The sequence below is a fragment of the Bos grunniens genome, chromosome 22 (genome assembly GCF_055505025.1).
Source record: "Bos grunniens cultivar Pamir isolate PY7600 chromosome 22, Bosgru_T2T1.0, whole genome shotgun sequence".
NCBI lineage: Eukaryota > Metazoa > Chordata > Mammalia > Artiodactyla > Bovidae > Bos > Bos grunniens.
In genome coordinates, this window is record NC_141186.1 from 269,823 (window position 1) to 340,868 (window position 71,046).

The 71,046-nt window shown below is 47.9% G+C and overlaps 1 protein-coding gene and 4 pseudogenes across 3 annotated transcripts; 1 reads left to right on the plus strand and 4 right to left on the minus strand.

The window, feature by feature from the left end:
• Window positions 1–18,336: 18,336 nt before the first annotated feature.
• Window positions 18,337–19,010, minus strand: LOC147347896 (uncharacterized; annotated as a pseudogene).
• Window positions 19,011–22,643: 3,633 nt separating this feature from the next.
• Window positions 22,644–36,633, plus strand: LOC147347897 (liprin-alpha-1-like). The gene is made up of 9 exons (XM_086368893.1): window positions 22,644–22,653; window positions 22,794–23,033; window positions 24,719–24,879; window positions 27,565–27,788; window positions 29,577–29,799; window positions 31,020–31,021; window positions 33,667–33,936; window positions 35,325–35,543; window positions 36,375–36,633. The coding sequence occupies exons 1-9, from the start codon at window positions 22,644–22,646 to the stop codon at window positions 36,631–36,633; spliced, it is 1,608 nt and encodes a 535-aa protein (XP_086225019.1).
• Window positions 36,634–39,481: 2,848 nt separating this feature from the next.
• Window positions 39,482–42,605, minus strand: LOC147347898 (uncharacterized; annotated as a pseudogene). Its single transcript, XR_015150812.1, has one exon. The product of XR_015150812.1 is annotated as an uncharacterized LOC147347898 (transcript).
• A 3,465-nt stretch (window positions 42,606–46,070) lies between these two features.
• LOC147347899 (5S ribosomal RNA) lies at window positions 46,071–46,189 on the minus strand (annotated as a pseudogene).
• Window positions 46,190–55,806: 9,617 nt separating this feature from the next.
• LOC147347900 (olfactory receptor 4P4-like) lies at window positions 55,807–58,007 on the minus strand (annotated as a pseudogene). The gene has a single exon (XR_015150813.1). The product of XR_015150813.1 is annotated as an olfactory receptor 4P4-like (transcript).
• Between the last annotated feature and the right edge of the window lie 13,039 nt (window positions 58,008–71,046).

Below are 71,046 nucleotides of genomic sequence, written 5' to 3' on the forward strand. Positions count from 1 at the left end.
TCATTTTTGTGTCTGTATATGCACATGTCCATGTATTTTTATTGTCTTTGCATTTGTATCACATGTATAAGTTCATGGAGCCATCACTTTGGTTAAGATACCGTGGAAATTCCCTGGCAATCCAGTGGTTAGGATTCTGTGCTTCCACTGCAGGGGGCACGAGTTCAGATCCCTGGTTGGGGAACTGAGATCCCACAAGACCCCCAGCATGGCAAAAAGAAAACAAAACCACAAAATGATACAGAACTGTTTTTATCACCACATCTTTCTTGTGCTTCCTTTCTCCCTACCACTCTTTCCTGTTCCCAGGCAACCACTAATTTGTTCTCTGTCCCTATAATTTTGTCAAGAATATTATATAAATAGATTCATACAGTGTATAATCTTTTGAGATTGACTTTTTTCGTTTAGCATAATACCTTGAGACCCATCCAAGTTGCTTCATGAACCAGTAGTGACTGTTTTTAATTGCTGAGAAGTATTCTGTTACAGAGATGTTCTGCAGTTTGTTTAATCATCCACTGAAGGATACTGAGTTGTTTCCAGCTTTTTGCTATTGCACATAAAGCTGCTCTGAACATTCATGTACAGGTTTCTGTGCAGACGTAAATTTTCCTTTCATGTAAATAAATGCCCAGGAGTGTGATTGCTGGGTTGCAGGATAAGCATATATTTGAATTTTTAAGAAACTACTCAGCTATTTTCCATAGAGGTTCTACCATTTTACATTCTACCAGCAGTGTATGAGAGACGTATGTTCTCAGCATTCTTACCACCGTTTGGTATTTTCACTATTTTTTATTCAGCTTTTCTCAGATGATGTGATATCTTACATGATTTCAATTTGCATTTCCCTTATGACTAATAATATTGAACATCTTCATGTGCCATTCATGTATCTTCTTTGATAAAATGTCCGTTCATGTCTATTGTTCATTTTCAGTTGAATTGCTTTTTACTTTTGAGCTTTGAGAGTTCTTTATAGATTCTAGATACAAATCCTTTGTTGGAAATATAGTTTGTAAATAGTTTATTCTAGTCTGTAGCTTGCTTTTTCAGCCTTTTAACAAAGTCTAGGAGACTAGAAGTCTTAAATTTTAACAAAGTCCAGTTTACCAAGTTTTTTTCCTTTTAGGGACTGCATTTTTGGTGTCGTTTCTAAGAATTCTTCAGTGGGTCTGCAAATTCTCTGAAGTTTTATAGCTTTATGTCTCACATTTAAATCTATGATCAATTTTGAGTTAATTTGTATCAAGTGAGTTTCATTTTTTTGCCTGTGAATATCCAATAGCTTAAGCACCATTTGTTGGGAAGGCTATCTATCCTTCCACCATTGAGCTGCTTTTGCTTCTTCCTCAAAAATCAGTTATCTGTCCTTGTATAGATTTATATTTGGGTTCTCTATTCTGTCTTGTTGATCTTTGTGCCTATTTCACCACCAATACCACAGTGTCTTGATTTTTGGAGCACCAAAGAATTGATGCTTTTGAACTGTGCTGTTGGAGAAGACTCTTGAGAGTCCCTTGGACTGCAAGGAGATGCAACCAGTCCATTCTAAAGGAGATCAGTCCTGGGTGTTCTTTGGAAGGAATGATGCTAAAGATGTAACTCCAATACTTTGGCCACCTCATGCGAAGAGTTGACTCATTTTAAAAGACTCTGATGCTGGGAGGGATTGGGGGGCAGGAGGAGATGGGGGACCACAGAGGATGAGACGGTTGGATGGCATCAGCAACTCAATGGACATGAGTTTGAGTAAACTCTGGGAGTTGCTGATGGACAGGGATACCTGGCTTGCTGCAATCCACGGGGTCTCAAAGAGTTGGACACGACTGAGCAACTAAACTGAACTGAATATTAAGTAATCCGGACTTCATAGAATTGGTTTGGATTAGTTCTCTGCTGTTTTCTGGAAGAGATTGTGTAGAATTGGTATCCCTTTAAAATTGTTAGATTTTACCAATGAAAGCATCAGGCCTGAACATCTTTGTTCAGGAGATTTTAAACTACAAATTCAATTTGTTGAATCGTTATAGGACTGTTCATATTATCAGTTTCATCTTGGGTGAGTTTTGGCAGTCTGAGGAATTGGTCTACTTCATCTAAATTGTCTGGTTTATATGCATAGAGTTGTTTGTAATATTACTTAGGTATTTTTAACGTTTTTTATTGGAAAGTGAAAGTTAGTTTTGGTTGTGCTGGGTTTTCATTGCTGTGTGCAGTCTTTCCCTAGTTGCAGAGTGTGGGGGCTACTCTTTGTTTTAGGCTTTTCATTGTGGTGGCTTCTCTTGTTGCAGAGCCTGGGCTGCAGAGTGTGTGGGCTTCAGTAGTTGTGGCACATGGGCATGTCACTCTGAAGCATGAGGGAATTTCCTGGACCAGGGATTGAACCCATGTCCCCTGCATTGGCAGGCAGATTCTTAACCACTGGGCCACTAGGGAAGTCCTTCCTTATTATATTTTTAATGTCAGTACGATCTCTAGTGATACCCTCTTTTTCATTCTTGATATTGGTTAAGTTGTGTTTCTCTGTCGTTTTAAATCATTTGTACTAGAACCTTATCAATTGTACTAAAGTTTTCAAAGAACCAGCTCTTGGGTTGTGTGATTTTTTTTTAATTGATTTTCTGATTTCAGTGTCATTGACTTCTCTTCTTTGTTATTTCGTTTCCTTTGCTTGCTTTTGCTTTATTTTGCTCTTTATGGTTATTATGAATAACACTGCTCTGTTATGAACATTCATATGCACATTTTTGCTTCAGTTCAGGTCAGTCACTCAGCCGTGTCCAACTCTCTGTGACCCCATGGACTGTAGCATGCCAGGCCTCCCTGTCCATCACCAACTGCCAGAGCTTGCTCAAACTTCTGTCCATTTAGTCGGTGATGCCATCCAACCATCTCATCCTCTGTCGTCCCCTTCTCGTCCCGTCTTCAATCTTTCCCAGCATCAAGGTCTTTCCCAGTGAATCAGTTCTTCCCATCAGGTGGCCACAGTATTGGAGTTTCAGCTTCAGCATCAGTCCTTCCAATGAATATTCAGGACTGATTTCCTTTATGATAGAGTGGTTTGATCTCCTTGCCGTCCAAGGGACTCTCAAGAGTCTTCTTCAACACCACAGTTCAAAAGCCTCAATTCTTTGGTACTCAGCTTTCTTTATAGTTCAATTCTCACATCCATACATGACTACTGGAAAAACTACAGCTTTGATGAGACGGACCTTTGTTGGTAAGTAATGTCTCTGCTTTTTAATATGCCGTCTAAAATGATCATAACTTTTGTTCCAAGGAGCAAGTGTCTTTTAATATCATGGATGCAGTCAGCATCTGCAGTGATTTTGGAGGCCCCCAAAATAGTCTGTCACTGTTTCCATTGTTTTCCTGTCTATTTGCCATGAAGTGATGGGACTGGATGCCGTGGTCTTAGTTTTCTGAATGTTGAGTTGTAAGCCAACTTTTTCACTCTCCTCTTTCACTTTTCATCCAGAGGCTCTTTGGTCCTTCTTTGCTTTCTGCCGTAAGGGTCGTGTCATCTGCACGTCTGAGGTTATTGATATTTCTCCCAGCAATCTTGATTCCGGCTTGTGTTTTGTCCAGTCTGGCATTTCACATGATGTACTCTGCATAGAAGTTAAATAAGCAGGATTATTTTTGCTTAGACATGATTTAAAATTATTTGGGGTATATTCCTAGGAGTGGAATTCTGGATCACGTGGCAGTTTTATGTTTAACTGCTTGAATAGTCACCAGACTGTTCTCCATAGTGGTTGCCTCATTTTACATTCCTATCAGCAAATTTTTTTTGTACCTAGTCCAGCAATCTTACTCTCTTATGTAGTCGATAGTTCATTTATATATAATGCAATTGGTGATGTACTTGGGTTAATATCTGCCATCTTATCATTCGATTTCAGTTTTCCCAAACTGTTTTTCTTGTTCTCTCTCCTGTCTTGACTTCTTTTGTATTATTGTATTTCTCTCTCTGATTACCTAGTTAGTTGTGCATTCTTTTATTGCTTACCCCAGAAATTATGATATGTACTCTTGACTTACAGTATTCTAATACAAATAATAACTTGGATCACTCTCCCATTAGTGTTCCTCTGACTCCTGTCTTTATCATTTTATTATTACACATAGTTATTTTGTATTTTATATATCTCTTAAGGCATTATTTTTTGTTTTTACAGAGAATATTCATTTCTGTTTTCCCACATCTTCCTATTTATTTAGGGGCTTCTAAGAGGCTCAAAGCATTTTATGAAAGAGTTACACATTTCAAAGTTTGTTGATATTTCTAGAAAGCCATTCACATGTAACATATTTATTAAAAACATGGGGTTTACAGTCCCATCTGTAACACTTTGAGTCTCAGTTTCCTCATGGAAATATAGGGAATAATATGTTAAATACAGTAATATCTACCTCATAGGTGGCTGTGAAGATTAAATGAGAAAATAAAGTTAAGCCTCTTACTAGAATGCCATACACAAAGAAAAATTTCATTATTCTGTTGTGCCAAGTACATAATTCCTGAGGTTTAAAAAAGAATTGTTCTTATATTCTGTATTAGAATCATCATTTTGTCTTTTAAACACTGATTTTCAAAAGAACATGTTTCCTTTCCTAAAGTTTCCCCCTTCATTTTTTTCTCTTTCATCCATCTAATCCAATGATCTATGTCCCAAGGAATTTTGATACTAGAACCTGTGTTTCAATAATAGAAATGTGTTACCGTAATAGAAGCAGCTTAGCCAAGACCGTCAAGTTCACCTTAGAGCCATTTGTAGAATTAAAAAAAAATTATTTGTGTAGAAAACAAACAACCCATTATTTCTATTTTCAGCCACAGAAGGCAGCCCATCTGTTGTTTATCTAATCTTGATTCAGAAACATACAAAAATAGAACAATAACATCATATCTAACTTATATTAGTTTCATTTTCTGATAACACTGTTTCCCCTTCACCAGACAATAACAGAAGGACCTGACAGAGGAGCACAGAACTAGAGAAACACTGTTTATGTGTTTAAAAGACAAACTAGAGAAGCATTGTTTATGAAAGGACCATAAGGAAATGGGTATGTTTTGCTCTTCCAACATTAATGACAGCAAGTAATTCTCTATGAATATATAGTATATACTACTAATCTTTTTTTTTTTCTGATACTAATCTTTAAAGTTGGTAAGTATCCTGCCTGTGACTTCCTAGCACCAAACTGATTTTTCCTCAACATTGTTCAGTGCCTGTCATAGAGGGAAAGAGGGAGAGTTACTGAAAAAAATATTCAAAGTCTCTTATAGGAAAATATTTTGAAATATTATATTTTAGAAGTATAGACTAGTAAATTTATTTTAAAAGTATTCATCCTATTATGTACAAGGTGTAAAATGCTATCAAGGGGCACTTTTGGATAAATACTTTAAAATATACGAGTCATTTTGGCCTGTGTGAAACAGACTAAATAGCCTAAGCCATGAGTTCCGTTTTAGTCTTAACTCAGATCAACTGGTGGTGGTGGTGGTCATTCGTTAAGTCGTGTCCGACTCTTTGTGACCCATGAACTGCAGCACGCCAGGCTTCCCTGTCCTTCACTATCAAAGAGCCCTGTCTTTTTCACTATCAAAGAGCCCTGTCCTTTTGGGCTACTGTTGTAAATCCCGTAGACTAGCTGATAAACAACAGAAAGTTGTTTCTTGTAGTCCTGGAGGCTGGGGAGTCCCAAGATCATCAGCAGGTGCCACGTCTGGTGAGGCCTGTTTCCTGGTTCCTAGACTGCCTGCTGCTTCTCCCTGTCCTCGCAGCATGGGAGCCCATTCCTTCCTGGCCTGACCCCTCCCAGAAAGCCTGCCTCCTAGGATCATCACCATGTGCGGGGTGAAGTTTGAGGGCCCATAAACTGTCAGCCCATTGCAGTCCCTAAGTATACTCTGCATTATTTCAGTCTTTTGAAATAATTCGAGCTTTCCTAATAGCCCAATACATGTTCTTTTTGTTATATATTCGTTGGGCTCTTGAAAATAATATGTATCAGTGGGAATGCAGTGTTCCGTGTGTATCAGTTCCATCAGGTTTGTCACAAATGTAATTCAGATTCCAGTAGCCACGTTGAGTAAAAGCAGAAGTAGGTGAAATTACCTGTAATATATTTTATTTTAACACACCCCAAATATTATCATTTCAGTGTGTAATCAGCATGATAAAACCTAATGCAATAGTTCACGTTCTTTTTTTCATGCTAAGACTTTAAAATCCAGCATGTGTTTCAGGCTTGCAGCGCATCTCATTGTAGAGCCAGCCACATTTCAGGTACTTCATGGTTGCAGGTGACTACGTACCAGGGAGCCCAGTTCCAGGAGAGATGTGTCTTTAACGTCTCCCACTGGGATTACGAACTCGGCTGTTAGTCCTTTTCTATTTCTGTCAGTTTTTATGTATTGATATTTTGAGGTTATGTTATTAGGTACATTCAAGTTTAGAATCCTCATCTTCTTGCTAGACTGAACTTGTATCAGTATGAGATGTTCTTTTTTATTGCTAGTAATGCTTCTTTCTTTAGACACTATTTGACAGTGATGTTGCCACGTCAGTTTTCTGTCCGTGTTAGCTTGGGTATCTTTTACTTTCACCTGTCTAAAAGACCTTCCATCTTAACATGTACCTCTGAATAGTGTATAGTTTTCACTGGAATCAGTTTGAGTATTGGCTCTGTTTATAATGTTGATATTTCAGTGTGTAGACACCATGTTGCTGTGTGATTTCTGTTTGTCCCACCTAGTCTGTGTTCTTTGCTCTTGCCTTCTTTTAGAAGTATGAAGTGTTTCTCTAGTTCTGTGCTCCTCTGTCAGGTTGTTGGGTGTACATTTGCAGACACAGTGTGTGTTTTACATTCAAGTCTAACTTAGTACTCTTACTGCCTCCCTGACACGACTGTTTCCTCCTTGTCACTGTCACACTTTAAACGGTTAGATATATTTTTGGCATTAACATCATTGTTTTGTAGAGTTAGTATTTACCCTCACAGTTACCTCATTGTTGGTCTTTACTTGTTTTTTATACTTCCATCAGAGACTACTTTTCTTTTTCCCAAAGCACTGCCTTAATATTTTTTTTTTTAGTTCATGTGTGTGGGTGATGAGTTGTCTCATTTCCATTTGCCCTCAAAGTCTCTGTTTTGCTTTCACTTTCGAAGAGAGTTTTTGTTGGATGTAGAATTCCAGGTTGGTGGTTATTTGTTTTTCAGCATTTTACAGATGCCAGTCCATTATCTTCTGACTTCCTTGTTCTTGGAAAGTCAGCTCTCAGTCTTGTTGTGCCGTTAAAAGCCACACCCTTTTTCCTCTGAGTGCTTGAACATTTGCTTCTTGCCTTAGGCACCCGCAGAGCTGCTGAAACCAATGTGTGGTTTTCATTTTTGACTCAATGGTCTGATTCTTGAACCAACTCTTACCACTGTCCCTGTCAGTCAGTTCAGTCGCTCCGTGTCTGACCCGTTGCAACCCCATGGGCTGCAGCACGCCAGGCTTCCCTGTCCATCATCAACTCCTGGAGCTTGCTCAAGCTCATGTCCATCGAGTCGGTGATGCCATCCAACCAGCTCATCCTCTGTCGTCCCCTTCTCCTCCTGCCTTCCGTCTTCCCCATCATCAGGTTCTTTTCCAATGAGTCAGCTCTTTGCATCAGGTGGCCAAAGTATTGGAGCTTCAGCATCAGTCTTTCCAATGAATATTCAGGACTGATTTGCATTAGGATTGACTGACTGATTGGATCTCCTAGTAGTCCATGGGGCTCTCAAGAGTCTTCTCCAACTCCCCAGTTCAGAAGCATTGATTCTTTGGCATTCAGCCTTCTTCATGGGCCAACTCTCACATCCATACATGACTACTAGAAAAACCATAGCTTTGACTAAATGAACCTTTGTTGGCAGAGTAATGTCTCTGCTTTTTAATATGCTGTCTAGATTTGTCATAGGTTTCCTTCCGAGGAGCAAGCAACTTTTAATTTCACCATCTGCAGTAATTTCGGAGCCCAAGAAAATAAAGTGTGTCACTGTTTCCACTGTTTCCCCATTTATTTGCCATGAAGTGACGGGGCTGGATGCTATGATCTTCATTTTTTGAATGTTGAGTTTTATGCCAGCTTTTTCACTCTCCCCTTTCACTTTCACTAAGAGGCTCTTTAGTTTCAACCCCTGGAGGCATTTCTTATTCCCCTTTCTGTCTTTTCTCCACCATGAGGGTCCCCATTTATAGTTTTTAACAACATAGTTTAACAACAGATTCCTTCAATACATTCTATCCCTTTTCCCTCATATATATATATATATATATATATATATATATATATATATATATATATATATATATATTGTAACCGATCCGTCCTTCAGTTCACTGATCGTCTCTTCAGCTACGTCCAATCTGATGTTAAGGCCAGAGACTGAGTTCTTAAATTCAGTCACTGTTATTGTAAAGTTCTAGATTGGTTTTGATTCTCAGAAATTTTTCCTTTTGTCAAGTATATTTTTGAACAGGTGACATTTGCATCTGATACCTCTAGCATACCTCTGATACGCTGATATATATCTCATACCTCTGGATCTGGTTCAGTTCTTTTTCTCTTGGTCCTGTTTGTTGTTACACCCTCTTTTGCTTCTTTGGTTGCATGTTGGACATTATGTTTGGAAAACCCTAGAGGTTCTGAGTGATGCTGCCTTCTCCAGAGTTTCCTCTGACGCAGACCTCCAGTGGGGACAGAGCTGTCTGTTCACTCAGGGCCTGAGGGACTTGAGGCTTGGGGGTCCTTTTAAGCTCAGTCTCAGCAGCCTTCACCCACTTTCCCCCCCCGACCCCAGGGAGGAGCTTTCCAGCGTCTCTAGTGTCTGGAAGCCTGGGGTGCCTCCCAGGGCCCCGTGTTCTCGGCAGGTCCTGAAGCCCACCGTCTCTCCTGAGCACCACGAGGTGACTGATAGTCAGCGCTCAGCCGGTTTGGGCAGAGTGTTGGGTACGTTTTCTGACATCCGGACTGACTCGTCAGGCCTGCGCTTGACTTTTTGTCTCCACAGCCCAAGGAACCCTCCAGAGCTGTGTTAGCCAGCCCCCTCTGCTTGACTTTTCCCCTTCCTTTTCTTCACAGAGTCAGCTTTGCTCAGATGCCCCGAGGGAACGAGCGGCCCTCTCAGTCTCCAGCTCCCTCACTGAGCTTCACTTTTGTTTGAAATCTTGGATTGTGGCTGCCTAAGGACCTCTTTTAAACCTTATTTAGCTTTTCTAGCTCTTGGTAGGCTGACCTACAAGATGCTTGCGTCTGTCACTGGAAGTGGAGACACCCTGGGGGCGGTCTTCTGTCATCTGAAGCCACATGTAGCAGTCACAGTAATTGTCTTGATCTAGTTAATTTGATACCAGGGAAAACAAGAACCAGGGGTCCTTGCTTGGTACCCATGGCTGTGTTTCTGGTCAGAGTCCCCAGCTTGCCTGGGCTGTTTCAGTGCCACGTGAACTTGGGAAGGAGGTGGAGCAGGTGGCCCACGCGGCCTGGAGACAGAGGAGCCGGTCTCCCCTCTGCCCTTGCCCCTGGGGGCCCAGGGCAGGCCTTGCAATGCCGGGCTGCTGGTGGTGGAGGCCAAGGCTGAGGAGGGAGGGGTTACGGGACCTGTATTCTGTGACATGGTCACATGTGGGTTTTCTTTTTCAGTTTGAAAAAATGACTGCTTTTAGTCTTCCTTCCAGTTTCACTTTAAGGTGGAAAATGAAGATTTTATTCGTAAAGTTGAGCACAGTGACCTTACAGTCTTTTTGAAAACAACAGTTGATGTTTTAAGAACACATCTCAGAGAACTCCAGTAGATAAAGCTAAAAAAAGAGAACGTGTTCAGGGTGAACTGCAGGCGGGACCCCAAACTGTACCCTGTCTCTCCCAGAGTGTGTAATTGGTGAGATGGGTGGATATAGGACCCCAAGCACCCTGGGGACCGAGGTCCTCAAATGACAGCAGAGGTCTGGGCTGAGCCAGGAGCAAGTGGCCTGTGCCCTGGCGAGTGGAGAACCGCGAGGGTGGGAGTGGAGCCAGGAGAGGGGTGGGAGACTCAGGCGGGGTCTGGGAGGCGCTGGCTGTCGCGGCTCGAGGCAGGGACACCCCTGAACCTCCACCATGCAGTCCCCACGGGGCAGAGTCGTCTGGCAGCCGAGGGTCGAAGTAAAGAGGGTGAGTTCACAGCAGGTTGAATGAACCCCTGTACCCACTGTGGGTTCATTTTAAGTGCCTGGAGTGAGGTTGGTCAAGCCCTTGCTGAGCTCGAGTGAGGGAGTCCGACAGGGAGGACTGAGCTCAGGGTGAGAGTGAGGGGCAGCTAGCGTGGTGAGTCCTCCTCAGCTGAGTGGGTTCTGGGGACGCCCTTGAGTTCAGGGCTGCCCTTTCAGTAGCCTCACTGGAGGCTTGTTTGGGGGGTAGAGGGGGCAGAAGCCCACTTAGAAGACGTGCTCATTCCCAGGGGTGGTGGTTTCTGAAGGAGTTTATACTGGTTGGTATGACTGTGACCCAGTACCTTGCAGGGTCGTGTTTGACAGGGGGCCTGAGCTGTGGGCACAACCTGCCTTCTCCTGCACTCCACACTCAATTGTTGTCTTTTTGGCAGCCCCTCCCCCCTCTCTGCACCCTTGACAGTGGACCTGAGCCCAGCCCCCCTGTTGCCACGGAGCCCCTTGTGACCGAGTGGGTTCCAGTTCTGGGCTCCTGGGAGATGTGCTGGAGGCGGAGCCTTCATGCCATTTGGTGCTCATAGTGTGAGAGCAGTGGTTGTAGTGTGAGAACAGTGTGTGTGAGAGTGGTGTGTGAGAGCAGTGTGTGTGAGAGTGGTGGTCGTAGTGTGAGATTGGTGGTGATAGCTCGGTAGCCGAGGTATCCTACCGTGAAACAGCGGTTGCCCCCGAGTGGGGGGCTGCCCCTATCTGTGAGGATGGGTCGCAGAAGGGCCCGCCTTTGGGCGTTATTCCAGCGCTGCAACCCCAAGGCAAAGGCGAAGACTAGGAAGGACTTTGCCTCGGCCCACGTCCTGGAAGCAGAGCAGCCTGAGGTGAGAGCAGCCGGGGGCTGGGCCCGTCAGATTGGCCCTCACCCGGCGAAGCACTGGTGTTGTGTTTCATTTTGTTAGCATGGTTGTGGGCCCTGCCGGCCAGGGCATTCTGGCCTTAGTGGGCAGGATCGACCCCAGCAGGTTTACCTTGTAAGAGGTTGTGCAGTTGCTGCATGGAGGATGGGCGGGGGCCCCACAAGAAGGGAAACACTGGCTGGAGAAGTCACTGGGGCACATGGACTGAGCTATAGAGTCAGTCCTTGAAGCAGAAAGGGTAAGGCCCTTAATGTCTCCCTTCTTGCAAAGAAAGGATATACGGGCTGGAGGAAACTCTGGGGCATGAGGATCGAGCTAGAGAGTCAGTCCTTGAAGCAGAACGGCTAAGCCCGTTAATGTCTCCCATGTTACAAAGCACAGACCAGTGTGTCCAGTATTTTAATGACAGGTACCTACTGCTTACGTGTATGACATACACCCTCATAGCTACACATGTCTACTACATGCCTCTTACAAGTGCTGGGCACTGTTCTGGGTGCTGAACACTCAGTATGTAGTAGTGGATACGTAGCCCAGGATTTTTTTAATTTCTGCAAAGAAAAATAGAAGAACGAAAGACTCCGTGCGGTTCAGTTTGAGCAAGTTCACCACGTGGACAGCCCCGCATGCACGCAAATTGTGGTAAAGTACATATAACATAAATTTAACATTTTAACCAGTTGATTGAATGACTGGGTGGCTTCTGTGGAGTCAGGCTAACAGATGGCTTTGAGGTGCCATCCGCCTTTTTCCCAGAGGAACACTCCAAAGCCTCGTGGCCTTGTAGACCTTCCTTTTTTTCTTCACTCTCCCCAGTGGCTCCAGATCTGTGTGTCGTTTAAGAATCTCTTTATCCACTTTGTTGTTAGGTTTACGTTTTGGAAAGTTTCTCAAATGTCCCTGGGTCTTGAGAAGGCGGGCTTGGATTCCAGGTTCTCTCCTGCCGCGTGCCTGCCAGGTCGAGGTGGAGGCTGAAGGCCGGTCTGAGTTGTGGTGGTCTGTGTGGTCTTGGGGTCCGTGGACCCCTCTTCTCTGGAGGGGCATGGAGATCCTTTGTGTGGAGCCTGGAGAGACTTGACAGGGTCAGTCTTCACAGTCTCGCTCTCTTTTTAATTTATGTTTGCATTTAGTTTCTCATTTAACTGTTTTCTAGGAATTTTCAACTCCCGAAGGATACACCTACAGGGAGCAGCTTTGTAAAAGCCAAGAGGAGATCGCTCAGCTGAAAGCTGAAAGAAACAACATCAGGGTCAGTAGGGGGATTCTCACGTGTTGACATTTGCCCCGCGGGGGTCAACGCTGGCCTCCGTGTGCTGTCTTTAAACTTTGTCTGATTTTCAAGTCATTTTCCACATCTTCCCACTGAACAGACCAGGGTGGATCAGTTCTGGGTTCTCATACCTTGCTTCAAATTTCTGATGAGAGCTAATGTAATTTTAGTACATATGAGGGGGGAGTTCTCGTAACTTACATTTTTGTCCATGCTACACTTTGTGTGGGATCTTAGTTCCCCGACCAGGGGTTAAAACCCATGATCCTTGAAGAAGTGTGGAGTCTTAACTACTGGGCCCCTGGGGAAGTCCACTCTAACTTTCGACTGAACTGGCAGGATTCCGACGTGCCTTAGCATGTTTCCGGCTATAGCGTGAGGCTGAGAGGAGTTATCGGCCCGGAATTCGAGCATGAGGTTGAAGGTGTTCCTTTGGTCCTGCCCTGCAGCTGCTGCTGGAGCACCTGGAGTGCCTGGTTTCGCGATATATTCCACCCGTCGGGATGACAGCAGGCAGGCGGCAGGCGCAGTCCCCAGCCGGCATGAGGAGTGAGGTGGAGGTGCTCAGGGCGCTGAAATGGCTCTTTGAATACCACAAGGACCTGGACGAGAAGGTACCAGCCATCTGGCCATCCTGGATTTGTACACTTGCTGCCTTGTTAGGCGGATGATGCACATATTTATGTAACTAGTTGACTTTTGAGTGTCTTGAATTCTTGTATATACATTTTTTTCTGTAAGAATTCAGAGTTTTATATGGTTAAAAAGCGTTGCCTGCATACATGCTCAGTCATGTCCGAATCTTTGCAACCCTGTGGACTGTAGCCCACCATGCTCCTCTCTTCATGGGGCTTCCCAGTCATGAATACTGGAGTGGGTGGCCATCTTCTACTCCAGGGAATCTTCCTGACCCAGGGATCGAACCTGCCCTCTTGCATTGGCAGGCGGATTCTTTACCACTGAGCCACCTGGGAAGCCCCCAGTTAAAAAGTATTAGTTGGCATGAATGTCTCAAGATTTATTATATTCTGTATATCAATTTGCAGTTAAAAACTGGGTAACAATTAATTTAGGAGAACATTTTGTTCTCTCAAACTTAGAATTTAAAGCTGTTAACAAGCAGATTCTCTTGACGTTAAGATCAATGAGAGACATTCAAGGTATTCTGTGACAGTATCCATGTATTAGGGTGAGTATACACTAAGAAGTGTACTAACGTATATACACACATCAACACACAGTGACTCGGCCCCTTTTATTTGAGTTGAGAGCGTGATTACGAGTAGCACTCGAAAGGTGTAGTTTGTTAGAAGAAGAATTAGGTGTCACACATAAAGAGGTAAGTTTGATCAGTCTTTGTGTAATTTCCATGAAGGGTTTGTCATTTGAATCCTTTCATTTTAAAAAAGAATGAAGGCTGTAGTGGTGGGCATCAGATGTTATTTATCTTTCTGATTGAGGACCCGCCCACCAGGGTTATTTTAATGACTAGTAAACTAGACTTGTGGCTCAGAGTTGCAGGATCTCTTAAGTACCCCTTTGTCCAGTAGAAGACAAATTCTGACTCTAATCACCTGGTGGTATTCGGGATGGATAGCATCACCAGGTATTTTCTTTTTATGTTGTGTTTTCAGTTTAGAGTTGAGTTTTCCAGGTGGAGTTTTGCTGTCTTTACTTATTTCTTTACTCTGATTCAATTTTTTTGGTTTTAGCAGATGATTCTTTCAGAGGAGAATAACCAGGAAAAGATACTAACGGACAGGGTGCTTGATGTACATCATGAGCAAGAAAACATGCCAAGCGCCAATGGAAAGGCAAGTCCTTGGTCTCGCTCTCTGTCTGGTTCTCGTCTTACCATCCAGTCTGTGCGGGGCTGTTGGGACCTCTCACCGATGCACCATGTAGGTCTGAGTGGCCACGAGGGTCCTGTGAGCTCCCAGAGCGCAGAAGGCAGTTTTGACCTCACAGATTGCCCGGAAGTACTGTGTTCCCTCCCTCCCAAAACCAGGCTGTGTAAGGCTTCCTTTCCCCCTTAGAGACCCTCCGACGGCTCTCTAAGCCACAAGGAAGACGTGGTTAAGAAGATGGAGCTCCAGGAAATCATAGAGAGGCAGTTGCGGGAGCAGAGCCAGATGGAGGAGTGCCTGGCAGCTCTCTCTGCCCATGTGAAACATCTGGAGGAGGACCTGGACACGGCCAGGAAGGACCTCCTCAAGTCCAAGGACATGAACAGAAAACTTGAGCGGCACGTCCGCGAAGTGAGTGACTGCAGCTGTGTCTGTTGTCCTGAGGTGGAATGTGGGTTTCTTGTTCTCCCGGGGATCTCAGCCTTGGGATGGCTGCGTGAGTAAGAGCAGATCACTGGAGAGACCACAACTGGCTGCCTCCCTGCCTCTGCATCGAGGTCTCTGGGGTAGAAGAGGCCTGGTCCAGGCGGTCCGTTGGCAGTGGACCAACATGAGGGCAGCCCTGACGCTGTGCCGCACCCTGGGTGTGGACTCCTCATTTCCACAAGTTCTAGGGGGCCCACTGTGTTCCTTTTTTAAAAATTCATTCATCCATTCATTCATTTATTGGCGTATAGTTGCTTTACACTGCTGTGTCAATTTCTGCTGTACAGCAAAGTGAATCAGTCATCTATCTATCTATCTATCTATTTACGTATCTGTCTCTCTTTTAGATTTCCTGCCCATTTGCTTCACCACAGAGCACTGAGCAGACTTCCCTGTGCTGTACACTAGGTCCTCACTCGTTGACTTTATGTGTAGTATCAGTGCTGTATATATGTCAACCCGAGTCTCCCAGTTCATCCCCGCCCCCCGCCCCCCGCTACTGCCTGTCGAATGTGTTCCTGATGATGCTGAAATTTGCTTCTGATTCACTCAGGTGAGTCTGGTGACACCTGTGGAGCCTGTTCTCTCGGAGAGATGGGAGCATGCTGTGTGGGCTCTGCTGAGGCAGCTTGCCTGGCCATCTTCTCGAGTTTTCTGAGGTTCCGCTCCTTGAAGGGATGTGTGACAGTGATACCGGCGGTCAGACAAGTCAAGTGGTGTTTGCTCACCCTCAGATCCTCAGGCCCGAGCTGTGTAACCATGTGGAATCGTGATGTCTCTGGTGGTCATGTCTGCGGGTGTCCTGATTTATGAGAAACTCCCTAGCGGTCACTGTGAAAACAGAGAGTGCTGGGGACTCAGGCCTCTTCCTGTGAGCCTCGCCTCTCCTCTGTGCACAGACAGACAGCACCCACCCGGCCCACCCCTCCCCCGTGAGACCGTCTCAGAGAGAACCCCTCCAACATGTGGTACAGCAGGTGTACTTGTTTAGTAGCTTGGTGTGAGTAATTCTGTGTGAGAACTCAAAACAGAAATATTTGCACAGGTTTGCATAAGCTATTCACACTACTCTTTGGCAACAGGAGATTAGGTGGCAGAGTTTAATACGTATAGAATTCTAGAAAATGCGTTTTCAAGACCTTTCACTTTTAAAGTTAGGACTTTGCTCACATTGGTTACTTAGTGACCAGGGAGGGACCTGAAGTGGATTTTGAAGTGGCGGACAGGAGTTGCACCAGCAGCAAGTTCTGGTCCTGGTTTGAGCGTTTCATCCATGTGGTGTAACTCTGCTTTTGAAGAACTAGGCTTGAGAAGGCTGCTCCCAGTTGTGTACAATTTGACTTCTGTTTCCACTCGTTAATATTCTACTTTAATTCTGAGGAAATTGCATGAGACTTTTCCAACTTTCACTCGAGGAAACGAGCCTCAGAGCTCCCCGTTGGATCTGTTGAAGGTCCCTCCCTGTTCTGGGTCAAGCCCGCCTGTATGGTGTAGCAGACAGAGGTCCTGACTTCATGCCAGATACCTTCCCACCTGGAATTCTTGCAATAACAGGGTAGTTTAATATACTTTTCGTTTGCTGTTTGGGTTTATTATGTAGAAAAGAAGCTTGGTAAACCAAGTGGCTGGACAGAACGTTAAGACAGATGGGTGCCAATCATGGCAAACGTGACCTTTGGGATAGGCGCATTTTTGCTCACGTCCGAGAAAACTGCCGTGTCTAGGACTTTTATTCTGAGGACGTTAACTTTATGTTTGATTTGAAACTTAGGACGACATCAGTAATAAACTTGAAAATGAAATTGCAAATAAGGATTCTAGGCATCGACAGGTAATGGCTTTTATGAACTGTGTCTGACTTTTATAGTAGTGAATTACTGAGGAAGGAAGGTAAAGATCTTTTCATGTGACTCCCACATTGGAAATCAAGTCCCAGTGTAAAGTTCTTATGACCCTAAAATACTGTGTTCAAAAGTGTGGATGTACATCATGGTAAATCAGCTGTACTGGAAGGAAATACATTTTTAAAAAATTGCGGGTGACTGCAACTTACAGGTTTGAATTATTTGGGACTTGGTTTAACCATTTTGTGGAATTCCATTCCTGACTCTTTTGTTTTACTTGAAGGTGAATCTGTTGGCTTGTTAGAGTTGTTACCGAAAGAGTAGAGAGCAGCAGGGAACTTCACGGCAGCTGGCTGCCTGTTGGGAACTGGGGTCACTGTGACAAAAGGCAGGGTTAGAGCTCCGGTCTGATTAGGGTTTGTACTTCCTGTGGTGTGGTGAGCCTTACTCGCTCCTGTTCCCAAGTGGTCTCAGATAATCAGGACTTAACCAGGAAAACCAAATCTGGCTTCTCCAAAACAAAGTGAGTCAGTCTGGTGTGTGCCAAAGTGTATCATTGTCCCCACCACAAAAATAAAATAATAGAAAGCCATTGAAAAGTATGATGGGGAATGCTAATTAAAAGCATCACGATATACAAAATAATGGCTGTAAAAGGCAGATCAGAAAATACTATGTACCATATGCTATTGTTTTCTGTGGGTTTTAAAGCATAGCATATTGTTTGTGTACGTACATAGAGGAATACGCACACAGAAAAAGTAAGAAAGCTGCTTAGAAACAAATGCTAGCCTCTCAGGAACCTGAGCTTATACATAGTTTAATTTTTTTTGTTTTTTAAAAAAGAATCTGTCTAAATGTTCTACATTGAAAGTTTTTCAGAGTAAGAAGATCTGTTAAAAGAATAATCGTGCATTTACAAATACTAGTTGACTGGCATTTCACCAGGCATGCTCTTATCAGGTCTGTATTTCATAGGAGATGAAAGCCATATTTTGGCTTACATGCCCGTAGCCATCTGCGGTCGGTAGGGTTCCCTCTAAATGATGATTCTGGTGATATTTTAAGAAGGGTCTGTAGTGAACCCTTCTTCCCATAACTTGTCAATAAGAATGAATAAGATTCTACAGATCTTCTTTAATATAGAAGAACTTTATTTTTTTTTTAAAGATGTCCTTGGGGAATGTTTAGGAAAAGCAAATACTCTGGCAGGAGGCGTTCTGCTCACTGAGACCAAGCCCAGGAACACTGAGAGAAAATTTACCCTGAGGGAGCTTCCGAAACAGAATGAATCCACTAGACACGTGCATTTAGGTTTTGTCTCAGCTTACTTAAAGCGACAGTGGCTACACCTCTCGGCCTGTGTTGATCCTCTGCTCTCCCTTTGTAGACAGAGGATAAGAACCGCCAGTTGCAGGAGCACCTGGAGCTGGTAGAGAAGCTGCAGCAGAGACTGCGGAGGGCAGAGACGCTGCCCGAGGTGGAGGCGGAGAAGGCGCAGAGGGTGGCCTCGCTCTCCAAGGTGCTGCTCTGGGTCCGTGGGGGGTGGGCACAGGGAGGGCCTGTTCCCCTGCTCTCCCACCGCGCCCCTGCCCGTGCTGCTCAGTCCACACAGGAGCGCAGACGTGGGGGTCGTGCTGCCCGTCTGAGATGGGAGCGCTCCCTGAGTGTCAGGCACGCCCCACTTCTGCGTCATCCCTACGTTAATTTCCCTCCAGTTTTGTTCCGAGTTCTGTGTGTCCCTAGGACGCTTCAGCTCTGAGTCACTGCTGCTCAGAGTTCAGTCAGCCACTAAAAGCCTAGCAGGATAGAGGCCTAGAAAAATCCCATTCTCGTTTAAGAGATGGCCAAAATAGCTCTGTAATGAACACAGTTTTAAGTTGTTATCCATACACTTGTTAAAGAAGTCCCAGCAGGGCACGTGCAGACCCGAGGCCCCACTCCCCACTCGCCGTCCCCAGGAGCCCGTGGGTGAGAGGCCATGTCCTTGGGGTGTGGCGCTGCTGGGGGCACCGACCCCATTGCCAGCCAGCCAGCCACCCTGTCCTTCTGACGGGAAAGGTGTTGCCCTGCACTGCCGGTGGGCACTGGCTGAACATAGAGACTCGGGCCGGGTCTGTGCTGACGCGGCTGTCAGAAGCCTTGCCAGGAGCTCAGTGAGCGCCCGAGGGGCCATCAGGTCGCAGGAGGCCGCCGGTGTCCGGTGCTCACAGACCCTCCCAGAGCAGGGTCACTAACAGCCGCCAGGGGGCACCCTTCTGCCTGTGATCTTCCTCTCCAGGCTTGGTTTCTCCTCTCCCCTGGCATCTCTGCTGTCCATCCCCAGTCGGCCTTGTAGTCCGACCTTTTGTCTTCCGGAAGCTCTACCACTCAGGAGGCTAAACGGTTCGAACTTCCTTCCCAGCTTAGGAAGGTAGAACGTGTGCCTCGGGTTTGCCGCTGTCTGCTGCCCATGCGGGATCGCCACAGGCAGTCCGAGGAGGGAGCGCAGCGGCCGTGGGTGTGGGGCCTGGGGCACGGGGAGCACGTCTCCTCTCACGAGCTGGTCACCAGCATCCTCCGTGAGCCATGTGTCACACACAAAGCCGCGCAGGCTGTGTGAGCAGGCATGCGGGCGTGCCCCCGGTGAACCCAGGGCCCGTGGTTCGCACAGAGCATGGCCCGCTTGCCGCCCCTGCGATCATAGCCCGCGTGCTGTCAGGACAGGGTTGTTGTGAGCGGAGCTGACGCTGTTCTTGGCCGACAGGCAGGAGAGAGAGACACAGCAGCATCAAGGATAGGCTGCGCCAGATGGAGGCCTAACTGGAGGCAAAGAACAAGGAGCTGCAGCGGGTGCCTGTGCTGACAGGGAGGCGGCGTCTGGGCAGGAGACGTGGCTTGGGCGGGGGCCAGCACTGCCTTTCTCCACCACTCCCATCTCTGGCATCGAGTGTGTGCCTGTGTGGCCCCATCTGCTGATCCGGGCACCCACCTCCTTGGGAGCAGGGCCGGAGGTGGTCGCCCATAGGCAGTGGGTAGGAGCCAGGGCTTCCCCACATTCAAAGAGGCTGCTTGTTGCTCTGACCAGCCAGTCCGGGGAGCTGCTTGGGATACAGGTGGACCTCCCAACTGCCCCTCAGACAAACCTAGGGGTGCCAGCCCGGGGCCCATGAAACTGAAGGCATGGCACCCAGGTGTGGAGCCTGCTTGCCTCGGACGTGGCGCTGGAGTCCCACATGCCAAACGGCTGGTCCAGACACGGTGTGTGTGTAGGATGGCTGCCTCTAGACAGGAGAACCGCAGTTGCGCTGCAACAGAAGGCGCGTCAGGAAAGGGTGATGGTGGAGGCTCGCATCACCAAGTCCTGAGAGAGGTTTCCTGGAAAGGTTGGCCACACGGCAATACAGACCATCCAGGAAATGGAGTGGGGATCCCGGGTCCAGCCTCACGTGTCAGTACTGTCCCCACCATACCTGTGTTCTTGGGCCTGGACTGCAGAGCCTCACAGGCGGACTTCCAGGGGGCAGTGGTTCTGACTCCCATCGTGAGACCCGCGGTGAGGCGCCCTCCCCGCTTAGGCAGAGAGCTCAATATCTCCCGATCAGGGGTGCACTTCTTACTTTCATAACTGCTGCTCAGAGGCTGTTGAGATCGGGATGCTGTTTATGACTAGACTAAGCCAATTCAAAGTCAACTTTTGTTTTGCTTTAAAAATCTTTGAATGCCGATGCCTTATTGTGGAAGCTGTGACAGGTGTTGTTTCCTTGGGCTCAAAAATCACTGCAGACGGTGACTGCAGCCATGAGATTAAAAAATGCTTGCTCCTTGGAAAGCTATGACAAACATAGACAGCATATTGAAAAGTAGAGACATCACTTTGCTGACAAACCATATACTCAAACCATATATGACAAACCATATACTCAAAACTATGGTTTTTCCGGTAGTACCGTATGGGTGTGAGAGTTGGACCATAAAGAAGGCTGAGCACTGAAGAATTGATGCTTTCGAATTGTGTTGCTGGAGAAGACTCTGCTTTAACAGAAAATAAACTTTTTAAATGTATTACAATGGAGAATTGCAAACATGCACAAAAGTGGATGGAGTAGTATAATAAATACCCATGACCCGTCCCGTCAATTAGTCTCAGCAATTTCTCATACAGAGCCAATCTCAAATAGATCATTCTTTTGTCTTCTCTCCATTTTTTTTTTAATAGAGTAGGTCCTAAAACAGCTTTTTAAACCTTGAAATTGATGCTCATCTTATAAAACACAGACTTGGCAACTTTGTTATTGCATTTAAAAATTGCTTGAGGTAATTATTTCCAGTTTTTTAATATGAATTTTCATATTGGAAAAGACCCTGATGCTGGGAAAGATTGAAGTCAGGAAGAGAGTGGATGACAGAGGATGAGATGGTTGGACAGCATCACCAACTCAGTGGACATGAGTTTGAGCAGATGCTTAGCAGAAGTCGAGTTCCATTTTCCTTATGGCTAATCCACTGCTATAACACGTATAGCACTTCTGGTTTTGAACACTGAATGTGTTTGCATTATAGATGGATTTAGAGTGTGTGGCTGTTGTGTGGTTCAGAATTCTGAGTAGTCCTTTCAGGGATCACCCAAAAGCTCAGACAAAGCGTGAGCCATTCACGTGGACTGTGCTGTGCGTCAGAAAGATAATACGAGCCACCTACACAATCTAAAATTTCCTAAAAACCAACGGGCTACTCGACGTCCTTCTTTCACCACGAGTCTTGAAATCCTCTGTGTGATTTCCACATTGGGCTTTGCACCAGCCTGTCTCACGTGCTCAGGGGCTGCACGAGGCCAGTGACTGCCGTGGCCGACAGCACAGAGCTTCCAGGTTGAGTTGAGTGACTCACAAACTTGGCCCGTTTGACTTGTTTTACCCCATGAGCAAGTGAAGTGGGCTGTAGAGGAATGAATGTGAGGAATGCAGGTGAGCTCCATGGAGACAGTTTAAAGCAGTGAGAGGAGGGAGGGCAATAGAGTGAGTCGTGTCCCCCTGACCCGAAACCCCCGCCTGAAGTCCAGCTTCTCTCTACAGACTTCATCGTTGTTAATGGCTTGCCATGTTTCCTCCAGAGAAACCTTTTCTACACCTGAGATGGAACTTCCTCTTCATTATGGTTTATAAGGGTTAATGTTGTTCTGAGTGTTTCTATTTGCTAGGGACTCTTAGAGAACATTTTCTCAGAATTACAATGTTGGGAGTTGATACCTACTGATGTAACCTGTTCTGCACATTTTGGTGCAAGTCACTTTACATCCAAAAAGCAAGCAGTGCAGGCTGTGTCATTTGCTGTTTCGTAGGACCAGCTGATTCTAAACCTGGAAACCCTGAGAGCCGAAGTGGACCAGACGAGACTGCGAGGGGCTCCCTTCCACCACAGGTAGGCTGCTCCCCCGGGCAGCTCCCCTCAGCGCTGTCGGGTGTGACAAGGGCCTGTCTGGTGTGTGGACAGTATGACTGGGTGTTGCTCATGGTCACACCTCAGGGAGCCTGTAGCTCCGTGGCCAGCGAGAGGGAAGAGACAAGCATCGTTCCTTAGGGTCAAACTTGGTACCACAGAGTGGTCGTCACAGGATTGACAACACTCAAAACCACAGGCAGAGGTTTGGAAGTAGGGGGCCGACCAGTTGATATTTGGGCGTATTCATCTGAGGGGCCTGACAGACTGTGACACTGATGTTTCTGAAGAGTCGCAGAAGGTTAATGACCTGTAGTCTTCTGACTGCGGTGGGAGGAATCACCTGGCTTGTGAATGAGGAGAGCAGATTACTGAGCATCCTGATTTTTTCTTCCTCGTTGTTATAGGGGCGGTAATTCTTATTAAGTATTTAAATGTTTCTTTGGCTTCTTTTTTTTTTTTTTTTTTTTATTCTTCCAATTTTATTTTATTTTTAAACTTTACATAATTGTATTAGTTTTGCCAAATATCAAAATGAATCCGCCACAGGTATACATGTGTTCCCCATCCCGAACCCTCCTCCCTCCTCCCTCCCCATACCATCCCTCTGGGCCGTCCCAGTGCACCAGCCCCAAGCATCCAGCATCATGCATCGAACCTGGACGGAAAATGGTCACAAGTGAGAGATAAACTTTAGCAAAGGTTATTAAGTGCTTACTGGTGACATTCATTCATCTGTAGGAAATGGACTACTGCTTGAATCCTGACTTAGGAGACAGTTTGGAGCCCATACGCATATTTCTGTGTTTGTGTGCTTAGGGGATCCTCGCAGTCCAGAGCCCCCACCCAGCCTTCTTCTAGAGAAAAGGAGATGTCATTTGAGACAAAGGCAGAGCCAGAAACTGGTCCTGTGTCTGAAACCATGGTGGGTGGAGTTCAAGGAGAGCACGTGCCCTACAGAACAGGAGGGGATGTGGCCGGACTTGGTGGCAGAGCTCCTCCAGGGTGAGGGGCTGGGGCTGTCAGAGGTGGGGAACCCCGGCTCCCAGGGTGGACGAGGTGAGTGTGAGGAGGACTGCGTAGACAGTGGAGGAAAAGGAGGTGGACACGGCCTCCTCCTCTTGGGGGTTTTTGGGTAACGAGGAGGGACCTGGTGCCAGGAACTGAGGCCTGACACAATTGGGGGCTTCAGATGGAGAAGCCTGGGGCCTGGTCACCAGTCCCGTGTGTGTCAGTGAGAGTGAGAGACGAGAAGAGGAAGCAGCCGCGGGGCAGGAGGAGCCGCTGTGTTCTGAAGACAGTGGGCCACAGCGGCTGGTGCGAGGGAGGGGTGTCTCCAGGAGGCAGCTCTGGAGGGGTCACAGCAGTGACTTAGCAGCACAGGTGGGGCCTCAGAGTGGGGCTTGTGGGCAGTGTGGGCTGGGTGGGGGGCACTGTGCTGCCTCAGGAGGGAGGGAGTGGGGACTGAAAACTGGCTCACAGGCAGGGCAGGCACGGCGTATTTGGTGGGACCTCCCAGAGGAATTGGTCACCTTGTCTCTGAGACCTTCTCCCGGAGGAAAGAGCTTCGGGTGAGGAGGGGGAGAGAAATGGAGGCTGCGCCCCGCGAGGGGACTGGGAGGTGATGGTTGGGGGTCGACCCAACCCGGAGGCCTCTGTAGCCCTCAGAGGACCCTCGAGGGTCCCCAGTCCACAGCGGGACTGTGTCATACCCCCCACTCAGTTCCCAAGTGTGCTCTAGCCCCAGGCCCTTGGGTGGAAGTGGAGCAGAGAAGGGAACAGTTCTGTCAGGAGGGAGGGGAGACGGGAGGGAAGACAGGTGTGGCTCCGGGAGATTCCAGACGTCCATCTCCTGTGCAGCACAGTGTTCACAAAACCATCGAGCAGAGCAGCGTGTGACCCCGAGCAGGCTGAGCTGGTGGTTGGCCCTGGCCACTCTGCAGACGTATGGGGTGTCCTGTCCTCGGAGGAAGGCCCTGTCTCCTGGGTTTAGGGAATCTTGCACATGAAGGCACCACCCTCATCCCAGAGACAAGACCGAGCAGAGCCTGGGTGGTCCTGCAGTGCAGGCGGCTCACAGTCAAGGCGGGGCTGCCCTGCCTCCCAGCAGGCCCCTGCTGAGTGAGCTCCTGGCACCTGCAGGCCCAGGCCTTAGTGCTCAGGGCCTGAGCATCTGTGCTGGGCCTTGTTCAGCCCAGACTCTGGTGACACGCTCACCTCTGCTTTAATGGGAGACACCAATGGTGCTCAGCTCCGAGCTGTGGGTCCGAGGCTTTTCTGCTGTGGGTTGTCTGAGGCGCCTTTAAAAACACTGAGAGCGGTGCAGACAGTGTTCCAGGCAGACCGGTGATTGTGATCCACAGACTTCCCGTGGGAGAGGGAGGTCAGAGCAGGCGTGGGCCAAAGGGGAGGTGGGGTGCCAAGGGGAAAGCAGAGCACGTGCATGCCCTGCCCTGGGACCTGAGAGCGGGCTCCAGGGGGACCCTGGACGCCCCAACCCCAGACAGCCGATCCTGTCCTAGTCAGCTCCACACCCTCGCGTCAGCACTGCCTTCCCCACATATGGGAGTTTTCCAGCTGCTGGGGATGAGCCCTGAGTGTCTGCAGAGCAGCGGGTGGCCTGTTGCTATTGGAGCCAGGAGGGCAGTGCCCTCCCGGGGGCCCTTTTGCTGTGAAATTGCCGATCTTCCAAATGGACAGGCTTTGGCTCGTCTGACAGAGTGAGCTCTCTTTTCTTCTAACAGCACTCTTCTTCCCCGTGTGTTTCAGGCGACCCCACTTGGGCAGCGCCCCGGACCTCAGGTTCCCTGTGGCGGACCGGCCGGCAGACTCCTTGGGCAACGGGGCGGTGCTGCGGTGCCCCCAGAAAGGCCAGCTGGCAGCGCTGCATGATGAGCCATCCGAGGCGAGGACCCCACCGCCCCCTTCCCATCCTTGGTGGGCACCTTGTGAGGCACCTGCCCCCTCACACCATGGTCCTGAGGTGGGTTTGGAACAAAGCGCTGATAGATTGCTTTACGTCTCCCCATTTTCCTTTTTCTGGCTAAGAGTTTACTTTGAAGGCATGCTTTTTTTCCTTAACCAATTTTGATAATTTGTGGCCTACTGTGAGGCCCAGCATGGTACTAATTAGCAGTTTTGAAATCATCCTACGAGTAAATGGATACACATATCCATTAGCTTATAGTGAGAAGAATTCTCATTGGAAGTTTAAGTGCCTTTATCTTTTCGCCTCATTCATGCCGTGTATTTGTTCATACATGTCTGTGTTTTGAGCTTCCACATTCAGTGATCAGTTAGTTTGGGCCAGACATGGTCAGAAGTAGGACTCCAGCAGTGAATTAGAAACCATGTGTGTCCTTTATCCACTGCTACGTAACGAATCATTGCAAAGCTTAGTGACTTCCCAGGGAGCAGCTCACAGTCCCCAGTGCCTGTGCATTGTAGCAGGCGGGCCTGGTTCAGGGCCTCCTGAGGGCACAGACACGGGAAGGCCCCCCAGGGCTGGATGGCAGGCTTTCAGACTCACCTGGCTGCTGGGGACAGGCCGAGGTCCCTGCCGTGTGGCTTTCCCATGGCCTGGCTTTCCTCAGAAAACCCTCTGAGAGCGAGAGTGCGGGGTTTAGCCCAGGGCCTTTCACACCCTGGTCTCGAGGCCGCACACCTTCACTTCTGTTTGCAAGAGTGAGCTGCAAAGTCCTGCCTCGCTCAGGGGCTGAGCAGGAGTTGCCCCTTCTGCTTCTTGAAGGGAGGAGGATGGAAGAATGTGTGGACCCCTTTTTAAACCCGCGCAGCCTGTTGAACAGTAATGAGCAGGGAAAGGAGACCAGAGTGCCTGAGTTGTCCAAGGAGGAGGGGATGATCGTGTGTAAACAGGGTGGCCAGTGAGGTGACATCAGGAGGGTGACCTTGAACCAGAGACCGAGAGGCAGGAAGAGAAGTAGCCACTCGGAGATAGAAAAAAGGGTCATGTCAACCAGCGGGGACAAGGGACAGAGCAGGCCACATCAGGGAGGAGCCTGGGCTCAGGCCTGAGCAGCTCGAGGCCAGAGCCTGTTTCCTGAGGTGAGGAGGGCTGCCGGGGTGGGGAGCTAAGAGCCGGGCCTCAGCCCTGTTGAGGTGGACGAGCCCATTGGGTGTCCCGGGGACGTGTCAGGAGAACAGCTGAGTGTTCCGGCCTGCATCCGGGAGAGAACTCATTCAGCTCAGGGTGGACTTCGGGTCGTGGGCATACAGATGGCATTTAAAGGCACGAGCACAGTAAAGTCACCAGGCGGGTGCCGGTGGAGAGAGATGGGGTGCAAGGGTAGGGCTGTGGGGCATCCTGCATTCCAAGGTTGAGAAGGGGCGCAAGGGACTGAGGAATAACCACAGGGAGGGCAGGGCCTGGAGCCCAGGGAGAGACATGCTGGGGGCAGGGGGTGGCGTGGGGGAGGGCAAGGAAGGGAAGGGGCTTGGTAACACGGGTTCCTCGAGCCCCCGGGGAATTGCCCTGCAGGGCAGGGCTCACCGCCTGCTGGCAGAGAAGTGGAGACCTGGCGGGGAGGGGGACCATAGAGGCCACTCCCAAGGAGCTTTCAGAGACCCGCAGTGGGCGCTGCAGGGAGCCCTGGAGGAGGAATCTGCTGGTTCCCCTTGTGCGATTGGAAGGCGAGAGAAGGGAGAGGACATGCCGACTGGGCTGATGGGGGTGAACCCCTAGGCAGCTGGTTCGCTGGAGCAGAGGAGGAATGTGGCAGGCGGTCCCGGAGCCAGCGAATGGGGTAGCCCAGCCCTGGGGCGGGGTCGTGATGAAGACAGGAGGCTAGGGCACTGGACACAGGGGCAGGGAGCCAGCAAGCCAGCACCTCGAGGCTGCCCCTCAGTTCCTTTGAGGTCCTGTCTGGGAAAGAAGGCAGGACCTGGGTGACAGTGTGGCAGGGGGGACGTTTTCAGAGAGAAGGGTGTGAGGTGTGAGAGTGGGAGGGCGGCACGGGGCCCCGCTGGCACTATCCCATGTGTCTCTGATGACAGAGCCACCCTTGCAGTGCAAGGAGCCATCCCCCAGAACAGCCCGAGGGCCTGTGTCCTGAGAGGAGAGCCGCGGAGGGGCTGGCCCTCCCGTCTCCTGGCTGCCCCTGCTTGCGCCTCTCTGTGGTTGTTCAGACCAGCCTGGGAAACGGAGGACTGGGAGCCTGCGAGGACGGCACACTCTGGTGAACTGGTACCAGTGATGACCGCTGATAGGGACCCAGCGGCTGCCGAGCTGAAGGGTTCTTTTTTCTTATTTTCCTCCAGCCTGGCTGATGGAGGCATGGATGTATTTTTGTAATTTTCAGTTTCTGTCTCTGACTCCATCAGCCCACCCTTGTGAATAACCTCATAGGATTGCCTGCCGTCCACACTGAGACGTGAGTGTCACCAGGCCATCTAGGAACTGGATTCTCCCCCTGCCTGTTTCTTGAGTCCTGTTCGCTTAAGAGATGGCAGTGTCTCATGAGCATGGCCCATTTATCCAGAGTCAGGGCTTCCATGTAAAATTGGGTTCAGTTCCTGATAGACTTGAGCTGCCCTGAATGTCGCTGATGAGACGTGGTCCTCTCGTGACCAGGTGCAGACCCCAAAGGAGCAGGACTGGGAGCACACGCAGCAAGCCAGCATGCTGGCCGACGTGGCCCAGGCGTTTGAGAGTGACGAGGGTGCATCTGACGACGAGGGCGACAGGGTCGCCCTCTTCAGCTCGGCCACTGAGCTGTCGCCCGGCAGGCAGGCTGATGCCAAGACTCTGACCGTGATGATGCAGGAGCAGCTGGATGCCATCAACGAAGAGATCCGGTGGGTGATCCTGAACTCAGCTCCCCAGAAACTCGGTTTCTCTGAGGAGCTGTCTTCTTCTAGGGACGTCTGAGCGTTCCATAGTAAGAAACCTGACCTCAGGTCTGCTTCAAGAATTTTCAGTTTTGAGATGGCCCTTGATTACAGAGCTCGGTCAGCCAGGGCAATCTGTCCGTGGTGTGGTGTCAGCACTCTGTGGGGGCGGGGGGGGGGGCGTTGTGGGGTGTCCCCCCTCAGCTCTGAGCCCCAAGGTGAGTGAGGTACCAAGGCGGTGTCCCCTGCGGCCCGTGGACCCTCCTGTGTCCCTCAGAGCCCCCCATGTTCTGGTGAGAAGCCACCTGGTGAAAGCTGGGGTTTTGAGGTTGGCAAATCCCCACTCAGATCTGCATTTTCCTTTTTAACTTAATGCAGTGTGAAGATTGGATTGTTGTAAGACAGTGGTCCAAGGACATGTGTTTGAGTTTTTCTCATCTCATCAGTATATTTAAAATGTTTTCTTTAGACACCGTCTTGGCAGTTATAACAATTTTCAAAACAGGATAGAATCCAAAGGCCTGCCTCGTGGTGAGCGGGGGGCCTTGGGTCTGGGTGCAGCCAGGTGGCTGGGGGCCCCGAGGCCTGCCTGGTGCCACACCCGCACAGCTATGCCCGTGTCCTGAGTCCATGTTCAGAGTGGCCGCAGGCCGGTGACCCTGCACAGGACCAGGCAGAGCTGCTGCTCAGACTGTTCTCATCACGTCAGCCCAGGCCAAGGTGCCCGTTCCTGTCGGCCGAGTGGGATGCTCCGGGGGAAAGGCAGGGGGTGAACGGGACAACCAGCAAACTCAGGTGGTGTCGCCTGCCCATTTGACGCCAAGACAGACAGCTTTGTGGGCCGTGTTTGAGCACAGATGAGCTCAGAAAGATGGTCTTTCCGCATCCCTGCAGGAGTATGGAACGGTTATATATTAATACTTTTATTTTTACAGCAAGTTGTCAGGTAAAAGTGATTTTTCCTTATGCGACAAGTTGACTTGATGTAAATGGTCAATTCTGTCCATCAACTTGTTATCAACAGTGAAAAACTTTCCAGATGTATGAGTAGAAGTGAAGCTGGAGAGTTTACTTCCTGTAAGAATCTTGTATTTTAATTTGAAAGTCATTTTATTTGCATAATCGTGTATTTAAACTGCTATATAAAAACATCCACCACACATTAGGGGAGAAGAGCAGAAACTGTAAACTCTAGGTTAATGCAGCACATTGACATGAATCCAGAAACTCACACAAAGCTGGTGCAGAACCTCATCAAGTGATGCGTTTGTATATACACAACCTTAAAAAAATAAAAAAAAAAGATCAACTCAGCACTTCATCTGGTCTGGAGACTTGTGTTTAGAAACTGCAGGTTGTTTGTGAATTGCTGTTTTGATTATACAGAGTTCCTGATTCCCAGTGGAAAAGACTTGAGGCACTGACGTGCATCTCTGCCCTGAGAGCAGGGGAGGTAAGGGTTGTCAACTTGAGGTTCACAGGAAAGAGAGTTGCCACCAGGGCCCCTTCAGAATGTTAGAGTAAATAAGTGAAATCAAGCGTGAATGATCAGGGCCAGTTTGTAAGACTCAACGCTAAGTTATTCTAAGTTTGAGAATATTCAAAAGAGGAAACGTAGAACCTTTTGGCTGAGATGTTCATTGAGCAACTGTTTCTGGAATTTGCTAATCATGACACAGAATGCCAGCCCAAATTTATTGTCCAGATAGGTTCCTCTGCTGACAAAGGCAGGTGACGCATTTTATTCCCTTTTAGGTTGATCGAAGAAGAGAAGGAGAACACGGAGCAGCGGGCCGAGGAGACTGAGAGCAGGGAGGGCAGGGGGAGCTTAGGCAGCCTCTGTCGTTTTAAATCAGTGAGCTCCCTCAACCTGATTCCCACCTCCTCGCATGCTGGCTCCTGCCCACCCCTGCCCAAGCCCAGAAGGAGGCGGCACAGCCCGGCGCAGGAGGGAGACCAGCTGGGCATCATGACTCTGGTATGTGTCTGCCTCCTCCCTGCCGCATCCTTCCCCCAGCATGCTGTTTTTTGTTTGTTTTTTGTTTTTTCTCTTTATACCCAGAAGAAAATCAGGTACATTTGCTACGCTCAGAGGTCTAAAAGTTTTTAAACCGCCTAGTCTTTAATCATTCCACAATGGCACAGCAACAAATTAGTCTTGATATTTGGACCACTACTTAGCACGTCATCATGAACTCAGCCAGAGCCTGCCTCTGTAACGTTGGGCCTGGCCTGTGCTGGGCACAGCAGCTGCAGGGAAGTTTCTGTTCTCAGGGAGCAGACAGCTTCCTGAAAGTAGCCATAGGCAGCTCTCATGGCATGGGAAAGCCGTACAGCACATTCTCCATTGGGGATGCCTGGCTGCAGGGTGCAGGGCATGCGGTGGGAACAAAACCAAGAATCTACACTGGTCTGCTTGCTGATGGACCCGGCCACGCGCTCAGTCCAGCTCTGCGTGTGAAACCAGGTTAAAAGCCCAGGGCCCCAGGGCCCCAGGGAAGACGTCGGGCTACCTCAGTTTTCTGAGTCTAAAACTGGGATGACGACCTAGGGCTTTTGGTGACAGAGTGTGCGGCTCTAAAGCACATGTTCCAGCTTTCTTGCGTGTTTAGCTTAGGTGTTGTGAGTGTGTTGCTGTTTACCCCATGAAATCACGTGTACAACATTCTGCTTTGTAACTGGACTTGTATTGTCTCTTTTTTCTGTTACCACCCATTTCATGTTAGCTGCATTGTTAGTCAGCTTATAATTAAATTAACCGTGAATCATTTTAGCGGCCTGTGAAGTGGTAACCAGTCCATTTTGTGGTCTTTTGACACTGTTTTTATAATTGGCATCATTGGCTAATTAGTTGATATTTAAAATTCTTTGATGATTTCTCTGTGGTTTCATGCTTGATTTCTTTCCAAATATTTGGAAAAGAACAGTTCTGTATGTTTTCCTTGCTGTTGGAGTTCTCTGACAGTGTGTCTGCTTTCATCATTGGTTTTGATTCCCTCTCTCATCCTGTTGTCTGCTTAGTCATCATGAATCCAGATCCCCCCCAACCCCCGAGGCTGTAGTTTACCCATCCATCTCCCCTCCCCCGTCCCCTCACTTGCTCTGGTCATAGCCGTGCTGTGGTCCACAGCGTGTGTCCCCTTAGTCGGGTTTGTGCTTTGTCTTCATGTGTCATTAAATGGTGTTTTTCCCCCATAGCAGTAAGTTGAATTGGTGTATCACTGTGCAGTTACAGGAGAAGGCAATGGCAACCCACTCCAGTACTCTTGCCTGGAAAATCCCATGGACAGAGGAACTTGGTAGGCTGCAGTCCATGGGGTCGCACAGAGTCGGACACGACTGAAGGGACTTAGCAGCAGCAGCATGCAGTTATAAGCATAATATATGTAGATGGATCCTAAACTACATATCATGTGTAATTCATAAATGAGATTGTGCTTACATGAAGAAATGATCCTCTTAAGTGTAGAATTAATGGACTTTTAGATATGCAGATGACATCACCCTTAAGGCAGAAAATGAGAGGAACTAGAAAGCCTCTTGATGAAAGTGAAAGAGGAGAGTGAAAAAGTTGGCTTAAAGCTCACCATTCAGAAAACTAAGATCATGGTATCTGGTCCCATCACTTCATAGGAAATAGATGGGGAAACAGTGTCAGACTTTATTTTTTGGGGCTCCAAAATCACTGCAGATGGTGACTGCAGCCATGAAATTAAAAGGCACTTACTCCTTGGAAGCAAAGTTATGACCAACATAGATAGCGTATTCAAAAGCAGAGACATTACTTTGCCACCAAAGGTCCATCTAGTCAAGGCTATGGTTTTTCCAGTTGTCATGTATGGATATGAAAGTTGGACTGTGAAGAAAGCTGAGCATCAAAGAATTGATGCTTTTGAGCTGTGCTGTTGGAAAAGACTCTTGAGAGTGAGTCCCTTGGACTGCAAGGAGGTCCAACCAGTCCATTCTAAAGGAGATCAGTCCTGGGTGTTCATTGGAAGGACTGATGCTAAAGCTGAAACTCCAGCACTTTGGCCACCTCAAGTGAAGAGTTGACGCATTGGAAAAGACTCTCATGCTGGGAGGAATTGGGGGAAGGAGGAGAAGGGGACGACAGAGGATGAGATGGCTGGATGGCATCACCAACTCAATGGACATGAGTTTGGGTGAACTCCAAGAGTTGGTGATGGACAGGGGGTCCTGGCATGCTGCGATTCATGGGGTCACAAAGAGTCGGACACGACTGAGCAACTGAACTGAACTGAACTGACACAATATCCTTTCTGTGTTGGTGCTTGTATTTAAGACTGTAAATCTCATCAGCTTTTGCACAGTTAATGTCTCTATTAGACTCGTTAAAAAAGTATCTTCTATGGTTAATGTAAAGACTGCACCTGCTATTATGCTAGCTTTCATTCTTACATATTTTCACAGGGAACTTGCTTTAATGAATTTATTGTGAGAAGTTTTAAATCAAATTCCGTGTCAGGATTTTACATTAATGTCCAAAAGGTGGTTAGATTTGTTCAGTGTTAAAATAGATATTATGGTAACTTCCTCATCAGTTAAATTACTAATTTAAAGTATAACATGTTTTTGATTAAGAGAAACTAACTTATAGAGAAATTTGGCTGAGAATAGACACCTGTTACGGCCCTTTGTTGTACAGAATGCTATGCTTTAATAAATCATGATGTTGTAATAGAATGGTATCTTCTTGAGTAATAATTTATAGTGTTTCTCTAGTAAATCTCAAATAGCTTATTTAACTTCTGTGGTCAAAAAAAAAATGTTCTGTTTCCAGTCACATGTTCTCTAAATCTTCATGTCACTTACATGTTTGCCGTCATTTTTGCTTTACTGTATTTGCCTCTACGGATTCTTAAAATTTTAGCTTCAAAGTCGTAAAGAATCTGGTTTCTCTTCATTTCTTTGCATGCATCTATCAGCCTAGTGATTTAAGGAAGCAGCGTCGAAAGGTAAACTGTTTACTAATTTAGCACACCTTTGTTTCTCTGTGAAGTATTGAAGAGTCCTTATCATTTAACGTGAATGAACACTGTGTGGTTATGTCCTGGTGAATAATGATGTTTTAACGGAAGTAATGAAACTCACCCACCACTTAAAATGTGCTGATGGTTCTGTTGGAAATAGGTCATTCGTTGGGACAGTTGTAACAGTTTGCCTTTCTCCCACTTGTTTGCCTTCTGATCATCTCATGCATGTTTATAATAGACATTGTATTATTTATTATTTTTAAAAATTTCTATACTTATGTTTTTGGCCATGCTGCACAGCTTATGGGATCTTAGTTCCCCAAGCAGGGATCAGACCAGTGTCCCGGCAGTGAAAGTGCCAAGTCTTAACCTTTGGACCACCATGGAATTTCCGCTTAGTGTTTTCATGTAAGAAATGACTGAATCAGAGCCATAGATGTTAGATTTGCGGGAAACCAATTTAATGATGGTGGGTAGCAGTGTGCAGGAGACTCTGTGTGCCGGGCACGTGCTTTCCAAGTCTGTCATCTCAGCCCCAGGTGAGGTCCAGGCTGCTGCTATCCCCATTCATCAGACATAGACACTGAGGCTTAGTGAGGCCGGGCACCCTGCCCAGGCTCTCACACCCAGCAGCATGGTGCAGATTGGTCTGATCAGAGCCTGGACACTTAACCATGGTGCTGTCCAGCCCGCTTTCCTCCAGAGGCTCTCGTGTCCATCACGGCATCCCTGATGGAGGGAGCATCAGGAGGGAGCTCTCTGCCTCTCCTCTCGGGTCACTTGGATGAGCCCCTGTTGTTGGAGTCCAGTGCCCCAAGGGCTGGCCTTCCTTGTCCCTCTCCTGCTCCCAGCCAGCTGACCGAGCACTCCTGGGCCTTCCTGCAGGACTGGGGTGGCCGTGCTCCAGCTCAGGCAGCTCAGTGCACGGGAGCCCTTCTGCTGAGCACAGCAGAGCAGCGCCGTCCCCCTGGGGTTGGTGACCTGGGTGTGCTGCTCACCTGCTCTGTGGCCTGCTTTGCCCTCCTGTTCAGCGAGGACACGGCACTGCCCTTCCTAGCCACATGTGGCACCAGTGGGGCAGCTCCCATCCTGGGGGAGGGCAGCCAGGCGCAGACCCAGAGGCCTTCCTCAGGAGGAGGCCCGGGGGAAGGGGCTGGCCTGGGCCCTGACTCTGAGGCAGGTGTTTGTCTCCACTGAGTCCATAGTCAACCCAGGTGTGTCACTTCCCTGCTCTGTTCGTTGCTGTTTTCTGATTTTTATAAATGCTTATTTTAACTTGAATTTGAGATTGATCCCTGTTCAGTTCCATGTGGAAAATTTCTAGCCTTTGTAGCCTTCTGTTGTCTGAGGGTTCTTGTTAGAGCTCAGGGGAGGGAGCCCAGTTTATCCAGCTGCTCTTAAATGAGTTCAGCTGTATTTTGCACTAAGTTACTTTGTTGTCACCAAGCTCCTGTGGGGCTGCACGGGATCAGTATTCTTTACAGAATCCCACCAAAAAAGCACAGGTTAGTTGGTCAAAACAACACACTCATTGTTTATAACAATACATGCCATGCATGTTTCCTAAAACCTCCCCTGGTTTAACCACACACCGAAATGTATCAGTGAGACCTGTTTGGACCCTGCAGGGTTAATCTGTTCCCACACTGTCTTTCCTTTCCTCACACCCAGGACCAGCGGAAACGCTGGGAGTCCAAGAGAGATCATCTTCTTCTTCTTCTTCTTCTTTTTTTTTTTTAATTAGTTTATTTTTTAACTGAAAGATAATTGCTTTACAGAATTTTCTTTTCTGTCAAACCTCAACATGAATCAGCCATAGGTACCCATATATCTCCTCCCTTTTGAACCTCCCACCGCTCTAGGGTGATACAAGATCATCTCTTAGTGAAGACCTGGGGGTGCCTTATGGAAACCACTGTGAGCGAATGACACTCGAACTGCGTGTAAGTACTTCAGTGGGTAGCCCCGAGTCTGTATGTTACCGAGAAATACGATCCAGGCACATGGTGTTCGCGTGGAGGGGTTAGGTACCTTTTCTGTGTTTCTCTTGTTGTCATGGGTTCCAGTAACCTGCATCATCACTACAAATGATCTTGGATGGTGGCACAAGCTGTGTCTTTTTCTCCTTCAAACAGAAAGGTCTGGACGGCTTTGCTGAGAGGTTTTGTACTCTAGCTGTGGTGCTTCTGAGCAGCATCTGGCGATGAGCACAGTCCTTTCATCAGGGCAGTTCATGCCGTGCAGGATTCAAGGTGCTAGCATCGCTCTGCTGTCCTGCCCCGCAGGGCCATCTGGTCGCTGGATTCCAGGGAGGGCCGAGGCCGGCTGCAGGGAGGCTCCCGTCCGGGGTCTCTGCACTCAGTCAGATGCTCTCGCTGCCCCATAGCCTCACTTTTTTTGAACAAGACAGTCCTTTAAGATGGCATTAAGCTATAACAAGGGTTTTTTTGTACTTGGGGGAAAGCATAGCTAATAGATCTTCAAATAAGTTTCTGGTTATAATGTAAAGCCTGTGTGATTGCCTTTTTCAGAACAGTCTATTGTTAGCCAATTTGACACTTACCTCACTCCCTCAGCTGCCAGCTATACGGGAAGAGGTAGGAGATGACAAGACCGCCATCAAATGTGAAACCTCGACCCTCGCCTGGCCACGGTCCCTTCGGCTGGGCCACCTGCGCACGGGGGCGCTGCGCACAGCCACCCATGAGGACCTCGGGGACGCCCACAAGTAAGTGACCTGTGTGTGCATTGTCAGTTTCAGGAACCCTGCACCTCTTGTCTTGAAAGAGTTGCAAGGATGATTTTAAAGGAATAACACTGAGTTCGGTGCCTGTGTTTAGTGGTGAACTTCAGGTGCTGGGGAAGAAGAGCTCAGTGACCTCAGTGATTTTAGAAAATGTCCATCTCTACAGATTGACTCCTGTGGGAGCTTTCTTCCTGCTCTTGGTAGAGGGCGCGTTCCTGAAGGTGATGGCCCCGTGCCTCTCGGGTTCGCTCTTGAGGGTCCCTCCCTTTTCTGCAGGGGTCTCCTCTCAGGAGACCCTGTCCCCTCCTGTGACTGACACTGTCCTCATTCAGACCACCACTTGCTGAGCTCCCATCCTGAGCCAGGCAGCACTCGATGGGGGGCACGTGTGGTCACCTGACCAGCAGCCCTGCACGGTGACCGTCGCTCTCCTGCCACGGCCGGGGACGGTTACCCTGTGGGAGGTGGGGAGAACTACCCAGAGCAGGGGAGCTCGTCTTCTCCTGGAGCGTCGTCACCTGCCGAGCAGCGACCCTAAGGGAGGGTCAGAGCGCCCTCTGCACCAGCTGGCCTGAAGTCAAGCCCTCCTCTCGGGAGAGCTCGAGGCAGAGAATCTCAGCTTCCCGGTGCGGTTGTCTGACACCGGGGGCCTGCATTGCTCGTGTGGAGTGTGGTTGGTGAAGGAGACTCCAACTGTCAGCTGCGAGGTTGAGGCGCGGGTGTTGCCGGGTGCCCGTTTCTATCAGTAGCTCTTGTGGAGGGGTGTGTGTTTGCACAAGGGTGCCAGTTAAAGGTCGTTTTCTCTCCCCGAAGCTCCACAGGCTCTCAGGACAGCCCTGGGAATAACCCCAGCAGCAGCACCAGCAGCCATGGCTCGCTGCACAAAGCCCCAAAGAAGAAGGGCATCAAGTCCTCCATCAGCCGCTGGTTTCGCAAGAAGGAAAAGGGCCGGCCTGAACACCCCAGCAAGGAGGCGTTAGGACCAGGTGGGTGCTTCACCGATCAGAGGGAGGAGGGCCTGCAGGCATCTCCCTTCTGTGTCTCCCCTGTCGTCCCCATGAGGCTCCTGTAATCACGCTGGGGGTCCTCCTGGGAGCAGGAGTGGAGGAGGCGTCTGTCTTCTCAATGGGTCTGAGATGATCGGCTGAGTTAATGAGTGGATGGTTGGATGGATGGATGAATTAAGAGTGGATGGATGGATTGATTAGTGAGTGGTGGATGGATGAACAGATGGCTGGCTGGATGGGTGGATGAACGGAGCATGGGATGAATAAAGCAGATGATTGTACTCCAGTGCTAGAAACATATTCTACGAAATTGAGTAGGAGCTGGGCGATGATTGTTTCATCCTAACAGTGACATGTGTTTGGAAACGGCCTAAGTGCTCCTCAGTGAGGGGTGAGGTACAATCTGTGGACACACCACAAGGAACAACGCGCCCTCCTTCCTGCCACCTTCCCCATCCCCAGGAGCTCATCAGGGGTTCTGCTCATGCCCCCCACCCCACCCCACAGCCACACAGGTCCTCCTGGGGTCCCCTCATCACACAGGGTTATCATCAGGCCCCCATATCACTCAGCTTCCTCTCCTTGAGGACAGCATATGTTCCTGCCTCTTCAGCCACAAATGTGTTGAGTCTCGTTTGTGCTGGGTGTGGGATTTACAGGGGTAAGTAAAGCAGATGTGGTCTGGAGCACAGTTAAGTGACAAGAGAGAAAAAGGAGCAGATTATTAAGTGCTATCCCTATTAGTAGTAAATACAATGCTGAGATGGATGGTGCATTGATTATGTACCAGATGCCGTGTGTGCCCCTTACCAAGCAGGTGCTGCCCCCTCCCGATTTACAGAGGAGGACACAGTGACAGTCACGTGGTTAGGGAGCGGTGAGGGCAGGTTCACACCCACCCAGCGGGACCAGGCACTTTGCCGAGCCCCAGCCACCTCTCTCGTGGATGAAACAGGAATGAGATGGCTCTATGGCATGATGATTCAATGGACTTGAGTTGGAGCAAACTCCAGGAGACAGTGAAGGACAGGAAAGCCTGGAGTGCTGCAATCCAAGGAGTGACAAGAGTCGGACACAACTGAGCGACTGAACTAAAACCTGAGTATGTGCTAACCTGTTTCAGTCGTGTCTGACTCTGCGACCCCAGGAACTGTAGCCCACTAGCTCCTCTGTCCATGGGATTCTCCAGGCAAGAAGACTGGAGTGGGTTGCCATGCTCTCTTCCAGGGCATCTTCTCAACCCAGGGATCGAACCCACATCTCTCATTATCTATTGCATTGGCAGGAAGGATCTTTACCCCTAGCACCACCTGGAATGCCCCAGTGAATGCTGACAACTAGAAATGCAGAAAATAAGGGCTGCTCCTAAGTTAAACTGGAAGAGCAGCAAGCACAGGTTGTAAAGAGGAAAACACACGATGAGCGACAACAGCGCCAACAGAAACAAGGGATGCGTTCACCCACATAGAAAAAATATCTGTGCCATTCGGAAGAGGAGCCCGTCACCCTTGGAGGGACAGTTGGAACAAGAATGAAAACCGAGGCCATGGTCAGCAGTGCCCACCACACGGCCTGGGTGGCGTGGTGTCACTCACCAGGCTTCCTGTATCCCCAGAGCTGCTGGCAGTAACATCTCTGAGTGCCAGGCCGGGCAGCGTCCCCGAGTGAGCTAAGGCATCACTGCTCTCCTTCCAGTGCTGCTCTGGCGCCCTCTGTGGGCGGCCACCCTCATCCCCTGCCCTGCCACTTGCTGGGGCCCGGCTGTCCCCTTGGGATCCTTTCAGCCCTTGAGCTTGGGTGTTCCCAGCCCTTTGCCACACCAGACTGGGACGCAACTCAGGACTTGGGCTTGAGATATCAAGGAGACCGTGAATCTGGAAGGACACCACCCTGGGGCCTGTGAGAGAGCAGGAGAGCAAAGCCCCTACGGGGAGGAAGCAGAGCTGGGGTAACGTGCCCACAGCCTCCACTGCCTCCTGCACAAGTGCCTTTTCTTTGTCTCTCCTTGATCTGAAACAAAGCCCAGCTGCTGCTGCTCCGCAGGTGATTCCTAAAGATACACCTCCTGCCAGAGCTATTGTCCTGCTGCTCTGGGGCTGCCTGAGTGTGCTCAGGAGTATCAGACAAGTAGGGCTGCCACACCTCATACTGGAGGTGGGGGGCCTGATACTGGGGAAGGGTCGGAGGTGGGGGGAGGGTTTGAGGGTCAGGGAGGGCCTGATGCTGGCCTAGGGCCGTGACGCTGGACTGGGGTCTGATGCTGGACTAGGGTCTGATGCTGGGGGAGGACCTGATGCTGGACTAGGGTGCATAATTTGGATCCCCGTCAAGGTTGCCCTTGGACACGCCACCCTGTGACCAATGGCGAGCCTCGACACCTGCACTTTGTTCCCACCCTCGGCCCGCTGCCCACACCTCAGCAGCAGAGGGGCCCTGTCCCCGCAGATGCTGAAGTGATGGAGCCTCTTGTCTCCGGAGCCAAGGGCATGAACACACCGTCGGTCGTCCTCTAGGGACACCTATGCTTCCGCCTTCTGGCCTTTCCATTGCATCCGTCCGTTTCTCTTAACAGAATGTCCGTGTGATGACACGGGCTCCCATTACCAGCTCTGGTCTGTTCTCAGTGAGAGTACAGCTTACCCTCAGCACTCTTTATTGGCCCTGGGAAATTCTGCTTCAGTACTTTATTGAAAGAAAGCAATAAATAATACTGTGATAAAAATAGTTCAAAAGTAGACTGTACATACTTTGTCACATATTCGGGAAGTTCACAAAAGATTAATAGGAAAATAGAATGATAACAATGAATTGTACAAGTAAATTAAAGGCAGAACCCACATGTAAAGAGACATGCTGTCTCTGTCTACCAAGATACCAGCTGCATAATAAATATCACACTGTGACCTGAACGCATCTCTTGCTGGCTTTTTTAATGTGCCGCTGAAAAAGTAAAAATTACATTTGCTACTTATACAATCCAGAATGGCTATGTCATCACAATCTAAAAATGTACGCCTAGGTCCATTCTTTAAACATGTTTACAATCATGTAAAAAGATGATTTACATAAAAATAAGGCCTTTGTCAGAGCTACACTATCCTGTCTGTCTGGGAAGTGGCACCTTCACTGTCCAGCTCGATGGCTCTGCAGCGGGTGCAGGGCATCGTGATTGGTCCCCAAAGAGTCTCACCGGAGAGGAGGGATCTGGGTCCACAGAGACTGGGTTACAGGAGAGATTTTCAGTCTTCTTCTAGGCATCCTTTCAGCCCAAATTTCATTAGAAGCTCACATTTAACACCCAGTACTTTTAAATCACTTCACGCTGCGGACAAAAAAGCATTTCTTGCTAGAAAAAGTACAGTTTAGGCCAGTCGTTAACATCCAACAACAACTGGTTGAAATTAAGTTTGCTTATTTCAGAGTGATTGTTGGAGAGCTTGGTTACATTCTGGAAGGATAATAAAGCACACCGTGTCATGATGATTTTACAATCGCAGGAAAACCCCTTCTCTCATGGTTTAACATTGAAAAATTAAACAAGAATAATTACAATAAATGCATCATTTACAAAAGCCCTGTGTTTGTTCATAGGATTTATACAGACAAGCACTACAGTACGTTCATTTGAAAGACTGAAATCAGGTATCAGAACATGAATTGATCTGAAAGGATATTCATAGCCTGAATATACAAGAAAAAGGAAGTAATTATATAAATGAAGCCATAAGTTTACATAAATATCAGAAACATTAAATTCTAAAATATTTTCTCTATGGTATTCATGAATTTTTCACTAATTAAAAACCCTGTAATATCTTCGGGTCCATGTAACAAGTATTAACAGAGTAAAGATTCCATCGAGTTCAAAATGTAGTCTTTGTTGTATACTGGATGCTGTATAAACATCTGGAGAATTCGTGCAGGTAAACTGGAAACACACACAGAAAAGTCAGTCCTGGGTTGGCAGCTGGTGCCCCAGCCCCTGCCCCTCCTGACACCCCCACCCCCCCACCCCATTTGGGGCTTCAGCTGCTTTGAGAATTCAGAGAAACATGGAGGACCAAGTAGATCAAGGAGAGAACTCTGTGGCTGACTTTATTCTGACATATAGCTAAAAGCTGCTGGTAAAAAAACTCAAAAGCCCAATCCAGCTTTCTAGCTGAGATGTGAACAGGACAGAGCAGACAGCCTCCTGCCCTCAGAGTTGCTCCAGCAGGGCTGGGCCCCAGGGCCGAACCCACCAGAGGACCACCCAGAGCAGCACCTGCAAGGGAGGGTGGCCCCTTAGCAGTGGCCGAGCCCCAGATGCCGGTGCACCTCCGTGTGAAACGCTGGCCTCCGCATGGAGAGGCCCAGGGCAGGGCAGCCTCGTGAACCCTGACGCTCTGGGCCCTGTTCCCTCCGAGAACGTGCAGGCAGGGCGTGGCCGGCAGCACTGCCGCTGTGGGAGGGATACCCATGCGTCCCTATGCGAGGGGCCTTGGCCATGCTCTGACCACTCCGGCGGCAGTGGGGCGCCAAGGTCACGTTCTCTGCTGTGAGGGTTCTCCCAGGCTAACCTCCGGAGACCCACTGACCCTCCACTCCCTGGGGCGTGGGCTCCGTGCCCCCGCAGGACCAGGCCGGCCTGTACTCACCCCGAAGCACATCAGGAGCAAGTCCTGACTGTAGCAGAATCCAGCCCCTTTGTTCCCGCCACGATGCCTGGTCCCATGAGCGCGGGAGGAAGGGTGCAAACACAGAGTGCGGTTAGTCGTGCAACGTCACATGGGGCACGAGGACACACAACGCACACCCGCAGCAGTGCCCACTCCTACTGAGGGTCTGGGGAAACTTCTAGAGGGTGGATGAGCCGGAGAGAGCGAGCTTGGGGGCTGCCACGTGGGGGTCCCTGCCACCCGGGGTGGGGGAAGGGCGGTCAATGGCACATTTGATGACGTAAACGCGGTCATGGGGACAGATACTCCACGTCGGCAGCTGCCAGTCTCTCCTTAGACCTACGGATTCACAGAGCTCCACATTCACAGATTCCACACAGTCTATTGTTATTCAATTTTACACTTACCTCATTCCCTCAGCTGCCAGCTTTACGAGAAAGAGGTAGGAGATGACAAGACCACCATCAAATGTGAGCCCTCGAGATCAGACGCGTTGAGGGTGGTATGGCCGTAGAAGGAGGCGGCTGCCTCCGGGCGCCCTAAGAGCCCTGCGCTGTGCCTCCCTTTCGCTCTGACCTGCCGGTCGGGCCAGCAGGCCGCACCTCACCACCAGGGCGCGCGCTGTACTTGAGCTGAACGACCAGACTCCGCCGGCCAATGCCGCCACGCCCCCGACCACCGCCACCCCGCGGCCAGCAAAGGCCTAGCCAGGTTCGGCAGCCCGGAGGGCTTCCAGGACCCCCAGCAGCATGCCTGGCGTGCCTGCGTGTGGGGCCTGAGGGGTGGGCTGAGGGGCGCGGAGGTCTCGGCGCCCTCCACCCGGCCTCTCCAGGCCCGGCCGTGCTCGGCGAGCCGGGCCTCCCCCGATCCCGTTCGCTGCCCAGGGCCACGCGGCCCGGAGGTGTCTGGCTTTCGGCCCCGCCGCTGCCCGACCCCCGCGGCCCTCGGGCCTCTGAGCCTCCTGTGGGCCTAGGCGCCGCCCAGCCAGGGCCCTGAGCGCCCATCCTGCCCGACACCTGCCCGGTGCCCAAACCCACCGGGAGCCACGGAGGCGCGGTCCACAGGAGCGCCTCAGCCCCGCCCCTTTGCCCTACCGAGGCCCCCCCTTTCCCCCACGCCGCCGGACAAGCACACAACCTTCCTGCGAGAGCAGACGAGTGACAGGCAGGCACATGGACAGACACACAGACAGTCGACAGCCCGCCGTCGCAACCTCGTCAGCCAGAGCCATAGCACCTGTGAGAGGCTGGGGCCAGAGGAACGGACTGGCCGCCGGGTGTCAGGAGAGACAGAGGCAGAAAGAGATGAAAGTTCAGAGATAGACTCCAGGACTGTGAGAGGGAGAAACAGATAGACAGACAGACAGACGCGTGCGCGCGCCCGCGCACACACACACACACACACACACACACACACACACGGAGGCAGAGACAGAGGGAGACACAGAGCGAGCGACAGAGAGACAGCAAACAGGAGACAGACAGGGGAGAGAGGATGGCATCGGATCTGAGACAGACACACTGGCACAGCCCATGACGCACCTCAGAGGAAGGCCACGCGGAAGAAGCAGCTTCCCCAAGGGAGGGGGCGTCAGCTTTGGGCCAGGCCCAGCTGGACACGGTGCCCTGGGGCTGGCGGTCACCCGTGGGGACCCCAAGACTTCCTTGAAGCCGAGGTCTCAAAGGTCCCCTTTGGCCTGGCTACCTAAGGCGAGACCCAGCCCCCACCCCCAGGCCAGAGGGTGAGTGTGTGAGAGTGTGTGTGAGTGTGTCGGTGGGTGAGGGTGGGGTCGGTCGACTTGGGGCCGGGTGGATACCCAGAGTGGAGGGGGGAGGATGTGGAGGCCGGGGGTTGGGAAGCTTGTGTGTCCTCTTGCTATCTCTCTCTCCCTCTTTCTCCGTCTCCCTTACCTGTGGTTTCTAGCTCTTGACCTGTCTCGGCGGCAGAGTGTGTGTGTGTGTGTGTGTGTGTGTGTGTGTGTGTGTGTGTACCTCCAAACCCAAAGCAACTTTCTATGGAGCCATAGTGAAGGGTAAATGCACTCTTACTCATCTGATACATCCTAAAACACTGGACATGTCTGGACTCAAACTTTCAGTGCCGCCTTCCTGCCACCTCTGGCAAGCATTGATGGTGCAACTGTAATCCTCTAAAGGACCAAAAGTCCTGTACAAGTCCAGACATCTGCTCTGTACAGTCTCTTCCTACAGTACAGAAAAGTATAGAACAGAATGACACATTCTTTGTTAATTGTACAGATGAATCAGCTGCTATCTGCTGCCTAGTCAACATGGTCAACATGAGGGAGTCAAGCAAGAGTTCCAAATCTCTTGAATGTAGTCCTTGGAAATACTTCTGTTCTTAGTTGCTCGGTTGTGCCCAACTTTTATGCTACCCATGGACTGTGGCTGGTCAGGCTCCTCTGTCCGTGGCATTTCCCAGTCAAGAATACTGGAGTGGTTTGCCATTTCTTTCTCCAGGGGATCTTCCCGACCCAGGGATCAAACCTGAGTCTCCTGCAGGTGGATGCCTTCCCATCTGAGCCACAATACAACTAATTGCCTAGTCAAAATACAAAGAAAAGAGCTAGTGTTCTACTAAGTGGAAAGATGATTTAAGAAACGGAAGCTTTCCTTTGTTGGTATATTTGAATCTTTATGTAGTTTTATTTTATTTTTACGATTAAGGCTACTTGAACAAGGCAATGGAGAAACCCCAGAGTTGAAAAGCAATTGACTTTTTAAAAGAAACATGTGGCAGGTGAAACTTTCTTCATTTTTTAGAGTTGGTTCAATGCAAAATCTTTATTCAATAAATACGACTCTTGTGAACTTTATTTCAAATCTCCACAATGAATCACTAAGGCATCAAGGAAGAAAGGAGTAGAGGTGGAGAAAAAAAGAGCAACCTTTCCCCTTGGCTCCGTCTCAACCAGCTGCTTAGTTCCTTCATCTCATGGACTACGATCTGGGATAATCTTGTTTGTCTGATTTTTGTTTGGGGACCGTTTCTAGTCACAGGGCTAGAAACAGTGGAGGGGGTAAGCCCTTCTTTCCATTCCACATCAGACCCAGTGGGCAGTCCAGGCCCTGCCCACTGCATTGAGTCTGTAGCAACAGAATCACCAGTGATGCTGGATAACAATGCATATTCCTGGAATCCACTCCATTCACTACTGACTCTTTGAGGTGGTGGTCTGGAACCTATACCTGGAAACTTTCTTGAGGATTCCAAATCACACCAAAGTCTGAGGACTATGGAAGATCTTCACATTTCTGGAAGAGCTGCACACCTCCAGAAGGAACCACAAGACTTGCCTGAAATGGTAAAGGTATAAGTATTGGACTGAAAGTTGGAAGGTCTCCACCTTTGCTATGTAAGTAAAATGATCTTTCTTTGAAATGAAAATAGATAATACTAAAAGTTCACATTGTTCTAGAGCATTAAAAAAAAAAAAACCCTGAATTATAGAAATCTGATGTACGAGTTCCTGGAAAGCAAGAACCTATATTTATTGATATGTCTTCATGCCTTAGATTGTGCCTTGAATATAGTGTGCACATCAACAGAAGAAAGAAAAGAACTGAATCGACAAAGATACAAAGAGATCCAAAGTGCTGAGCCAAGTGAAAAGTTGAGGCTTCACAGAACTTTTCTGTCTTTCACACACTGAATAAATATTGAGCACCTACTATGAGCTAGTAGGCATGCAATATGTTTCTGGAAATAGAATGCTGAGAGAAGAAGAAACCCAGTTCCTTCTTTCACTGAGACTAATCTAATGATAAATAACAGGCAGATACTTTGAGAACTTCTATAGGGGCCTCTTCCCTCACCAAAAACTGGGTGTCAGAGAAGGCTTTTCAGACTAATAATTGAGTTGAGATCCATAGGTTGAACCGACGTAAACCAGGGTTGAGATGCAGGAAGAATTTCAGGCAGGTAAAATAGCATCTTGGAAGGCTACGTGACAAGGGAACCTTAGTACATTCAAGAAATGAAAAATGCCCTATGGGATGGAACCAAAAGAGTGCAGAGGGCATTCCAGTGAAAAGAAATCAGAGAAGAAAGTGGGGACCAAGCAATGAAGGGATTTGGTCATATCTTCACTATGATGGGAAAATACAAGAGCAGTTGGAGCAGGGAGGTGATAGAATTGCATCTGCATTTTAAAAAGGTCATCTTGCTCCACATCACTCATGATTGGACAGACTCAACTCCAAACTACAACGAGGTTCCACTTCACATTAGGCAGAATGGTCCTCATGGAAAAGTCTGTAGATAACAAATGCTGGAGAGGATGTGGAGAAAAGGAAACTCGCCTTCACCCTTAGTAGGAATGTGAGTTGGTAGAGCCACTATGGAAAAGAGTATGGAGGTTCCTGAAAGAACTAAAACTAGAAGTACCATATGATTCAGCAGTCCCATTCCCAGGCATATATCCACCAAAAGTATAACTGAACAAGATACATGCACCGTCTGTGCACATATATCTGTGTGTGTGCGGGGGTGCGCGCGAGCTCGGGCGTTCGCCTGCGAGGATGGGGGTGGGGTGGGGGTGGGGCTGGGGGTAGGGCTGGGGCTGGGGCTGGGGCTGGGGCTGCAGCTGGTGCAGACCCCCGGGATTGCCTGAGGCACGCCAAGGGAGCCCCAGACGGAGACCCGCGGGACTGTCGTCTGGTTTCCTGGAAGCCAAATGCGGAGGGGCTCGCGGGCCACGCGGAGGCAACCCAGGTCTGCAGCGGGAGTCGGTGCCCTGGCCACCCACCCCCAGGAGGGGCTGGGGCTGCGGGAGCCCAAGAGTTGGGACGTGGGGCGGGGGCTAAAGGAGAGGGAAGGCAAAGAGCCTACAGCACCCGGTATGCCCAGGGGGTCTCCCACCCAAGTACTAACCAGGCCCGACCCTGCTTAGCTTCCGAGATCAGATGAGATAGGGCGCGTTCAGGGTGCTATGGCCTTAGACGGAGGCTGCTGCCGCCCAGCGCCCTAAGAGCCCTGCGCTGCACCTCCCTTTCGCTCTGACTTGCCGGTCAGCCATTCCGTCTACAAGTAATTTTACTCCCTCCCCTTTCTCTCCCTGCTTTCTGAGAGTCTCTCTCCTTCCATACTTGATGGTGTGATGAATGGATGCCTTAGATCATTTTCCCTCAACATTTTTTTCTCTTTATTTTTACATTGATTTCTATGAATTCATCTTCAAGTTTATGGATTATTTCTGCTAGCATCTCAAATGTGCTATTGAACCTATCAGTTTTTCATTTCAATTATTTTAGTTTTCAAATCTAGAATTTATGTTAGTTTCCTTTAAAAAAAATAATTTGTAGCTCTTCATTGAGTCTCTCTGTTTGTTGACTTTGTATCATACTGTTATCTAATTCTTCAAACATGGTTCCAGTATTTCATTTTGTAGTTATCATTATTTTGATATTTTATCTTTTGACCTTCATACTGAATTTATAAGTGATATACTTATATGAGTTATCAGTGGTATGTTATACAAATGCTTTACTCACCACCATTACAACATTAGAGTTTCCTGATTTTAACTGTATACTTACCTGTCCCAGCAGGTTGATAAAGAGTCCAAGCCTAAAGCCCCTTTAAGGAGGAGGCAAGCTTGCTTTCTTTTTCACATTCTTTTGCCTAAGACAAGTAGGCATTGTAGGGAGCAGTATCTCAGGTTCAAGGACATTCCTCTTTTTGAGCTTTGGATGTATGTTATAGGAAAGGGTCTGGGCAAAACGCTCACATCCTTGAGATGTTTTTTGTCTATTCTCAGAGGCTAGTTGAGAAGTATATATGGCCCCACTTAAATTAGTGAGCCCCTTCTGATGTGTGTGTCAGAGCTTTTTCTGTCACCTTCACTTTAAATAAAATATACACAAAGCTCTGAGTGACTGAGACTGTCTTTGGCCCCAGAGTAATATCTTCTTCTTAGACACCATGAATCCAGTGGCATCAGTCACCGTTGACTGCTAGGTTATCATCTTGGGGGCTTGTCCAAGATCTTCAAGACAAGGTAAGAACACTCAGAGTTGAGATTCTTTTGCTCTTTTACTGTGGTCTCTACTTTACTACAGAGAAGGCAATGGCACCCCACTCCAGTACTCTTGCCTGGAAAATCCCATGGGCGGAGGAGCCTGGTAGGCTGCAGTCCATGGGGTCGCTAAGAGTTGGACACGACTGAGTGACTTCACTTTCCCTTTTCACTTTCCTGCATTGGAGAAGGAAAGGGCAATCCACTACAGTACTCTTGCTTGGAGAATCCCAGGGGCGGGGGAGCCTGGTGGGCTGCCAACTCTGGGGTCTCACAGAGTCGGACACGACTGAAGCAACTTAGCAGCAGCAGCAGCAGCTACTTTCCTAAATCAGAAGCATCTGGACTGAACTTCTTTTCCCCAGTCAGCTTTTCCTGGTCCCTCTGACCATTTCATATCTGCTTGGGGAATTAAAGTTATTAACCTTGTGTGCCAGATTGTAGACTTTCAAGGGACTTGCAATCCATGCTGTTATTGTGCTTTTCTAGCAAGGCCCCCACTCCAAGTTTTACAGGACACTGCAGACAGGAGCACTTTAGGGAGCTAGCTGGAGCTCTAGCTCCAGGGACATCTCTCAGACTGGAAATCACCATCCTGACCCCACAGACACACAGGCAAGTTCTTGTCATGGCTATGCCTCTGGACTATATGGATTGAGGCATTGCTGGTGAGCATGAGATTCCTGAGGACACAGATTGGGACACCCCAGATTTGGGCAGATTGAAAGTGCATTGGGCTTCTTCCCTTAGTAACGCTAGCTCTTAGCAGAGCAGACGAAGCCCTCCAGTGGCTCTTGTCTCAACTCCTTAGGTATTCTTTTTGTACAGTCTGATGGACAGGAATAAAAAGGATGATGTTGGCACTCCATGAATATGAAGGATTAGCTTTTCCTCGCAGGCGGGCCCTCCATTGCCTCCTTTGTTATTAAATAGACTCGTGTGGCCACTCTCAGGAGGATGTCTTGGGTTTTCTGTTCATCCCTTTATGACTTGCCACTTATACTGTTATGAGGAATGTGCGCAGGTACACAGAAGTTGGGTGCGTCCCCTAGTGGTCTTGGCTCGGCAAGCATCTGGAAAACTACTCTGTTCCACCCCAGGTGGTGCCGGAATAAAAGGGAAATCAAACCAAGGTTTTAATGGTGAGGACCTGGACATCAATCTGGGATGCCATCAGGTCTAACCCTGGTGCATCTCCACCATGCCTGGGTGGTAGAACGAGGGGGGTTGGGAGTAGGACACCTTCACCTGTAAGAGACAGGTTAGCTCTGGCCAGGGAAGGAAGCTTAGGTGGAAAATCAGTCTCCAACCCCGTCTAGAGCAGGAGCAGACACCTCTGGTAGAAAAAAGCCATGGCACTGGGCACTGCTTTTTTCTCTCTTACAGATGGGGCCTAACAGTCCAGAACCACCCCCCCCTTGAATAATATCTTGAAAAACTGGGATAATTTTGATCCTCAAGGCCTAAAAATCCCTTATATATGGGGTTTCTTTGCTTTAAGAGAAGACCTCACCTGCCCAGAGAGAGAATCCCTGCTGGGACATCTTATCGATCAGTCTACCCCTGTCATCAGAGCCCATCTGAGCACTCTCTGGTTTAAAGCTTAGCTATGAAGCTATGACTACATGAAGGAGAAATGACATTTTGAACCCTGAATGGCCATGTGTATTCTTTAGACTCCGGAGAAAACTAGGTAAAATGGAATCTTTTTGAAATTGCAAAACTGGTTCTTTTTGCACATGTAATTACTAAACGTTTGACTTGTGAAAATACTCTTTTGGGGAGCTCTGATCCTGCCTGAGAAACAGAAACATGCCTGGGGAAAAACCTGAGTTAACTCTTATCATGTCCTTGAGATACACAGACCACTCTATCTGGGACTCCAGCCATGAGCTGGAACTCAAGCCAAGAAAATAAAAGGGACAAAGAGACATTTTAAATTTCAGGTGGAAAACTGTGAGGTTTCTGTCTGTCCAGATTTGTGTGTGTCCCGGTGTATGTCTCCATCCTTGGAAAAAATTGCTAAAGGCTAAGTGGTTCAATGAGCTCTAATTAATTGGCCTAAAGAGAAGTCAGTGCTTACAAATCAAACAATTCTAAATTCAAGAAAATTAAAGTAAATGAATTTGAGGCTTGTGTGAACTGGGAAATAATCATTACTGAATTGATACATGATATTGATGTTTGTTTATTGATCTAATTAACAGAGACATTGTGAAGATACTTTTATAAATGATATAACTTTGGGTGATTTATCCTTACCAATCAACAGAATGATGAGGTAAAGTACAAGTCATGGTTTCTGAAGAAAAGTAAGATGTGTGTTTTTAATAAAAAGTAATAAGGAATGGAATTCCATTCTATTAAGGAAAAGCAAAGTAAGTCTAAACGTACAGGTGGCTGTCCTCTAAATGGACAAATGAAGTGATGAATACAGAAAGTGTAACCAGGTGTGTTGCAAGTGAAAGAAGAGTTTTGTGCATGCTACAAGTTTGTTAAGACATTAAACTGCCTTTGAAGTCTTATTGTTACTATGACTAAATGAATAACTATTGTTTCACAGTGAATATAAGCTGTTACCAAACTGGAATTTGGTTTTCTCTCACTGATTAAAAGAACAAAGTTTTCATGGAATATGGCTTTTGAGAACAGACTACAGCACATATGAACAAAGCTCATTCTGCTTCTACAAAAGTTAACACGTCTTCAGGGAATTTAAAATGGATTAAAAATGGCCATAAACCAAAGAGTTGGGGCTATGACAGGTCCAAGATGGCCACTTGGCTTTTCCTGGCTCCCTGACAAACCTCATTTTTATTTGATAATGCCTTTCCTGGCTTCAGGATTAATATCTCAGAAAAGAAAAAAATGGTTAAAAGGTGCTTTCCACAATCTCCAGTGATCAGGGCACCCACTTTGCTGGACAGGTCATACAGACGTTCACAAAAACTTCATGAGTCTCTTCAAGACTATTGCTTTCACTGATGTCCTTGGTCATTGGGCAAGGACAGCAGAACAAAGGGATCAATTGCATGGGATGCAGTAGACCGCTAAATATGACCACAGTGTTCACAACTTTTTGTCTGACATATTGTTGACTTTTACTCTGTGTTTTCAGATATAAAGAAGCACTTCTCCTCGAGTTACTGATCGTTTAAAACAATCTAGTGATTTACTCCTATGGGTAAAATTATACCTTTTTTCTCTCTGCCTCATCCCTCCAGAAACTGGAGACACTTGGGTTCTGAACAGCCTTATCAGGTAAATAAAAAGACTGTCTCCCGACATATACAGAAATCTCAACATATACTGGGGAGCTCTAAAAGAAAAATCCACCTAACTGATGTCAGGCCTATGGCATCTATTATGTTTCACTGAATATTAAGTTCCAGTTTTTTTTAATTAAGGTCTGTATTTACTAAGACTCACTCCTTACATAGTTCATTGTGGTTATGTTACATTGCTAAGAGGTTGAATTAAGTTGTTAAAAAGGACATTCTGAGTTTGTTTCTAAAGCTTATCTCAATAACCAGTCTTTGAATAAAGATCAGATGCTCAGGATCTACAAGCAGGATATCAACAGCAAGCTATAGTCATTTAGCAAACTAAGTCAGATGACATGGAGATGTCACTGGGCTACACCTAATAGAAGTTCTTGACTTAACTTCTTACTTATGATTCTACTATTACTGCTATTGTTTTCGATATTGCCTGTTTCAAGAAGTGTTGTTCCTTACATTCTCAAGTGTGTGACTGAGCCACTAAGTGAGTCACTGTATGACTTAGCTGTAAAAAGAAGAGAAGTGAAAAGCAAAGGAGATAAGGAAAGATATAAGCATCTGAATGCAGAGTTCCAAAGAACAGCAAGGAGAGATAAGCAAGCCTTCCTCAGCGATCAATGCAAAGAAATAGAGGAAAACAACAGGATGGGAAAGACTAGAGATCTCTTCAAGAAAATTAGAGATACCAAGGGGACATTTCATGCAAAGATGGGCTCGATAAAGGACAGAAATGGTATGGACCTAACAGAAGCAGCAGATATTAAGAAGAGGTGGCAAGAATACATAGAAGAACTGTACAGAAAAGATCTTCACGACCCAGATAATCACGACGGTGTGATCACTGACCTCGAGCCAGACATCCTGGAATGTGAAGTCAAGTGGGCCTTAGAAAGCATCACTATGAACAAAGCTAGTGAGGTCATGGAACTCCAGAGGAGCTATTTCAACTCCTGAAAGATGATGCTGTGAAAGTGCTGCACTGAATATGCCAGCAAATTTGGAAAACTCAGCAGTGGCCACAGGACTGGAAAAGGTCAGTTTTCATTCCAATCCCAAAGAAAGCAATGCCAAAGAATGCTCAAACTACCGCACAATTGCACTCATCTCACATGCTAGTAAAGTAATGCTCAAAATTCTCCAAGCCAGGCTTCAGCAATACACAAACCGTGAACTTCCAGATGTTCAAGCTGGTTTTAGAAAAGGCAGAGGAACCAGAGATCAAATTGCCAACATCTGCTGGATCATGGAAAAAGCAAGAGAGTTCCAGAAAAACATCTATTTCTGCTTTATTGACTATGCCAAAGACTTTGACTGCATGGATCACAATAAACTGTATAAAATTCTGAAAGAGATGGGAATACCAGAACCCCTGACCTGCCTCTTGAGAAATCTGTATGCAAGTCAGGAAGCAACAGTTAGAACTGGACATGGGAAAACAGACTGGTTCCAAATAGGAAAAGGAGTACATCAAGGCTGTACATTGTCACCGTGCTTATTTAATTTCTATGCAGAGTACATCATGAGAAATGCTGGACTGGAAGAAACACAAGCTGGAATCAAGATTGCCAGGATAATATCAGTAACCTCAGAAATGCAGATGACACCACCCTTATGGCAGAAAGTGAAGAGGAACTAAAAAGCCTCTTGATGAAAGTGAAAGTGGAGAGTGAAAAAGTTGGCTTAAAGCTCGACATGCAGAAAACGAAGATCACAGCATCTGCACCCATCACTTCATGGGAAATAGATGGGGAAATAGTGGAAACAGTATCAGACTTTATTTTGGGGGGCTCCAAAATCACTGCAGATGGTGACTGCAGCCATGAAATTAAAAGACGCTTACTCCTTGGAAGAAAAGTTATGAACAACCTAGATAGCATATTCAAAAGCAGAGACATTACTTTGCCAACAAAGGTCCGTCTAGTCAAGGCTATGGTTTTTCCTGTAGTCATGTTTGGATGTGAGAGTTGGACCATGAAGAAGGCTGAGCACCGAAGAATTGATGCTTTTGAACTGTGGTGTTGGAGAAGACTCCTGAGAGTCCCTTGGACTGCAAGGAGATCCAACCAGTCCATTCTGAAGGAGATCAGCCCTGGGATTTCTTTGGAAGGAATGATGCTAAAGCTGAAACTCCAGTACTTTGGCCACCTCATGCAAAGGGTTGACTCTTTGGAAAAGACTCCGATGCTGGGAGGGATTGGGGGCAAGAGGAGAAGGGGAAGACAGAGGATGAGATGGCTGGATGGCATGACTGACTCGATGGACATGAGTCTAAGTGAAGTCCAGGAGTTGGTGATGGACAGGGAGGCCTGGCGTGCTGCGATTCATGGGGTCACGAAGAGTCGGACAGGACTGAGCGACTGAACTGAACTGAACCGACATAACATAAGAAATCCCCACGCAATAGGAATTAAAATCAGTATATGAGTTTTCTCATACAGTGTGATTTACTAGCGAAAAGCAACCACCACCCCACAACCTGAACTGCTCATGAATCCAGACTGAATGAGGCAGGCAGAATAATGTCTTATTTTAAGCCTCATTCCGAGAGAGAGAGATTTGTATGAATGATGTCTCTGTGAAATGAAGCAATATATTCTGGCCTCTTTATTTCCTAGTACTTGTACTTATTAACAAGAGAGATAAGAATGGCATATATTGTAAGCATCTTTTTAAAAAATTCCTCACCCAAAATATCTGGTATTAAACTCTGTAGTTCGTGGCTGAAGGTCATGGATTATGGTTTATGCTTAATTTACACATGAAGGCAGAACTGAGGTCTCTATGGAAGGCTATTAAACACTATAAGCAAACACAGAGATGGGGATATTGAAAAATATCAGTTATTACCAGATATTCGCAACTATCTGGGAAGATGAATGGATGATCTTTATGAAAATGTAACTCCAAACAACTGATCCACTTGAGGAGATAATTCAATTGGGAAAATAAGTAAGATTTGGTTAATTTACATTATTTACTACATATTCATTCAGTTACTTTGATAACTTTTGCCTCCTTAAGATTATTATTTACAATTCTGAAACACCATTCTTTTTTGACATGTAAATATGAAGCAAAATATGAAAATAATATTTGCAAAGTATCTTGCAAGTACAAAAATAAGACACATACATATTCAGTTCAGTTCAGTCCCTCAGTCGTGTCTGACTCTTTGAGACTCCATGTACTGCAGCAAACCAGGCCTCCCTGTCCATCACCAACTCCCGGAGTCCACCCAAACCCATGTCCATTGAGTCAGTGATGCCATCCAGCCATCTCATCCTCTGTTGTCCCCTTCTCCTCCTCCCCTCAACCTTTCCAAGCATCAGGGTCTTTTCAAATGCATCAGCTCTTCTCATCAGGTGGCCAAAGTGTTGGAGTTTTAGCTTCAACATCAGTCCTTCCAATGAACACCCAGGACTGATCTCCTTTGGGATGGACTGGTTGGATCTTCTTGTAGTCCAAGGGACATTCAAGAGTCTTCTCCAACACCACAGTTCAAATGCATCAATTCTTTGGCCCTCAGCTTTCTTTAGAGTCCAACTCTCACATCCATACATGACTGCTGGAAAAACTATAGCTTTGACTAGACAGATCTTTGTTGCTAGTAAAGTAATGCTCAAAATTCTCCAAGCCAGGCTTCAGCAATACGTGCACCATGAACTTCCAGATGTTCAAGCTGGTTTTAGAAAAGGCAGAGGAACCAGAAATCAAATTGCCAACATCTGCTGGATCATCAAAAAAGCAAGAGAGTTCCAGAAAAACTTCTATTTCTGCTTTCTTGACTATGCCATAGCCTTTGACTGTGTGGATCACAATAAACTGTGGAAAATTCTGAAGGAGACACACACATAATATAGCCAAATATTAATATGGCCTATCTTTGTGTGGAGAACAGTTAACAACATTTTTATGACATATTAATAATATGATTCTTTAAAATTCATAATCTTTTCTATTAATTCTAAAAAATATTACATTATTTGAGACAGAAACTTTAGAAAATATCCTATTACCTAAAATAAATCTATAGTATTAAATATAGTTTAACTCATTATATAGAATACAAATCTATACTATCAATAGTTACATTTTATATCCAAAACTATGCACATTTTCATAAGAAAATGCAGCAATCTTAAAAATGTATTTCAAACAAAATGTATACTTTGCACTAGAAAATCATGAAAATCCTATAGGTATGGATGTATACACATTAGACTTCCCTGGTAGCTCACCTGGTAAAGAATCCATCTGCAATGCAGGAGACCTCTGGTTGATTCCTGGGTCAGGAAAATCCCCTGGAGAAGAGATAGGCTACCCACTCCAGTATACTTGGGCTTCCCTGATGGCTCAGTTGGTAAAGAGTCTGCCTGCAGTATGGGAGACCTGGGTTCAGTCCCTGGCTTGGGAAGATCCCCTGGAGGAGAACATGGCAACCCACTCTGATATTTGTGCCTGGAGAATCCCCATGGACAGAGAAGCCTGGTGGGCTACAGTCCATGTGGCCACAGAGTCAGAAACACCTAAGCACAGCAGCAGAATATATATATATATTCCCATCACTGAGTCTGATCTATATTTTGTCAAATATTATTTTAGGATTATTCTACACTTGAAATTAGAAACGAAGTGAAAGTCTTTTACTTTGAAATAAATCATCTATTTTGAGGAACTAAAGGATTTATATTTTCTTCTTTTTTGTAGCAAAGTCAGTTGTAGTTTATTTATTCCTTGATCATGTATACTTAATGTGAAACCCAGTTAAAATAGCAAGAGTTTGTGTGTATATATATATATATATATATATATACACACACACATATATTTTCCCCAATACTTACAATGTTACTTCACAAACAGATCACACAGTGACTTGCTTTTCAGACTGTAAGACTTGCCATGTAGACTACAAGGCTGGACTTTACACTATGTTGTATTTAGATCTATATATTCTTTTCACTTAAGTAAAATAATCGCAGTTCACAAATACACACAAAAAGATCTCTAGGTACTTGATTAAAAGAAATCTAGAGTTGTAGGATACGAGGCTAGGTATATGGTTCTGAAAGGAGTTTGCAGTATGTGATTGTTCTTATTTTCCTATAACTGCCTTTTTGTTTTTGTTTAGTCGCTGAATCATGTCCAGCTGTTTTGCATCCCCATGGGCTGTAGCCCACCAGATTCCTCTCTCCATGGGATTTCCCAGCCAAAAACACTGGAGTGGGTAGGCATTTCCTTCTCCAGAGGATCTTCCTGGCCCAAGGATTGAACCTGTGTCTCCTGCATTAGCAGGTGGATTCTTCAACTGTCTTTTACCTTTTAACATATTATTACCTTTTATACCTTGAGGCCAACTATTTTGAGAGCGAAGTCTCCCCCAGGTTTAGCCTTCAATACAGGCAGGATCACTCTCCCTCCAGATTTTTCAGTGTGTTTTTACTCTGTAAAAAGTTTTCTTTTCTTTTTTTTTTTTTTAAACAAAGGGGATTATTAGTGAAAAGTGAAATCAAGGAAAACATATTGAGAGGAAAATAAAGAGGGAACCACCGAAGGCAAGCTGTTGTTGGAGGCTTGGCTTTTACACATTCTGACTGATTTTCCCGTTAGCAGGAGAGAATCAGCAACAGAGGGAGTGATGAGAAGACAGTCACTGGCGTCAGACGAATGACCTTCAGATCATTAAGTTCCCTTCCCAGAACCTTTTATTGCACCAAACTCTTCTTATGGAATTTTTCATCTCCATGTTTCTAAGTGTGTAGATAAGCGGGTTGAGCATGGGGACAATAATTGTGTAGAAGAGCATAAACACTTTATCTTCTGGTAATGTTGTGGCAGGTCTAATATAAACAAAGATGACAGGTGTGAAAAAGAGGATCACGGACTGTGATGTGGGAACTACAGGTGGAAAGTGCTTTATGGTGGTTTCTGCAGAATATGTGCACACATTATACAGAATCAAAGTGTAGGAGGCCATCAAAACCACAAAGAGCACCAGTCCCATCAAGCCAGAATTGGCAATGACAAAAAAGCCAATTTTGTGAGTATCAGTGCAGGCTAGTTTCAACAAAAGATATGCATCACGGAAATAGTGATCTATTTCACTGGGGCCACAGAAAGGTCAAACAATCGCAAGAAGAAAGAGACCAAGAGAATGAAGAAGTCCCCCTGCACACGACGCTATGAGAATTGAGTGACGTTTTTGCCTGTTCATGGTGATGGCGTCGTGGAGAGTTTGGCTGACGGCCACATAGCAGTCACAGGCCATCCCTGTGAGGGTGAAGACCTCAATCCCCCCTCAAAGAAGTGGGTGGTGAAAAGCTGTGTCATGCAGTTTTTATAGGAAATGGACTTTTTCTCCATCAGTAAGTCAGTCATGAGTTTGGGTGTCACAGTGGAGGTGTAGAAGAGGTCTGAGAGTGCAAGGCAGTTAAGGAAGAAGTACATGGGCTGGGTGATTAGCTGACTGCATGTAATAGAAATCACAATGATCAAATTCCCCAACCACATAGCCAGGTAACAGAATAAGAAAAATAAAAAGCAGAGGATCTGGACTTTCTTGTCCATAGAAAGTTCTAAGAGGATAAATTCAGTAACATTATTTCTATCTTCCATGATCTGATGTTCAAGAAAGTGATCTGAAATGACAAAACCAATGAAACGAATCATTGATGAGAAAATGGAAACCTAATATCTACTTTAAATGGCACCAATGCCTTTTAAAGACAAGTTATTTTGAGACCCACTGAAATCATTTTCATTTAATACGAGTCTTTGACTATCTAGAACTAATATTCTTCTATGAGCTAAGAATACAGTGATAAATTAGACAAAGTTCCAGTTTTTATATAATTTAAATTATTTTGTGAGGAAGCAAGGAATTATATTTATCAAGAATTTTTAAAAAAGAGATAATCTTAATAGTGTTAAGTAGGGTGACATATAATGTGCCAATTTAGGATGTAAAATAGAGGTAACTATAGAATTTGCTTGATTAAGTGGTTTCTAATGAAATCACAAAATTGGTGTAGGGTGTGTGGGTGGGTTTTGCAGTGCTGGCACAGAGTCAATGTTAAATAAATATCAATTAAATAAAAATCTGGAAAGTGAACAATGTGCTATAATTTTGAAGGAATAATACAATAAATAATCATCCTTTAGTCAGGTAATTCATGATAAAACTGAAGAACAAATCATTTTTATGAGTGGACTCATAATCCTTTTTGACTTTTAAGTTAGTTAAGTTGCTCAGTAGTATCTGATTCTTTGCGACCCCGTGGACTGTAGACCACCAGGCTCCTCCATCCATGGGATTCTCCGGGCAAGAATACTGGAGTGGGTTGCCATTTCCTTCTCCAGGGGATCTTTCTGACTCAGGGATCAAACCCAGGTCTTCTGCATTGCAGGCAGATGCTTTAACCTCTGAGCCACCAGGGAAGCCCTTTTGACTTTTAAGAGGAAATAATTCCTTCATGTGAAATACTCCATGAAATTTTCATATTTCTTAAACAATATTTGAAGCATCTCTAGGTTAATATATTGACAACTATGCTTTTCCTGTTTGTCTATATTTCTCTTGCAAGATTATTTCCTCTTTCAAAATAAATTAACATTCAGAAGTTATTTGAGTTCCATCTTATCAGACTGTAATTATAGTTGCCTAGTTTGGAAATAATATACTGAGAAATGGGCTCCACTAATTCCAAATTAGTTCCCCTAAACACAATGCAATAAACAAGATGGAGCACTTCTTCCCGTAATTTCTGAGAGAATTCACCCACACAGTCTGCATGTGGAGTAGAGTTCCCTTTGGTCCACATCTTCGCTAGCATTTGTTATTGATAGACTTTGCAATGAGGACCATTCGGATTCGAGGAAGTGGTCCCTCCTTGTAATTTGCAGTTGAGTCGCTCCAATCATTAGTGTTATGGAGCAAGATGAACTTTTGGAAATGCAGATGCAATTCTATCACCTCCCTGCCACAACTGCTCTTGGATTTTCCCATCATATTGAATACATGATCACATCCCTTCATTGCTTGTTCCCGAAGTTTGTCTCTGATGTCTTTTCACTGGAATGCCCTCTGCACTCTGGCTTCCATCCCATAGGGCATTTTTCATTTCTAGAATGTCCTAAGTTTCCCTGGTCACATAGCCTTCCAAGATGCTATTTTCCCTGCGTGAAATTCTTCCTGCATCTTAACCCTGGTTTACGTAGGTTCAACCTACGGATCTCAAACCAATTGTTACTCTGAAAAGCCTTTCCTGACACCCAGGTTTTGGTGAGGGAAGAGGTCCCACTATAAGTTTGCAAAGGATCTGGCTGTGATGTATCATTAAATTCCTCTCAGTGAAAGCAGGAACTCTGTATCTTCTTCTCTCCACATTCTATTTCCAGAAATTTATTACACGCCTCCTAGCTCATCGTAGGTGCTCAGTATTTACTTAGTGTGTGAAAGACAGAAAAGATCTTGGAGGCCTCAAGGTGTCACTTGGCTCGGCACTTTTGATCTCCTTGTATATTTGGCGATTGAATTCTTTCTTTCCTGGGTTGATGTGTACACTATAATCAAGGCAAAATATAAGGCATTAATACATATCCATAAATATAGTTTCTTGCTTTCAAGGAACTTGTACCGCAGATTTCTACAAGTTAGGGCTTTTCAAAAGCTCTAGAAGTATGTGAACGTTCAGTATGATTCATTTTCACTTCAAAGAAAAATCGTTGGACTTCCATAGCAAAGGTGGAGACCTTCCAACGTTTAGTCCAATACTTATACCTTGACCATTTCAGGCAAGTCTTGTGGTTCCTTCTGGAGGTGTGTGGCACTTGCAGAAATGTGAAAATTTTCCAATGTCCTCAGACTTTGCTGTCATTTGCAATCATCAAGAAAGCTTCCAGGTCTCCCACCACACACAGTCAGTAGCCAACGGAGTGCATTCCAGGAATATGCGTTGTTAACCAGCATCACCGTTGATACTGTTGCTGCACACTCAATGCAGTGGGCAGGGCCAGGATTGTCCTCTGGGTCTCATGTGGAAAGGAAAGAAGGGCTTCCCCCACCCCCACAGAGCCCAACACCCCCACCCGCTGTTCACAGCCTTGTGACTAGAAACCGTCCCCAAAACAAGAATCAGACAAACCAGAGAAGCCCAATGATAGTCCTTGAGATGAAGGAACTAAGCAGCTGGTTGAGAAGGCACCAAGGGGAAAGGTTGCTCTTCTTGTCTGCCACTCTACTCCTTTCTTCCTGGACGCCTTAGGGGTTCGTCATGGAGATTTGAAGTAAAGTGCACAAAAGTCATATGTGTTGAATCAAGATTTTGCATTTAACCATCTCTCAAAAAGGAAGAGAGCTTCACCTGCACATGTTTCTTTCAAAAACGTCAACTGCTTTTCAATTCTGGGGTTTCTCTCTTGCCTTGTTCAAGTAGCCTTAAGAGTAAAAATCGACGAAAACTACATATTCAAAGATACCAACAAAGGACACCTTCTGTTTCTGAAATCATCTTTCCATTTAGTAGAACACGAGCTCTATTCTTTGTATTTGGCCTAGGGAATTAGCAATGTCCTTGTTCAGATGGCAAGGCATCCGCCCGCAGGAGATTGGGGTTTGGTCCCTGGGTCGGGAAGATCCCCCCCCCCGCCCCGCCCCGGAGAAGGAAATGGCAACCCACTCCAGTATTCTCGCCTGGGAAATGCCACGGACAGAGGAGCCTGATGGGCCGCAGTCCATGGGTCGTATCAAAGTTGGGCTCAACCCAGCAACTAGGAACAGAAGTATTTCCAAAGACCACACTCAAGTGTGTGTGTGTGTGTGTGTGTGTGTGTGTGTGTATCTCCTCTCGCCATCTTGAAGTCTGTCTCGGAATCTTCATGTATTTCTGCCTCTGTATCTCCTGACAGCCGGCCGCCGGCCCGTTCTGGCCCCAGCCTCTGCCAGGTGCTCTGCCTCTGGCTGAGGAGCTTGCGCAGGCCAGCTGTCTCCCTTGGCGTGGGTGCGTGCGAGTGTCTGTCTGTGTGCCTGCCTGTGGCTCGTCTACTCTCTCAGGAAGGTCGAGTGCTTGGCGGGCGGCGTGGGGGCAAAGGGGGGGCCTCGGTAGTGCGAACGGGCGGGGCTGAGGCGCTCTGGTCGACCGTGCCTCCGTGGCTTCCGGTGGGTTTGGGCACCAGGCAGGTGCCGGGGAAGTTGGCCACTCAAGTTTCGCTGCGCCTAGGCCCGCAGGATGTTCAAAGGTCCCTGGGCCGCAGGGGTTGGGAAGCGGGGATCCCCGAAGACCGACACCTCCAGGGCCCCGCGGGCCTGAGCAGCGAATGGGATCGGGGGTGGCCCCGCTCAGCGAGCGCGGCCGGGTCTGGAGTGGCCGGGGGTGGGACGGCGCCGAGACCTCCGCACCCCTCAGCCCACACCCCAGGTCCCGCGCGCACGCACGCATGCCCTCCCGGTCACTGGGTGGTCCTGGAAGCCCTTCGGGCCCCTGGGCCCGGCCAGACGCTTGCTGGTCTGGTGTTGGCGGTGTTCGGGGGGCGGGCCGGCGTCAGCAGGCTGGAGTCAGGTCGGGGGTCATGAGGCTCAAATATAGCACGCCCCCCGATGAGAGGTGCGGCCCGTTGGCCCGACCTGCAGGTCGGAGCGAAAGGGAGGCGAAGTGCAAGGCTCTTAGGGCGCCCGGCGCCAACCGCTTCAGTCTCCGGACATATCAGCCTGAAGGCGCTAGATCTTGTCTGCTCTCAGAAGTTAAGCAGGGTCGGGCCTGGTTAGTATCTTGGATGGGAGACCACCTGGGAATCCCGGGTGCTGGAGGCTTTTTGCCTACCAGAAGAGGTCCTTTAGCCCCACCCCCTCCCACCTCCCGCGTCCCAATTCTTGGATCCCCCCCGCAGCCCCAGCCCCTCCCAGGGCGGGGGGAGTGGGTGGCCCGGGCCCCAGCTCCCGCTGCAGACCTGGGTTGCCTCCACGCTGCCCGCGAGCCCCTCCGCATTCGCATTCGACTTCCAGGACACCAGACGACAGGCAGTCCCTTCTCCATCTGGGGCTCCTTTGGCTTGCCTCAGGCAATCCCGGGGCTTGCACCGACTCCAGCCATAGCCCCATCCCCCACCCCACCCCCTGCCTAGCAGGCGATCACGCGCGCGCACGCACAGATAGATGTGCCCAAACGGGGCATCTATCTTGTTCACTTATACTGTGGGTGGATCTATGCCTGGGAGTGGGACTGCTGAACCATAGGCTACTTCCACTTTTAGTTCCTTCGGGAACCTCCATATTCTTGTCCATACCGGCTCCACCAACTCCCATTCCTACTCACCATGGAGGAGAGTTCCCTTTGCTCCACATCTTCTCCAGCATTTGTTATTGACAGACATTGCAGTGAGGCCCAATCGGACTCATGTGAAGTGGTCCCTCCTTGGAGTTTGGAGTTGAGTCTCTCCAGTCATTAGTGATGTGGAGTAAGATGACCTTTTGGAAGTGCAGATGCAATTCTGTCACCTCCCTGCTCCAACGGCTCTTGTATTTTCCCATCATATTGAAGATACGACCACTTCTCTTCAGGCTTGCTCCTCACGTTCTTCTCTGATGTCTTTTGCCTGGAATGCCCTCTGCACTCTTTGGCTTCCATCCCATAGGGCATTTTTCATTTCTTGAATGTCCTAAGTTTCCCTGGTCACATAGCCTTCCAAGATGCTATTTTCCCTGCCTGAAATTCTTCCTGCATCTCAACCCTGGTTTACCTAGGTTCACCCTATGGACCTCAATGCAATGGTTCCTCTGAAAAGCCTTCCCTGACACCCAGGTTTTGGTGAAGGAAGAGGCCCCTCTATAATTCTCACAGGATCTGCCTGTGATGTATCATTAGAGTCGTCTCAGTGAAAGCAGGAACTCTGTGTCTTCTTCTCTCCACATTCTATTTCCAGAAACTTATTACTTGCCTCCTAGCTCTTCGTAGGTGCTCAGTATTTACATAGTGTGTGAAAGATAGAAAAGCTCTGGGAAGCCTCAAGGTGTCTCTTTTGATCTCTTTGTATATTTGTCGATTCAATTCTTTCCTTTCCTGGGTTGATGTGTACACTATATTTGAGGCACAATCTACGGCATTAAGACACATCCATAAATATAGGTTCTTGCTTTCAAGGAACTCGTACAGCAGATTTCTACAAGGTGGGGGTTTTCAAGTGCTCTAGAAGAATGTGAACGTTCAGTATGCTCCATTTTCATTTCAAAGAAAGATCGTTTGACTTCCATAGCAAAGGTGGAGACCTTCCAACGTTTAGTCCAATACTTATACCTTGACCATTTCAGGCAAGTCTTGTGGTTCCTTCTGGAGGTGTGTGGCTCTTGCAGAAATGTGAAGGTCTTCCATCGTCCTCAGACTTTGGTGTCATTTGCAATCATCAAGACAGCTTCCAGGTGTAGGTTCCAGACCACCACCACACACAGTCAGTAGCCAACGGAGTGGATTCCAGGAATATGCGTTGTTAACCAGCATCACCCTTGATACTGTTGCTGCACACTCAATGCAGTGGGCAGGGCGTGGATTATCCACTGGGTCTCATGTGGAATGGAGAGAAGGGTTTCCCACACACACACACACCACCCCCTCTGTTGACAGCCTTGTGACTAGAAACGGTCCCGAAACAAGAATCAGACAAACCAGAGAAGCCCAGATGGTAGTCCTTGAGATGAAGGAACTAAGCAGCTGGTTGAGATGGCTCCAAGGGGAAAGGTTGCTCTTTCTGTCTGCCCCTCTAGTCCTTTCTTCCTGGACGCCTTAGGGGTTCATCATGGAGATTTGAAATAAAGTTCACAAAAGTCTTATGTGTTGAATCAAGATTTTGCATTTAACCATCTCTCAAAAAGGAAGAGAGCTTCGCCTGCACATGTTTCTTTCAAAAATGCCAGTTGCTTTTCAATTCTGGGGTTTCTCTCTTGCCTTGTTCCAGTAGCCTTAATAGTAAAAATCAACAAAAACCACATAAAGATTGACAGATACCAACAAAGGACAGCTTCTGTTTCTGAAATCATCTTTCCATTTAGTAGAACACGAGCTCTATTCTTTGTATTTTGCCTAGGGAATTAGCAATGTCCTGGTTCAGATGGCAAGGCATCCACGCGCAGTAGACTCGGGTTTGATCCCTGGGTCGGGAAGATCCCCCGGAGAAGGAAATGCCAACCCACTCCAGTATTCTCGCCTGGGAAATGCCACGGACAGAGGAGCCTGATGGGCCGCAGTCCATGGGTCGTATCAAAGTTGGGCTCAACCCAGCAACTAGGAACAGAAGTATTTCCAAAGACCACACTCAAGTGTGTGTGTGTGTGTGTGTGTGTGTGTGTGTGTATCTCCTCTTGCCGTCTTGGAGTCTGTCTCGGAATCTTCATGTATTTCTGCCTCTGTATCTTCTGACAGCCGGCCGCCGGCCCGTTCGTCTGGCCCCGGCCTCTGCCAGGTGCTCTGCCTCTGGCTGAGGAGCTTGCGCAGGCCAGCTGTCTCCCTTGGCATGGGTGCGTGCGAGTGTCTGTGTGTCTGTCTGTGTGCCTGCCTGTGGCTCATCTGCTCTCTCAGGAAGGTCGAGTGCTTGGCGGGCGGCGTGGGGGCAAAGGGGGGCCTCGGTAGTGCGAAGGGGCGGGGCTGACGCGCTCCAGTCGACTGCGCCTCCATGGCTCCAGGTGTGTTTCAGCACCAGGCAGGTGCCCAGCAAGATGGGCGCTCAAGATTCATTGCGCCTAGTCCCGAAGGAGGTTTAGAGTCCAGCGGGCCGCGGGAGTCAGGTCACGGCAGGTCCCGAAGATCGACACCTCTAGGGCGGCGTGGCCCTGATCAGAGAAACGGATCGGGGGCAGGCCCTGCTCAGCGAACGCAGCCGGGCTTGGAGTGGCTGGGGGTGGGAATGGGCCAAGACCTCCGCACCCCTCAGCCTATCCCCCAGGCCCCACGCGCAAACACGCCCACCCTCCCCGTCACTGGGATGTCCTGGAAGCCCTTCGGGCCCCCGGGCCTGGCCTGGCGATTCCTGGTCTGGTTTTGGCGGTGTTTGGTGGCGGGCTGGCGTCAGCAGGCTGGTGTCCTTTCGCAGGTCGTGCACCTCAAGTACAGCACGCCCCCCAAGGAGAGGTGCGGCCTGTTGGCCTGACCTGCAGATCAGAGTGAAAGGGTGGCGACGAGCAAGGCTCTTAGGGCGCCCCACAGCAACCGCCTCTGTCTGGCTGTCGCAGTTTCTGCGGGGTGGCATGTGTTTTCCTCTTTATAACCCGTGCTTGCTGCTCTTCCAGTTTAACTTAGAAGCAGCCCTTATTTTCTGCATTTCTAGTTGTCACCGTTCACTGGGGCTTTCCATGTGGTGCTTGGGATAAAGATCCTGCCTGCCCGTGCATCAGATAACAAGCGATGTGGGTTCGATCCGTGGGTCGAGAAGATGCCCTGGAGGAGGGCGTGGCCACCCACTCCAGTATTCTCGCCTGGAGAATCCCATGGACAGAGGAGCTAGTGGGCTACAGTCCCTGGGGTCGCAGAGTCAGACACGACTGAAGCAGGTTAGCACACACTCAGGTTTTAGTTCAGCCACTCAGGTGTGTCCGACTCTTTGCCACTCCGTGGACTGCAGCACTCCAGGCTTTCCTGTCCTTCAGTATCTCCTGGAATTTGCTCCAACTCATGTCCATTGAATCATCGTGCCATAGAACCATCTCATTCCGGTGGCATCCACCAGAGAGGTGGCTGGGGTTTGGCAAAGTGCCTGGTCTTGCTGCGTGGGTGTGAACCTGCCCTCACCACTCCCTGACCGTGTGACCGTCACCGTGTCCTCCTCTGTAAATTTGGAGGGGGCAACACCTGCTTGGGAAGGGGCACACACAGCATCTGGTATATAATCAATGCACCATCCATCGCAGCATTGTATATATTAATAACAGGGATCACATTTAATAACCTGCTCCTTTTTCTCTCTTGTCACTTAACTGTGCTCCAGATCACATCTGCTTTACTTACCCCCGTAAATCCCACACCCAGCACAAACAAGACTCAACAAATTTGTGGCTGAAGAGGCAGGAACATACCCTGTCTTCAAGGAGATGAAGCCAAGCGAGATGAGGGCCTAATGATAACCCTGTGTGATGAGGGGACCTCAGGAGGACCTGCATGGCTGTGGGGTGGGGTGGGGGCATGGGCAGATGAGCTCCTGGGATGGGGAGGTGGCAGAAAGGAGGGCGGGCTGTTTCTTGTGGGGTGTCCACAGATTGTACTTCACCCCTCACTGATGAGCACTTAGGCAGTTTCCAAACACATGTCACTGTTAGGAGGAAACAATCATTGCCTAGCTCCTACTCAATTGATTTCGTACAATATGTTTCTAGCATTGGAGTACAATCATCTGCTTTATTCATTCCATGCTCCGTCCATCCACCCATCCAGCCAGCCATCTGTTCATCCAACCATCCACTCACTAATCAATCCATCCATCCACTCATTAACTCATCTGATCATCTCAGACCCATTGAGAAGACAGACGCCTCTTCCACTCCTGCTCCCAGGAGGACCCCCAGCGTGAGTGACTGGAGCCTTGTGGGGACAACAGGGGAGACACAGAAGGGAGATGCCTGCAGGCCCTCCTCCCTCTGAAAGGTGAAGCACCCACCTGGTCCTAATGCCTCCTTGTTGGGGTGTTCAGGCCGGCCCTTTTCCTTCTTGCGAAACAAGAGGCTGATGGAGGACTTAATTGATGCCCTTTTTCTTTGGGGCTTTGTGCAGCGAGTCCTGCCTGCTGGTGCCGCTGCTGGGGTTGTTCCCGGGGCTGTCCTGAGAGCCTGTCGAGCTTTAGGGAGAGAAAAGGACCTTTAACTGGCACCCTCGTGCAAACACACACCCCTCCACAAGAGCTACTGATAGAAATGGGCACCCAGCAACACCCGCACCTCAACCTCGAAGCAGACAGTGGAGTCTCCTTCACCAAACACACTCCACACAAGCAATGCAGGCTCCGAGACACAGAGAACCACCCCAGGAAGTTGAGATTCTCTGCCTCGAGCTCTCCCCCGAGGAGGGCTGGACTCCAGGCCAGCTGGTGCAGAGGGCACTCCGACCCTCCATCAGGGTCGCTGCTCAGCAGGTGAAAACGCTCAAGCAGAAGGCAAGCTCCCCTGCTCTGGGCAGTTCCCCCCACCTCCTGCAGGGTGACTGTCCCCGGCCATGGCAGGAGAGCGACGGTCACCGTGCAGGTCTGCTGGCCAAGTGACCACATGTGTCCTCCATCGAGTGCTGCCTGGCTCAGGACGGGAGCTTAGGTGGTGGTCTCAATGAGGACAGTGTCAGTCACAGGAGGGGACAGAGTCTCCTGAGAGGAGACCCCTGAGGAAAAGGGAGGGACCCTCAAGAGCGAACCTGAGAGGCACAGGGCCATCACTGTCAGGAACATGCCCCGGGCCGGGCAGACCTCTACCAAGATCAGGAAGAAAGCTCCCACAGGAGTCAATCTGTAGAGAAGGACGTTTTCTAAAATCACTGAGGTCACTGAGCTCTTCTTCCCCAGCACCTGAAGTTCACCACTAAACACAGGCACTAAACCCAAGGGTATTCCTTTAAAATCATCCTTGCAACTCCTTCAAGACAAGAGGCGCAGGGCTCCTGAAACTGATGACGGGCACACAGGCCGCTTACTTGTGGGTGTCCCTGAGGTCCTCATGGGTGGCTGTGTGCAGCGCCCCCGTGTGCAGGCGGCCCAGCCGAAGGGACAGCGGTAAGGCGGGGGTCGAGGTTTCACATTTGATGGTGGTCTTGTCATCTCCTACCTCTTCCCGTATAGCTGGCAGCTGAGGGAGTGAGGTAAGTGTCCAATTGGCTAACAATAGACTGTTTTGAAAATGGCAATCACATAGGCGTTACATTATAACCAGAAACTTATTTGAAAATCTATTAGCTATGCTTTCCCCCAAGTACAAAAAAACCCCCTTGTTCTAGCTTAATGCCATCTTAAAGGACTGTCTTGTTCAAGAGAAGCAGGGCTATGGGGCAGCGAGAGCATCCGATTGAGTGCAGAGACCATGGATGGGAGCCTTCCTGCAGCTGGGCTCTGCCCTCTCTGGAATCCAGCGACCAGATGGCCCTGCCGGGCAGGACAGCAGAGCGACGCCAGCACCGTGGACCCTGCATGGAATGAACTGCCCTGATGAAAGGACTGTGCTCATTGCCAGATGCTGCTCAGAAGCACCACAGCTAGAGTACGAAACCTCTCAGCAAAGCCGTCCAGACCTTTCTGTTTGAAGGAGAAAAAGACACAGCTTGTGCCACCACCCAAGATCATTTGTAATGATGATGCAGGTTACTGGAACCCATGACAACAAGAGAAACACAGAAAAGGTACCTAACCCCTCCACGCGAACACCATGTGCCTGGATCGTATTTCTCGGTAACATACAGACTCGGGGCTACCCACTGAAGTACTTACACGCAGTTCGAGTGTCATTCGCTCACAGTGGTTTCTGTAAAGCACCCCCTGGTCTTCACTAAGAGATGATCTTGTATCACCCTAGTGGGGTGGGAGGTTCAAAAGGGAGGAGATATATGGGTACCTATGGCTGATTCATGTTGAGGTTGGATAGAAAAGAAAATTCTGTAAAGCAATTATCTTTCAACTAAAAAATAAACAAATTAAAAAAAAAAGAGAGAGAGAGATGATCTCTCCTGGACTCCCAGCGTTTCTGCTGGTCCTGGGTGTGAGGACAGGAAAGACAGTGGTGGCAACAGTGTGGGGAACAGATTAACCCCTCACAGCAGACAGGTCTCACTGACACATCTAGGTGTGTGGTTAAGCCAGGGGAGGTTTTAGGAGACATGCATGGCATGTATTTTTATAAACAATGAGTGTGTTGTTTTAACCAACTAACCTGTGCCTTTTTAGTGGGATTCTGTAAAGAATACTGATCCCGTGCAGTCCCACGGGAGCTTGGTGACAACAAAGTGACAGTGCAAAATACAGCTGAACTCGTTTAACAGCAGCTGGATAAACTGGGCACCCTCTCCTGAGCTCTAACAAGAACCCTCAGACAACAGAAGGCTACAAAGGCTAGAAATTATCCACATGGAACTGAACAGGGATCGATCTCAAATTCAAGTTAAAATAAGCATTTATAAAAATCAGAAAACAGCAACGAACAGAGCAGGGAAGTGACACACCTGGGTTGACTATGGACTCAGTGGAGACAAACACCTGCCTCAAAGTCAGGGACTGTGGCCAGCCCCTTCGCCTGGGCCTTCTCCTGAGGAAGGCCTCTGGGTCCACAGCCTGGCTGCCCTACCCAGGATGGGAGCCACACCACTGGTGCCCACATGGCCAGGATGGGCAGCACCGTGTCCACTTAACAGGAGGGCAAAGCAGGCCACAGAGCAGGCGAGTGGCACACCCAGGTCACCAACCCAGGGGGACAGCGCTGGTCTGCTGTGCCCAGGAGAAGGGCTCCTGGGCACTGAGCTGCCTGAACTGGAGCACAGCCACCCCAGTCCTGCGGGAAGGCCCAGGAGTACTCGGTCAGTGGGCTGGGAGCAGGAGAGGGACAAGGAAGGCCAGCCCTTGGGGCACTGGACTCCAACAACAGGGGCTCATCCAAGTGACCCGAGGGGAGAGGCAGCGAGCTCCCTCCTGATGCTCCCTCCATCAGGGATGCCGTGATGGACACGAGAGCCTCTGGAGGAAAGGTGACTGGACAGCACCATGGTTAAGTGTCCAGGCTCTGATCAGACCAGTCCGCACCGTGCTGCTGGGTGTGAGAGCCTGGGCAGGGTGCCCGGCCTCACTAAGCCTCAGTGTCTATGTCTGATGAATGGGGATAGCAGCAATCTGGATCTCACCTGGGGCTGAGATGACAGACTCGGAAAGCACGTGCCTGGCACACAGTCTCCTGCACACTGCTACCCACCATCATTAAATTGGCTTCCCGCAAATCTAACATCTATGGCTCTGATTCAGTCATTTCTTACATGAAAACACTAAGCGGAAATTCCATGGTGGTCCAGAGGTTAAGACTTGGCACTTTCACTGCCGGGACACTGGTCTGATCCCTGCTTGGGGAACTAAGATCCCATAAGCTGTGCAGCATGGCCAAAAACATAAGTAAAGAACATTTTAAAAATAAGAAATAATACTATGTCTATTATAAACATGCATGAGATGATCAGAAGGCAAACAAGTGGGAGAAAGGCACACTGTTACAACTGTCCCAACGAATGACCTATTTCCAACAGAACCATCAGCACATTTTAAGTGGTGGGTGAGTTTCATCACTTCCATTAAAACGTCAATTATTCACCAGGACATAATCACACAGTGTTCATTCATGTTAAACGATAAGGACTCTTTAATACTTCACAGAGAAACAAAGGCATGCTACATTACTAAATAGTTTACCTTTTGACACTGCTTCCTTAAATCACTAGGCTGATAGATGCATGCAAAGAAATGAAGAGAAACCAGATTCATTGCGACTCTGAAGCTAAAATTTCAAGAATCCGTAGAGGCAAATACAGTAAAGCAAAAATGATGGCAAACATGTAAGTGACATGAAGATTTACAGAACATATGACTGGAAGCAGAACATTTTTTTTGACCACAGAAGATAAATAAGCTATTCAAGATTTACTAGAGAAACACTATAAATTATTACTCAGGAAGATACCATTCTATTACAACATCATGATTTATTAAAGCACAGCATTCTGTACAACAAAGGGCCTTAACAGGTGTCTATTCTCAGCCAAATTTCTCTATAAGTTAGTTTCTCTTAATCAAAAACATGTTATACTTTAAATTAGTAATTTAACTGATGAGGAAGTTACCATAATATCTATTTTAACATTGAACAAATCTAACCAGCTCTTGGACATTAATGTAAAATCCTGACATAGAATTTGATTTAAAACTTCTCAGAATAAATTCATTAAAGCAAGTTCCCTGTGATAATATGTAAGAATGAAAGCTAGCATAATAGCAGGTGCAGTCTTTACATTTTATTAACTATAGAAGATACTTTCTTAACGAGTCTAATAGAGACATTAACTGTGCAAAAGCTGATGAGATTTACAGTCTTAAATACAAGCACCAACACAGAAAGGATATTGTGTCAGTTCAGTTCAGTTCAGTCGCTCAGTCGTGTCCGACTCTTTGTGATCCCATGAATCGCAGCACGCCAGGCCCCCCTGTCCATCACCAACACTTGGAGTTCAACCAAACTCATGTCCATCGAGTCAGTGAAGCCATCCAGCTATCTCATCCTCTGTCGTCCCCTTCTCCTCCTGCCCCCAATCCCTCCCAGCATCAGAGTCTTTTCCAGTGAGTCAACTCTTCACTTGAGGTGGCCAAAGTGCTGGAGTTTCAGCTTTAGCATCAGTCCTTCCAATGAACACCCAGGACTGATCTCCTTTAGAATGGACTGGTTGCATCTCCCTGCAGTCCAAGGGACTCACTCTCAAGAGTCTTCTCCAACACCACAGCTCAAAAGCATCAATTCTTCAGCGCTCG

What these genes read in the sequence shown, in the direction of transcription:
- LOC147347897 (XM_086368893.1), top strand. An exon ending in AGCCAGGCGCAGACCCAGAG is followed by an intron (nt 33,937 to 35,324) that starts GCCTTCCTCAGG and finishes TATAATGTAAAG; the next exon opens with CCTGTGTGATTGCCTTTTTC. An exon ending in GACCTCGGGGACGCCCACAA is followed by an intron (nt 35,544 to 36,374) that starts GTAAGTGACCTG and finishes CTCTCCCCGAAG; the next exon opens with CTCCACAGGCTCTCAGGACA.